General features: G+C 45.0%; 1 non-coding gene across 1 annotated transcript; it reads right to left on the reverse strand.

Moving 5' to 3' along the window:
* Nucleotides 1-29787: 29787 nt before the first annotated feature.
* Nucleotides 29788-29859, reverse strand: trnae-uuc (transfer RNA glutamic acid (anticodon UUC)). Its single transcript has one exon. It is a non-coding gene; the product is annotated as a tRNA-Glu (tRNA).
* Nucleotides 29860-63213: the final 33354 nt, after the last annotated feature.

The raw sequence follows: 63213 nt of genomic DNA on the forward strand, positions 1-63213 counted from the left end.
TGACACCCTAACTGCAGGAAGGCATCCCCACCTCTCAGCTCAATTCCTCTTGCTAACACGCCACTTGCCTTGCTGATTGCTTGCTGCATCTGTCTTACAACTGGCACCGATTGGTGTAGAATTACATCCAGATCTGTAGATCTACACATCATTTCTGATAAAAAGGTTCCTGCATTTGCCCTGTGTTTTTCAATAGAGACACAAAACTGAACTAACTTTCCCAGAATCTGTCCCCTCCCTGGATTCACTCCATTTCGCTTCAATGTCTGCAAGTCAACAGTTGAACCCCGGAATGGAAAATGGGGTGAGAAAAGAGACCATTGTACTCACAGATGTTGGACAGAGGAAGAAAGTTGCAGTCTGGGCTAAAGCTCAATCTTAATTCAGAGAGAGAGAGAAGCAGCACCAACCTCAGAAGCACATGATCCTACGTCCGCATCCACTCTATAGGTTTGCTGTGATTGGCAGGAGGACCAGTCCCCATCCGGTCCTCCAGAGCGTCCCATTGGTTCACCAAACAAGATCGTGGGGCGTTTCCCCATGTCGCATGACCAACACGCGAAATGGTTGCTGACACTGAGTAGCATGCGCAGTATGGAGATGCTGGTTATTACTGACAGATTTTCAAAGTTAAAAATCACACAATGCCAGGTTATAGTCCAACCGTTTATTTATTTCCAATTTATTTGGAATCATTAGCTTTCGAAGCGCTGCTTCTTCATCGGGTGGTTGTGGAGCAGAATCATAATACACAGATGCTTTAGCAACAGGATTGCAGAGTCATGGAATGTAATATTAAACAAATTTAGCTTACCTCTATCATCTTTTAGAATGACCATGTTAGTTTCGATTCCTTCACATGTAAATCCCAAAACTTTTTAAAAGTTATGTTCTCAAGATAGGTTTTAACAATAGGTGTCATCTCAATCAGATAATGCATTGAAGGTGTTAAATTAAAGTCTGTCTGTGTCCCAATGTTACGTCAGACTGATTCTATTTCTATCCAGTTGCATGTGTCCAAAAATGAGACAGATACTAAAGAGTAGTCCATGGTGAGTGTGATGGTGGGCTGAAACTTGTTAATGTCAGTGTCATTAATTCAGTGACTCCTCGCCATGGGTCCAGAGGAAAAAAGATCATCAATATATCTGGTGTGTAGTGTTGGTTGGAGGTCCTGTGCAGGAAAGAAAGACATAAGATTATGGGGTGCATTTGCATATGCAGAATTATATTTGTAGATACATTCTATTTTGCTCAAAATGTGCATAATCTGCAGGCAATCACTTCATGTAATATTTTATACATTCCTACTTTGGAAATAGAACCAGTCTGACTCAAGACAGACTCAAACCTCACACCTTTCATGCATTGTCTGAGCTGAGATGTCACCTCTTTTTATAAAACCTTCGGTTATCTCGAGACTGTGACTTTAAAAAAAGTGCTGGGATTTATATATTAATGAACTGAAATCTGAAACCCATTCTAAAGATGAAACACTTCAAAGCAATCTAGGTTTGTTCAATATATCATTCAATGTCCTTTTGCTACAAATACTGTGTCTTATGATCCTGCTCCACAGCTACCCAATGAAGGAGCAGTGCTCCAAAAGCTAGTGCTTCCAAATAAACCTGTTGGACTATAACTTGGTATTGTGTGATTTTTAACTTTGTTTCTAATGAAAACAGCCCACACCTCCCACTGGTGCCAGTAAACTTTACAATGCTGAGGAAATGATGAACCTGCAGTCCTGAAAAACGAACAATTTCGAATAATACGAGCTACACATTGACTGCTCCTTCTAATATATGGCATTAGAAACCTCACACTGGAGATTGAAAGAAATGAGCAGCTTTCAAAGAAAAACCTGTTGGATCTCATCGCCTTCAATGTCTGAATCCTTCGGTAAGTTCAGGTAAACTTTATTGTGGCAAAAGTGAGGATTGCAGATATTAGAGATCAGAGTTTGGATGAGAGTGGTGCTAGAAAAGCACAGCAGGTCAGGCAGCATCTGAGGAGCATGAAAATTGACATTTCGGGCAAAAGCCCTTCATCAGGAATCAGATTCCTGATGAATGGCTTTTGCCTGGAACGTCGATTTTCCTGCTCCTCAGATGCTGCCTAACTTTTATTGTGACCCACTTTGTTACAGCTTCAGATCTCCCCAGCAAAAAGGCATAGAAAGAGTAGCTTATTTACATTTTTAACAGCTCAAGGTCAAAGCGTACACACTCCCCTGCATCCCACTTTCTTCACTGTTGGTCAGCTGAGTTGTCCCTTTGTAATTGGATCCTTGGAACACCTAACCTGGAGGTAGTATTGCTTCACTCAGCAATTGCAACCCATATCCTGTATCCAAGTAAGATTCTCCCCGCGCATTTGCCGAGGGGCTGTCAAGCGTCAACCACACTGCTGTGGATCTGGAGTCAGGTGTAGACCAGACCAGGTAAAGGATGCAGCTGGGACGACTGAGTGAATCCTTTCCCACAACAGCAGTTTCCTTCCCTAAAACATGAGTGAATCAGATTGGGATGTTTTTCTCATCATGAGGTTCTGAACTCCAGATTTTTGACTGAATTCCAATTCCACCATCTGCTATTCAAACCCGGGAGTCCCCAGAACTAGGTTATTAGTACAGTCGACATTTGCTGAAGCTCCTTCAATCCCCCTGCAATGGCACGTGAACTCACTGGTGTCTCTGCAGGTGGGAGGAGCGGGTGAAGCCCTTCCCGCACAGAGAGCAAATGAACGGCTTCTCTTCGGTTTGAACCCGCTGGTGGGCCAGCAGTGTAGATGATTGAGTGAACTCCCTCCCGCACATGGAGCACTTGAACGGCTTCTCTTCCACATGAACCCGCTGGTGCTTCTGCAGATGGCCCATCTCACTAAATCCCTGTCCACACACGGAGTGGGTGAACACCCTCTCCCCTTTCCTCCATGTAAACGCGTCTGTAGGTTTCCAGCATCGATAGGAAAGGGAATTTTCTCCCACAGTACTAACATTTCCACATGGGGGGAAGCTGTCCTTGTGTCACTGTGTTTCAAATTACAAGCAGAAAGGATACACAGTCTCTCCCCACCGTGAGTGGTAAGACTTTGATCCTCCAAGCTGAGTAAATGGTTTGAAGCACTTTTCACAGTCAGCGCATTGAATCTCCCTCACTCGGGTGTCTCAGTATTCTTCCTGCCGCACCAGTGTCCAAAATCTCTCAAGCAGACAAAACGAAACATTTCTTCTCAATGTGAATGGCTGCTGATATTCAAGTCCCAATGAATCAAGTGGCTCTGTCAGAAATTGATTATCTTTTGGTTTCAGATTTCTTTCCCCATGTCTTCCTGCAAATAAAATCACAAAATAAGTGATCACGGTCAGTACAGTCAAATGAACATAACATCGGTGACAATTCCTGTAGATTGCCAGATGCCTGCTGATCATATGTTTTCCATGACACAAAAACTTGAAAACCCTCACGCAGCCAGGTAGCGTGAAGTATATATTAAGAGGAAAACTTCATTTAGGTGACAATGACCTGGAACAACCTTCCGACAAAAGGTGCTGGAAATGGAGCTGAGTCAAGGTTTTGAAAATGAAATGTCAAGGCTGCTTCAGAAAAGAAAGCCAGTAAAGTTGCTGAAAGACTTCCTGCTGACCTATTAACTAAAAATGATTACAAGAAATACAGGATGTAATTCCATTACTATATTAGAAGGTGAAAAATCATAACCATGCAGCTTGTACAACAGTGAATATCAGATATACACTATATGAAGCAATCATAAAATCCCTGCAGTGCAGAAAAAGGCCATTTGGCCCATTGAATGCATTGGGTGTAGGAGTTGCGAGGTCATGCTGCAGCTGTGTAGGACACTGGTTAGGCCACTTTTGAAATATTGCATTCGGTTCTGGTTTCCCTGCTATAGGATAGGAAGGATGTTGTAAAACTTGAAAGGGTGCAGGACAGATTGATAAGGATGTCGCCAGTGTTGGTGGATTTGTGGTATAAGGAGAGGCTGAATAGGATGGGCTGTTGCCCATGGAGTGTTGGAGGCTGAGGGTGACCGGGTAGAGGTTCATACAATCCTGAAGGGTGGATAGAGTAAATAGGCCAGAGTGGTGGTGGAGGCTGGTACAATTACAACATTTAAAAGGCATCTGAATGGGTGTGTGAATAGGAAGGGTTTGGAGGGATATGGGCCAAATGCTGGCAAATGGGTCACTAGATTTATATAGGATAGCATGGATGTGTTGGATCAAAAAGTCTATTTCCGTGTTGTATATTTCTATGTCTATTTGATAACAGATGTTTCATTTCTGTTGATGAAAATATTGTTATAAATCAGAGCTGGGTACTAATACTTAGATGTCAGGGAGTGGGAATTCCACATGTAGGGCGTGATAAGAATCCTGGGAGACCCCAATTCTGGTTTGCTATCTAATGAACAACCTTTAAGCACGAGCACCAAATGTGCGTTTATGTCTAATTTTGTTTCAATTTTCTTGTTTTATTCCCTGCTATTGTTATAGTACAGATTTGACATGGGCGAGGGAAGCCCTTATGGACTCAGACCCATAAGCCTCTCTTTCTTGGTTCGTCCCAAAGATCGTACTCTTTGGAAGTCTGGAATAAAAACCTCTTACAGACAGTTTAGTTTAATTTTAGTCATCCCCTTTATTCACTAGTAGCATCACTGTTACAACATAACACTGATACCTATACGCTAAACTAACTAGGTTCCAATAACCTAGGAGAGTAGGGTACCAGCTCTTCAAGTGCCCCAGTAGGCTACTCCAAAGTACTGATACAAAATGGCTTCCTTTATACAAAAGTTTACAAAAACATTGCATGTTCTTTATTAGACAGATAACAGTGAAAGACAATAATTTGCAATGAAGAGAAGTTGATTGACAGATCTGTGTGTGCATGACTGATCACTCCTAAAGGCCTTGAGCTATCCATCAGGTGGGAAAAACAAATCCAACCGAGTTAGGCGTCTGGTGGCGAGATAAGTTCCTATGAAGAAGTACCAGTCTAAATTAAGTGGGAGATGTCATAAGGTAACCTTGCACAGCTCGCATGTCTGATACAATTGTTTTACAAAATGGCTTTTTAGCGAGGAGGGCAAACTTTTGACCATAAAAATGGCTTCCTGACAAATTGTGTCAGAATCTCTTCAATGTTAGGTTTAGAATAATTTTAATCTGGGAGCAGATTCCTGCTTTTTATCTTAAGCAAAAAATTGTTCTGTACCTGAGGCTGAAATGTTACTGCAAGGTTGTATTTAAAATGATTAGTCTTGAATTAAACATGCCTTCTTTTCAAGTTTGTGATTCAAATTCAAATAAGACATCAGATCTGAATGTTAGAATTGACAGTGGGGCAGTGTGTAAGGTCTGTAAAAACAGAAAGTTAAAGCTTTATCAATATTTCCTTTTACAGAGTTTACATTTCATAACCAGAATTGGCTACTCAAAATCATCAAAAATTCTCAAAATGCAATTAAATTCAATCCAAAGCAGCAAAGCACTAAGAGTTAATTTTCTACTGGATTCAACAGCCTCAGCACTAAAATGGTCTCTCTCTCTCGTGTCCTTTTGAACTCTCAAGTCAGGGTTTTGTAACAGCAAAGATTTATTTTCTCTGTGACTGCCCTTCTTGCAAGGGGTATAAGAATCCATTATAATTGACAGCAACTGACTGTTAATTACAAAGTTTTTGATAGTACCGAGTTTCATTTCATGGTCAGAATCGAACACTGTCATTAATTTCACAAGGGAATGGCTGTGAATGTTATCACTTGGTGTCCTGTTCATACAGATTCACCGATGCTAAGGCAAACGTTCTTAATTGTCTTACAGCATCCTGTTATCACTTTGTAAGCCCAGGTGTCCCTATCTTTTACATTCTTTAAGATGCCCCCCTTTTCTGAGCCTTGCTGTCTGTCTATTTTCTAGTGTAATAAATGTGTTCTGTAATTCAGCATTACATTTAGTCTAAATGTTTAAAGACAAGTATTAAGGCTGTAGACCTTCTCACGATGATGACTCTCGCAGTCTGGATGGTTGACAGGCTGGGAAATTGTGGGTTGGGCCTTGATCGACTGAATATTTTATTGTTCTGGAAGGTGTAGAAGGGGCTCAAAATTTCAGCAGAAAGCCAGCTGAGCTGAGGACAGACGACACCTTACTCTGTGGGAACAGGGAGACCAACAGAAGGACAGAGAAATCAGGACCTGAAATCCTAGCTGACACCAGACTACCATGTTATCAGAGCTTTGATTAGCAGTGCCAACCCTCTACCATTACCTAGCTTCCCATTTGACTTGAATGCCATGTCCCCCCTCGATATTCAGAATCCAATCCTTGTCATTCCTGAAGCCATATCTCTGGAAGGAGTCTCAGATCATATTGTCTTTAATGTGTGCAGTCAATTCATCCACTTTTGTTACAATCCTGCACACATTCAGACGTTCAGTCTTCAGGTTCAATTTTTGTGATTTGTAGAATCCAGTCTTGATTGCTGGGACATTTACTCTCCTTGTCCCTTTCTATCATTCTCTGATGTTCATTTTCCACATCACTACATTGCTCACCTGCCTTGATTCGGATTGCCCATGAGAAATGCAGGTTTATACGTTCACAGCAATAGAAGCAGGAGTAAGCCACTTGGCCCATCTAAGATCATGTCTGATCTATCCATCATCTCAGCTCCTCTTACCTGCATTATCATGACTACCCTAAATTCACCTACCATACAAAATCCCATCGAACTGTGTCTCGAATATGCCTGCTTCTATTGCTTCCTTGGGCAAAGGATTTCATAGATTCACCACTCTCGAGTTCCTCCTCCTCTGTCTTAAACGTACCCTTAATCTTGTTACCTAGTCTCACCCACCAGCAAAAACGACTAGATAGGGTGGGTCTGGGTGGCATGCTGTTTGGATAGGTCAGTGTGGACTTGATGGGATGAATGGCCTGCTTCCACGTTATAGGGATTCCATGATTTACCGCAGTTGCCCCAGACCACAGCACCCAGAACCTCCCACCTTCTGCAAATGGAAAGACAAGTCCTGCCTGTTCTCTCGTATGTGTGTTATCTAACTGCTTAATCATTTCTAGTGAATACAGCCCACACCTACCGCTGCTGCCAGTAACCTTTACAAAGCTGATGAGACAATGCTATACCTGCAGTACTGAAAATCATAAGGTTTCTAACGATACCAGTTACTGATTCACCGCTCCCACTGATGGATAGCATTCGAAATACAATGCCAACACTTCTGTTTTCCCTCAGTCCAAATTGTCCATGCTGACCAGATATCCCAAATTAACATAGTCCCATTTTCCAGCAATTAGCCCATATCCCTTTCAATTCTCCCTTTTACCAGATGCCTTTTAAAATGCTGTAATTATACCAGCCTCGACCACTTCCTCGGCAGCTCATTCCATACACACAACACCCTCTGTGTGAGAAAGGTGCCTGTAAAGTTCCTTTTAAATATTTCCCCTCTCACCTCAGACCTATACTCTCTAGTTTTGGACTCCCCTACTCTGGGGAAAAGATCTTGGTTATTCACCCTATCCATGCTCCTTATGAACTTCTATAAAGTCACACCTCGGCCTGCAATGCTCCAGAGAAAACAGCCCCAGCCCATTCAGCCTCTCCATATAGACCAAACCCTCCAACTCTGGCAATAGCCTTATAAATCTTTTCCAAATCCTTGCAAAGGTTCGCAACACTTTTCATGTAGCAGGGAAACCAGACTGAATGCAGTATTCCAAAAGAGGCCTAATCAATGTCCTGCACAGCCGCAACATGACCTCCCAACTTCTGTACTGAAATGCACTGACCTATAAAAGCAAGTATACTAAACCTGTCTACCTGCGACTCCACTTTCAACAAAATATGAACCAACACTCCAAGATATCTTTATTCAACAACATTCCCCATTAAATGTGTAGATCCTGCCCTGATCTGCCGTTCCAAAATCCAAATTTCAAAATGTATCAGCCATGGTTGAATGGTGGAGCAGATCTGATCAGCTGAATGGCCTAATTTCTGCTCCTGTGTCATTTGGTCTCTTGCTATCCTGGACACAGAGTGAGAGAATTGGGAGCAGGAATAGGTCATTTGGTCTTTCCAGCTGGCACCAGCATTGAACAGTATATTCATAACTGGATATGACTATACCTGCATCGAGGTGGATAGGCGAGGACTTTTTTCACTGGAGCATTGGAGGTTGAGAGGTGACCTTAGAGAAGATTATAAAATCATGAGGGGTATAGATGAGGTGAATGGCAGGTATTCTTTCCCTAGGGTGGGGTTTCAAGATTAGGGAGAAAATTTTGAAGATGAGAAAAGAAATATTTTAGAAAGACATGAGGGGCATCTTTTTTTTAAGACAAAGAGTAGTTCGTGTGTGGAATCAATTTCCAGAGGAGTTACTGGATGCAGGTACAGTTACAATGTTTAAAAGACATTTGGATAAGTACATGAATAGGAAAGGTTCGGGGGGATATGGGCCAATCATTGGCAGGTGGGACCAGTATAGTTTCAGAACACCGTCAGCATGGGCCAGTTCGACTGAATGGTCTGTTTCTGTGCTGTATGACTCTGTAACTGTTCTTGAAACCATTTTCTTGTCTTTCCCCATAACTCATTTGTTCTTCAAAGTCAAGTGAACTCAGCCTGGAATACACTCCATGACCGATCTAACTGCAGGAAGACCTCCCACTTCTGAACTCAATTCCTCTTGCTGATATACCACTTGCTTTGCTCATTGCTTGCTGCACCTGTCTGACAACTGGCACTGACTGGTTTCGAAGGGTACTGAGGCCCCTTTGTCCATCCACACATCTTTCCTGATGTAGGCTCATGCCTGAAATGTCGACTCGCCTCCTCCTCAGTTGCTGCTTGGCCTGCTGTGCTTTTCCAGTGCTACACTTTTCAACTCTGACCTCCAGCATCTCACTTTCGCCACATCTCAACATATCACCATCCAAACAATGCGCCTCCTCTCTGCGTTTTTTTCACTGCAAAGACTAGAACTTCACATTGTGATACTGCATTTGCCATGTGTTTGCAAATTGAGATACAGACCTGGATCAACTTTTCCTTGATTCAATCTTTCAGTTGCTGCAAGTCAACAATCAACCCCAGAATGAAAAAAAAAGTGGTGAGAAAAAGACTGCTGTATTCACAAATGTTAGACAGAGGAAGGAAGTTACAGTCTGGGGTGACATTTAATCCTCATTCAGAGAGAAAAGAGCAGCAGCATCTTCAGAGCTCACGGTCCAACCTCCGCATTTCGACAATGGCCGGCTCTGATTGGCAGGAGGACCAGACTCCTTCCGGTCCTCCAATGGTCCATGGAAAGGAGCTCACGCGCCGTTTCTACGGCGAACCAAGTGTGCGCAGTGCTTTGCTGACACCAGCAGTCATGTGCATTGCTTGCTGACACCGCGGAGCATGCTCAGTATGCAGGAATTTGTTGCAAACTGTTAAAAATCACAAAACCTCTGGTTATAGTCCAACAGACTTATTGGGAAGCACGGGTTTTTGGAGCGCTGCTCCTTCATCAGGTGGTTGTGGGGTATAACATCGTAACACAGAATTTATGATCTTATACTCCACAACCACCTGATGAAGGAGCAGCGCTCCGAAAGTTAGTGCTTCCAAAGAAGCCTATTCGACTGTAACCTGGTGTTGTGTGATTTTTAACTTCGTACACCCAAGTCCAACACGGGCACCTCCAGATCATGACAAATTTCAAGTGTCCAAATGCGAATACGAGAGAAAAATACCAAAGCAATTTTTTGTCGAAATGTTTTTTTTCCCTGTGCCTTGACATGTTATTCCTTTTGCATTTTGTTTGGCTGCTCAACGTTTCTGTCTTTTCCCCAGGGTAGAAGTATTCCAAAACTAGGGGATAAAGGTTTAGGGCGAGGGGGAAAGATTTTGAAAGATTTAAAAGACTTGGAATAGAACATTCACCCCTTATAGGGCGAAAGTGAGGACTGCAGATGCTGGAGATTAGGGTCAAGAGTGTGGTACTGGAAAAGCACAGCATCCGAGGAGCAGGAGAATCGACGTTTCGGGCAAAACCCTTCATCAGGAAATAGCCATGGGGAACTGCAGGGTTGCAGCGTAATCGAGTGGGTCTGGGTGGGACGCTGTTGGGAAGGTCGGTGTGAATGGCCTGTAGGGATGATATGGTTCCACTGCCTTAGCCACGTGTATATTGAGAAATGATTGCCCCACGTCTGCTGTGGGAGGAGTGCGTTCCAGTTCGTGGGACACTGACACCCTGTCAGCGCTGTCCCTCTCTTCACATTCTACACCCCTGTCCATTTTCTCCCCACCCACTGCCCCCTGCCCATTCTCACTCCTCACACTGCACCCCCTATTCTATCCCCCAACCCTCTGAACCCCAGTCTGACCCCCTGTCCATTTCTCTCCCTTCTCCACCACCGCCAGCGACCGCCCCCCCCCATCCTTTCTCCTGCCTCAGCCCTCTTTGATCGCTGTATGAAGCCCTTCTAAGGAGAGAGCGAGAATGGTTGGTGATGACTCTACCTGGGAAACAGGGAATGTGAGAAATAGCTGACCTTTAAAATTGAGAATAACTCAAATCATATATTCAGAAGCTTTGTTAAAGTGCGGAAGAATGTTAATTTATTTTTTAAAAGCTGCAGAAATCTTTCTGAAACTTGCATTGATGTATTTGCACAACAAAGGACAGGCTATAAGGAGTGAATGAGTGAATAAAAGACAAGTCCCACCTTGCCCTCGAGGAGAAAGTGAGAACTGCAGATGTTGGAGATCACACTTGAGTGTGGTGCTGGAAAAGCACAGCAGGTCCCGCAGCATCCAAGGGGCAGGAGAATCGCCGGTTCGTGGCATAAGCGATTGGCACTCGGCCATCACTCCTTCAAACCCCCTGCGATGGCACCTGAACTCGCTGGTGCCTCCGCAGGTGAGAGGAGCAGGTGAAGCCATTCCGGCATTTACAGCAGGTGAATGGCCTCTCTAAGGTGTGAGCACATAAATGGCTTCTCTCACTTGTGGACCCACTCATGCGTCTCCAGATGGCTGATCCGACTGAAGCCCTTCCTGCACACCGAGCTGGTGAATGGCCTCTCCCGCTGTGAATACGTCTGTGGGTTTCCAGCAGGGATTGGGAAGGGAATGTTTTCCCTCAGTCCCCACATTTCCACAGTTTCCCCATTGGGGGAGCTTTCCTCGTGTTGCTCTGGGTTTGAAATTACAAACAGAATGGGGACATAGTCTTTCCCACCGTGAGGGGTGAGACTTTGATTCCCGCAATCTGAGTAAATGGTGTGAAGCACTTTTCACAGTCGGCGCACTGAATCTCCCTCACTTGGTGTCTCAGTATTCTTCCTGCCACACCAGTGTCCAAAATCTCTAAAGCAAGCAAAAGGAAACATTTCTTCTTGATTGGAATGGCTGCTGATATTCAAGTCCCAATGAATCAAGTGGCTCTGTCAGAAGTTGATGCATCATTTGCTTTCAGATTTCTTTCTGCACATCTTCCTGCAAAAAAAATCACAAAATAAGTGATCACTGTCAGTACAGCTGAATGAACAAAACAAAGGTGGCAATTCCTGTAGATTGCCAGATGCCTGCTGATCACATATTACCCAACACAGAGAAATCTGAATACTCTCATGCAGTCAGATAGCCTTAGCTGTGTATTGAGGAAAACTTCATTTCGGCGACAATAACATGTAAAAAAAAAACTGCCTACAAAGGTGCTGGAAATGGAGTTGAATCAAGGATATGAAAATGAAATGTCAAGGCTGCTTGAGAAAAGAAAGCCAGTAAAGTTACTGAATTACTTCCTGCTGTCGGATTAAATAAAAAATGATGACAAAAAAAGGACGTGACCCCATTACTACATAAGAAGGTGAATAATAATTGCAAAGAAACTTTTACAACAGCCAACAATATCAGACATACACCAAATGAAGCAACATACGTCTACATTTTATATCAACGTGCCAATCCATTAAATGTTGCTCAGTTCCATGAGAAACTCGCCTTTTAATTGTGAACATGAGGAAAGAAGCAACCTTTTCCAGGGTGAAAACTGTAAACGTGCCAAATTGAGGAAATACACGAGGAAAATACACCCCACCTCCCCCTGCCCCACTTGCGGAGGATGGGGAATGGAAAGCAGGTGACATTGCTTTGCTCCCAGATGTTGCCCACAGGGAGGAAGTTTCACTCTGAAACTGACAGGTCTGCATCGCCGTTGTGATGTTAACAATGGAGGGTGTGCCGAGCAGCTGTCCCGCAGTTGAGGCACGTGTGGAGCGGAGGACACTTTGCAAACTCCCATTCTCCTCCAAGTCAAGCAGTTTGAGTTCAAGCAAAGTAAGGGGTTTAATTTTAGATGAGATAACCTCCTCTGTGCCATGGGAACCCTCCTACCATGTGGAATGCAGGGTTACAGATTCATAGTAACAGGAGGAGTAGGCCATTTAGGCCAAATCCTCCAACCCTGGCAACATCCTTGTAAATCTTTTCTGAAAACTTTCCAGTTTCACAACATCTTTCCGATAGGAAGCAGACCAAAATTACATGCAATATTCCAAAAGTGGCATGACCAATGTACTGAACAGTGGCAACATGAGCTCTCAATGACTTTACTCGATGCTCTGAACAATAAAGCAAAGCAGAACAAACGCCTACTTCACTATCCTATCTGCATGCGATTCTACTTTTAAGAAGCTATCAACCTGCACTCCACGGTCTCTTTGTTCAGCAACACTCCCGAGGACCTTACCATCAAGTACAAAAGCCCTGTTCTGATTTGCTTTTCCAAAATACAGCACCCCACTTTAACCTAAATTAACCTCCATCTGCCACTCCTCTGCCCATTGGCCCATCTGATCAAAGTCCCATTGTAATCTGAGTTAATCTTCTTTGCGTCCACTACACCTCCAATTTTGGTGTCATGTACAAACTTGCTAACTATACCTCCATGTTTATATCCAAATCATTTGTATAAGTGACAAAAAGTAGTGGACCCAGCACTGATCCTTGTTACTCACTATTGGTCACAGGCCTCCAGTCTGAAAAGCAACACTCCATCACCACCCTCTCTCTTCTGACTTCGAGCCAGTTCTGTATCCAAATGGATAGTTCTCCCTGTATTCCACGAGATCAAAACTTTCCCACCCGTCTCCCATAAGGAACCTTGTTGACGGACTTGCTGAAGTCCATACAGATCACGTCCACCACTCTGCCTTCATCAATCCACTTTCTTACTTAGAGTCATAGAGATGTAGAGCATGGAAACAGACCCTTTGGTCCAGCCCATCCATGCCGACCAGATATCCCAACCCAATCTAGGCCCACCTGCCAGCACCTGGCCCATATCCCTCCAAACCATTCCTACTCATATACCCATCCAAATGCCTTTTAAATGTTGCAATTGTACCAGCCTCCACCACTTCCTCTGGCAGCTTATTCCATACACGTACCAAGCTCTACATGAAAAAGTTGCCCCTTAGGTCCCTTTTATATCTTTCCCCTCACCCTAAACCTATGCCCTCTAGTTCTGGACTCCACCCCCCCCCCCCCCCCCCCAGGGAAAATATTTTGTCCATTTACCCTATCCATGGCCCTCATAATTATGTTAACCTCTATAAGGTCACCCCTCAGCCTCCGACGCTCCAGGGAAAACAGCCCCAGCCTGTTCAGCCTCTCCCTATAGCTCAAATCCTCCAACATTCTTGTAAATCTTTTCTGAACCCTTTCAAGTTTCACAACATCTTTCCGATAGGAAGGAGACCAGAATTGCACGCAATATTCCAACATTGGCCTAACCAATGTCCTGTACAGCCGCAACATGACCGCCCAGCTCCTATACTCAATACTCTGACCAATAAACGAAAGCATACCAAACGCTTTCTTCACTATCCTATCTACCTGTGACTCCACTTTCAAGGAGCTATGAACCTGCACTCCAAGGTCTCTGTTCAGCAACTCTCCCTCGGACCTTACCATTAAGTGTATAAGTCCTGCTAAGATTTGCTTTCCCAAAATGCAGCACCTCGTATTTATCTGAATCAAACTCCTTCTTCAGAAAACTCAATCAAGTTCGTGAGACATGATTTCCCACGCACAAAGCCATGGTGACTATCGCTAATCAATTCTATCTTTTCCAAATGCATGTAAATCTTATCTCCCAGGATTCTCTCCAACAACTTGACTCCCATGGATGTTAGGCTAACTGGTCTTTCATTCCCTGGCTTTTCCTTACCACTTTCTTAAATAGTGGCACCAAGTTACCCAACCTCCAGTCCTCCGACACCTCACCTGTGACTATCTATGATACAAATATCTCAGCAAGAGACCCAACAATGGTTTCTGTAGCTTTCCACAGAGTTCTAGGGTACACCTGATAAGGTACTGGGGATGTATCCACTTTTATGCATTTCAAGACATCTTTCACCTCCTCCTCTGTAATGTGGACATTTTCCAACATGTCACCATCTATTTCCACACAGTCTATATCTTCCATGCCCTTCTCCCCAGGAAAAGCTGACGCAAAATATTCGTTCAGCATCTCCTCCATCTACTGCAGCTCCACACGTAATCCGCTTTGCTGATCTTTGAGGGGCCATATTCTCTCCCTTGCTACCCTTTTGTCCTTGATGTATGTATAAAAACCCTTTGGATTCTCCTGAATTCTATTTTCCAAAGCTATCTCATGTCCCCTTTTTGCCTTCATGATTTCTCTTATAATTCTCTTATAATTTCTCTTATAATACGAGTATGCTCGTACTGCCTTTATTCTCTTAGGATTCACTCGATCTCTCTGTCTATACCTGACATATGCGTCCTTGTTTTTCTTAACCAAAATCTCATTTTCTCCAGTCATTCAGCATTCCCTACACCTACCAGCCTTTCTTTTCACCCTAACTGGAATATACTGTGTCTGGACTCTTGTTATCTCATATCTGAAGGCTTCCCATTTTCCAGCAACCTGCGAACATCTGCCCCCCAAATCAGCTTTTAAAAGATCTTGCCTAATACCTGAATCTTCCTCCAATTTAGGACTTCAACTTTTAGCTCTGATATATTATTTTCAATCACTATTCTGATGTTAATAGAATTGTGGTTGTTGGCTCTTCGGTTTTGCACCCTCTCCAGTATGTACATCCACAGTGTGAATTAGAAAATTTCATTGTACACAGTTAACAAATTCCTCTATTTGGCAGATAGGTAAATGGGCAGGAGTTATACCTTGGGTCCACTTTTCCTTCATTCCCATCAACCCTACCCCCATTCCCACCCCAATAGTCTAACGGCACTTTCCCCTGCAACTGCTGAATGTGTGACACCAGCCCATTTACCTGCTCCCTCCTCACTATCCAAGGGCCCAAACTTACCTTCCAGGTGAAGCAGCACTTTACCCGCACTTCCCACAACCCAGTCTACTGCATTTGCTGCTCACAATGTGGTCTCATCTACAATGGGGAAAACGAAGCATAAACTGGGTGACAGCTGCACAGAACATCTACGTTCTGCCCGCAAAAAAGACCCTGAGTTTCCAGTTGCCTGCCAATTCCACACCCCACCCTGTTCCCTGGCCAACATCTCTGTCTCAGGTTTGCTGTAGTGTTCCAGCGAAGCGAAGCTCCAGCAGAACGAAGATCACCGAATATTGCACTTGGGGACCATACATCCCTCCGGTCCCAAGATCGAATTCAATAATTCTAGGGCCTGAACTCCATAGTATCCTCGTCCCTTCCACACACACCAAGCCTTGTTTTCACATACTGGATTAGTGGTGCTGGAAAAGCACAGCAGTTCAGGCAGCATCCAAGGAGCAGTAAAATCAACGTTTCAGGCAAAAGCCCTTCATCAGGAATACAGGTTTCCAGCATCTGCAGTCATTGTTTTCACCTTGTTATCACATAGTCTGTCAATACACACTGCCTTTCTTAGCCACGAACAGTCCCCAATAACAGTTATTCACCCTCCCACGCAAATTGTTATCAACTCCCTTTCCTGTCCAACAGTTCTTCCCTCGCTTTGGGTCTGTCCTGATCTATCATTTACTGCATCCGCGTTCCTCCCACAACATTTTTGGTAGTGTGGATGAGCAGAGGGATCTTGGTGTCCATGTACACAGATCTTTGAAAGTTGCCACCCAGGTAAATAGTGCTGTGAAGAAGGCATATGGTGTACTGGGCTTTATTGGTAGAGGAATTGATTTCCGGAGTCCTGAGGTCATGTTGCAGTTGTATAAGACTCTGCTGCGGCCTCATCTGGAGTATTGTGTGTAGGTTTGGTCGCCATACTATAGGAAGGATGTGGAGGCATTGGAACGAGTGCAGAGGAGGTTTACCAGGATGTTGCCTGGCATGGTAGGAAGATCGTATGAGGAAAGGCTGAGGCACTTGGGGCTTTTCTCATTGGAGAAAAGAAGGTTTAGGGGAGATTTGATAGAGGTGTACAAGATGATTAGGGGTTTAGATAGGGTTGACAGTGAGAACCTTTTTCCGCGTATGGAGTCAGCTGTTACTAGGGGACACAGCTTTAAATTAAGGGGTAGTAGGTATAGGACAGATGTTAGGGGTAGATTTTTTAGTCAGTGGGTTGTGAGTTCAAGGAATGCCCTGCGAGTAGCACTGGTGGACTCTCCCTCTTTATGGTCATTTAAGCGGGCATTGGACAAGCATATGGATGTTATTGGGCTAGTGTAGGTTAGGTAGGCTTTGGTCGGCGCAACATCGAGGGCCAAAGGGCCTGTACTGCGCTGTATTTTTCTATGTTCTATGTTCTATGTGTGGAGGGTTGGGGGATAGGGGGTGGGGGGAGATGAAGAGAGAAAGACAATTAAGGTGAAGCTGGATAGAGACGAAGGAAATATAAGAATTGTATGATAAATGGCAGAACTCATAGCAGCACTGGCATACAGAAGGATTTGGGCATATAGATCCGTGGAAGTGGTAATGCAGGTGGGTACGGTGGTCAAGAAGAAATACAGCACGCTTCCTTAAGTGTAAGAGTTGGCGAGTTATGTTACAGCTATTTATTCTGGCCACATTCGGAATACTACGTGCAGTTCTGGTCGCCAAACTACCGGAAGAGTGTGGGTACTCTGGCAGAGGGTACAGACAAGGTTCACCAGGACATTGCCAGGTCTGAAGGGCTCTTATTATGAGGAGATGTGGCATAAACCTGCATTGTTTTCTCTGGAAAGACAGAGGCTGAGGGGAGACCTCAACAAAATGATGAGACACACAGATTGGCTGGATAGGGGTGGCAGGGTAGCTCAGTGAATTGCATTGATGCCTCACAGTGCCAGGGACCCGAGTTCGATTTCAGTCTCAGGTGACTGTGTGCAGTTTGCACATTCTCCCTGCACCTCATGTCTGCATGGGCTTCCTCCTACATTCCAAAAATGTGTCGGTTAGGGTGGATTAGCCATGCTAAATTACCCATAGTGTCCACTGATAGGCAGCTTAAGTTGGATTGTCTGTGTGTAAATTGCCTCACTGTTCAGGGATGTGTATGTCAGGAGCATTAGTCAGGGGTAAACATGGAGTAATAGGGGCAGGGAATGAGTCCCTGTAGGTTAATCTTTGGAGGGTCGCTGCTGACTTGTTGGGCTGAATCGTCTGTTTCCACCCTGGATGGATTCTATGATAGTCAGAGGTTTTTTTTCCCTCCAGGCTGGAAAGGTCACATAAAAGAGGGCACAGGTTCGAGACGAGAGGGGACTGTCTGGGGAGAGGTTGTGGTGGGGGGTGATTCACACAGAGGGGTGGGGGGGGGGGGGTTCCTGGAACGCCCTGTCAGTGGAGGTAGTGGAGGCAGGCTCCTTAACAATGTTTAAGGTATATCTTGATAGACACATAAACGGGAGGTGAACAGAGGAACAGAAACCACACATGGGCAATAAACAGCAGGTTCAGTGTATTAGATTCCCTACATATGGAAACAAGCTCTTCAGCCCAGCAAATCTACACCAACCCTCGGAAGAGGAACCCAGCCAGACCCATTCCCCTATTCTAGATTTGCCCCTGACTAATCCACCTAATACTATGGGTAATTTAGCATGACCAATTCACCTGATCTGCACATCTTTGGATTGTGGGAGGAACCCCATGTATACACGGGGAGAATGTGCAAACCCCACAGAAATCGAACCTGGATCCCTGGTGCTGTGAGGCAGCAGTACTCACCACTGAGCTACCGTGCCGCCCCACTACAGGTTCCCCCCACTATCTGAAAGTAGAGCATTCCTATGAAACCTTTCGTAAGCTGACATGGAGTAAAGCGAAGAAGCAATTACCATGAACAAATTTAGATTATGCCTTTCTTTGTAAAAGCGAAAATCCTCTTCGGATTTCTTTTGGTTTGTGAAAACAATTATTAATGTAGGTCTTTCGTAAAGGTCAAGCAGTGTAAAGTTAATTTTCGAAAAGTGGGGGATACCTTTATGCTGATGGAGGGGAGATGGGAGGCAATGAAGAGGGGTGGGTGGGTGGAGGCTCAGGTGGAGAATAAACACTGACAGAGACCAATTGTGCTGCCCGGCCTGGCCCTGTGCTGGAGACTCAGTGGGACAGAGACAAATGTATCTATTTCAGGTATACCTGCAGTATGCTCCATCCAGGATTTTTCAAAAAATGTCCTTCATCTGCTTTAGCATATGGGGCAGATGAACGGTTTCTCCCCGGTGTGGACCAGGAGGTGATGTGACTGAGTGAATCTTTTCCCGCGCGGAGTGCAGGTGAACGGCCAGTGTGCAAATGCTGATGAATGTCCAGTGCAGGCGGGGAAGGGAAACCGTCCTTACACTCCCTGCATTTCCACGGTTTCTCCATGGTGCAGGTGTCCTCGTTTTTCTCCAGGTTCAATGTTCAGTTGAAAACTCGCTCACACTTACACCATGTGTATGATGTTACTGATGAACCCTCTGATAATTGGAACACTCATTCAGTCTGTAAAGCATGTTCCAGTCACTACTCTGGTGTGTGGGTATGTGAGACTCTGAGTTTCCAGTCACCCTGACGTTTCCAACCTTACTAAGCAGACATACCGCCTCATCCTTGTTTCAAGGCCATTAATATCCAAGTCCTGGTGAGTCACGTGACTGACAGACTTTGATGTGACGTTTGGTCTGAGATTTCTACCTTCAAATTCTTCTCTTATAATATTCCTGTAAAAAGAGATTGCAAAGGTCATCGCTGTCAGTCCACAATAGAAAATCAGAACAAATTATTCTAGTTTCTGTGGAACATTCTTACCTGGATATCAAACCTACAGCTCAGCGAGCAAACCTACACCCTAAACATTCATTCCTTTCTTCATACCCAAGATCTTTGTGCTGATCTATATGTAAATGTATACCAGCTGGGAAATGTGGTGGATTGCATGCTCCATGAAGAGTTCACTTGGACTCAAGTTGCTGAATGGACATATATTTCGGTATTGACGTTCTTATTGAAGATATACAATATGCTGCAGTACAATATTATGAGCCCAGAAACAACTGCAAACCAGGCTTTTAGAGCCACAAACATTCCATCGAATATGTACCATATACCCCAGACTTATCTATCTTATATTAAGGCACGGTTATCTTAGATTCCCAGAAGACTCGGATTTACGTGGGAATTTTTGTAAAAGAAGCCGTCGTTTTGGACTCCTTCCATGTCATACTGTCTCTATCACTGGAAATCCATCCATACTGCACCAGGATTCATGGATCAATGACATGAGGCTTATGTTTACCCTCTTACAATTTCCTGGTTCATAAATGTTTCAACGAATGCCAATACTTTTCACCATTCAGAGTCAGAGACGTAAAGCACAGAAACAGACTCTTCAATCTAAATTGTCCAAGCCGACCAGATATCCAAAATTAATATTTTCCCATTTGCCAGCACTTGGCCCATATCCCTCTAAATCCTTCCTATTCATACACCCATCCAGATGCCTCCACCAGCCTCCACCACTTCCTCTGGCAGCTCATTCCATACAAGCACAACCCTCTGCATGAAAAGGTTGACTGCAAGGTCCCTTTTAATTTTTTCCCCTCTCACCCTCAACCCATGCCCTCTAGTTCTGCACTCCCCCATCCCAGGGACAAGATCTTGTCTATTCACCCCATCCACGCCCCTCAAGCTTTTATAAACCTATTTTATTAAAAAAAAATCACTCAGCCTGCGATGCTCCAGGGAAAACAGCCCTATCCTATTCAGCCTCGCCCTGTGATTCAAAGCCTCTCCCTGTGGTTCAAACCCTCTTACCGTGGTGACATCCTTATGAATCTCTTCTGAATCCTTTCAAGTTTCACAATATTCTTCCTATTGGAGGGAGACCAGAATTGCACACAATATTCCAGAAGAAGCCGACTGAAATCGACCTTTGCAGAGTCTGCTCCCTGTTTGGATTCATACTCTCTGCCTCCAGGTGCTGCAAGTGAACAGTGCCTCCCCCCTCTCTCGCCCTCCCAGGATGAGGAATGGAAAGGGGGAAACATTGCTTTGCTCCCAGATTTTGCCCAGAACAGACAGTTTCCCTCTGAAGCTTGTTGGCTTACGTTTGCATTGTGATGCCCACAATGGTGTGTGTGTGTCTGTGTGTGTGTGTATGTGCGCGCGCAAACCTTAGGTAGCCAATTTGATTCGCGGTGGTTGGCAGTGACATTCCTGCATTTCGAGGCTGACTGTCTCCCATCGCTGACGTCACCCAGTCCAGGCAGTGCTGTTATTGGAGATTGACCAATGGGGAGCCCTGAAGGACCAGAATTTGCTGGGTCCTCTTGCCAATCAAAGCCCCTCTATTTTCTGAATGTACAAGTTGGACCATGAGCTTCTGAAGCTACTGCCGTTCCTCTCTGTCTGAATGAAGATTGAGCTTCACCCCAGACTGCAACTTCCTTTCTCTGTCCAAACATCTGTGAGTACAGCACATTTTTTGTTGAAGTAAGGCATGTTTCCTGAACATCACAATTAAAGGGGTGTCTTCCCCCTGATATTCAAAGGGATGGTCAGTCAGAGAAGGGCGGGGTCATAACTTGTGTTGTGTGGCATGTGTGACAGCTGCAACAAGATGTCCCAACTCCTATGCTCAAAACTTGGATTGATGAATGGAAGCAGGCTGAAAGGCTTCTTCACCACCCTGTCAACCTGTAACTCGACTTTCTTGGAACTATGAACGTGCACCCCTAGATTTCTTGGTTCGAAATACTGCAAATGAAATAAGTTCGGTGCTTGTCGAAAGAACATTATCATTTGGCACTTATCTATACTCTAATTCACTATCTTATTTAGATACATAATTTATGTCTCTCTAATCAGTATATGTTTGTTATTCTTTCCTGCCTTCAATATAGCACTGAATCTATTTTATACTCCAAGTGCAGCCTCACCAACATTCTGTATAACTGCAACATAAATTCCCAGCTTGTATACTCAACGCTCTCACCGGTGTGCCGAAATACTATTACCTATGATTCCACTTTCAGTGAACTGTAAACCTACTCCGAGATCCCTCTGTTCCACTACAGGTCCAATCATTCACCATGAAACTCCTACCTTGATTTGACTATGCAAACTGTGAGACCTCACGGTTATCTATATTAAACTCCATTTGCTATTAACCTTAAATCTATGCACTCTAGTTTTTGACTCCCCGCCACCACCCCGGGGAAAAGACCTTTCCTGTTTGTCGTTTTCCATGCCCCTTATAATTTTAAGAACATCTATAAAGTCACCTCTCAGCCTCCAAAGCTCCAGGGAAAATAACCCCAGTCTGTTCAGCCTTTTCATCGCGCTGAAACTCTCCAACCCTGGCAGCGTCCTTGTAAATCTTTTCTGAACACTTTCAAATTTCACAACATCCTTCGCCTATCAAACAGCCAGAATTGCATGCAGTATTCCTACAGTGATGTAACCTCTGAAGACGATTTTTAAAAATACTTACAATTTTATGGTATTACTACAAGGAAATCAAATCCGTTGGGCATGACGTTCCCATAGCAATTTGTCTTGGCTGTCCTTCATTAATCGATGCTTTTCTTGTAAACAAAATCGTGACATGTGATTGCTGCAAGCATGTGCAACATTTTCTCACCGTCCCTCATGTCCCTTGGACCGAGTACTTGACTACGTGCTAGAAGGCAGCTGAGAGTCAACCCCACACTGTAGTAGATCTGGAATCACATGGTCGCTGTGCACACACAGGGTTGATGAATGGTAGATTTTCCTCCATAAAGGAATCATTTCACAACAATCAATCAATAATGGTTGGAGACGCAGAACAGTTCTGGCAGCGTCTATAAAGAGATTAGTGTTAATGTTTCGTGTCCAGTGGCCCTTAAAAAGTGACTGAATTCAAAACACGAACTGTTTTCTCTCCACAGATGCTGCCAGACCTGCTGCGATGCCCCAGCAATGGTGCCTTTTGTTTCCGATCTCCAACATCTGCAGTTCATTGTTTTCATCAATAAAGGTTTCCTGGTGGCCAGTACTGAGACAAACTCTCACTTCCAGGTCTTTTTATTAGTTGAACATAAAATCCACTGGCTGCCATGATGGGATTTGATTTTTTGTTTTCAGAAGACATAGATCTCTGGGTTATTCAACCATTATCACTATATAATCTTCACTTCAGTGGCAATTTTCTGCTGAATATTTTCCTTTATTCATTCATGGGATGTGGCACTTGATCTCCCAGAAAAACCAAGTGCCATTTCAGAGGGCAGTTACGAGTAAATCACATTACCATGGATCAAGAGTGACACAATCGCCTAGCTGGGTAAGGACTAAAGATTTCCTTCCCTAACAAGATAGGTCCTTATATCAATTGCTAAGATCACCAAAGCAGCGATAAGCTTTATATTCCAGATATATTAATTGATTTCAAAGCTCACCGGAGACATAGCAGCATCAATTTGAAACTCCAGATGTGAAATCCAGTAACAATGCCAAAATGCCACCAACTCCGTGCAATCTCTAATTTTCCAACACTGACTGGCCTGTAGGTGCCAGTTGTATCCTTTTCCCCTTTATTACTTACTATTCAATTCACCGCATTGAATAAATTCTGCCGTTTATTAAGATCACGTTTGTTCTGGTAAAGATCAACTCCACTTTCCTGCCATTTCCCCATAATCCTCAATTCCCTCACTGGTTAAAAAAAAATCTGACAGCCTTGAATGTACTTAACGACCCAGGCTCAACAACACTCTGTCGTAACATGTTCCACAGATTTACTGCCTTCAGTAACAATTCCGATCTGTCTTCAACATGCAATCCCTCATTTGCAGGTTATTCCCTCTGGTGCTAGACTCACCCACAAAGCTAAACTTTTCCACATCAAGCCCGTCAAGTATCCTTAGAATCTTTTATGTGAAAATAAGGTTACCTCTAAATCTTCTAACTTCGATTAAGTACAGGCCCAACCTATTCACTTCTCTTCATATGATATTCTTTCCATCCCTGATATCATCCTGGTCAACCTTCTCTGGGCTGCCTCCAATGCCAGTATATCTTTCCTTAGGTAAAGGACCCTCCCAGTGTTCAGTTTTGACTTGACTGATGCCTGACATAGGTTCACTATAACCTCCCTACTTTTATACTCTATTTAAAGGCCAACCTCCCATTTGCCTTCCCTATTACTCACTGAATTTGGCTGAAGAGATGCATGGATATGGGCTTCCAAATCCCTCTATGCAACAGCTTTCTCCATTTAACATTCAACACTTTTCCTCCTGGCAAAGTGCACAACATCATTTCTCCACATTCTATTCCATCTGCCAAAGGTTTGCTCATTTGCTTGACTTGTCGATGTCCCTCTCCAGATATTTCATGTCATTCTTACCACCTGCCTTCCCATCAACCGTCTCTTCTGCAGTCTTGGCAATAGTGCATTCACTTTACTTATCCAAGGAATTAATATAGATTTTGTAAATAATTTTGGCCCCGGCGCTGATCCCTGTGGCACACTACTAGTTACAATTTGCTATCCTGAACATGCCCCTTATCCCAATTGTATCATTGGTTAGCCAATCCTCTGTCCATGCCTCTTTGCTTATTATTTCATGAGATGTGACTATCATTGGCTCTGCCAACAACCCTTCCCAAACTATCCTTGAATACGTGGTGCTGAGCTGCCTCTTAAATTGCTTCACAATTATGATTTGGTGTGCAATAATGTTCAGGAGCGAATTCCAGGCTTTTGATCAATAACAAAGAAGCAATGCGATATATTTCACAGTTGGAATGCTGTGTTCACACTTACCTGCTCTTGGTGGTTGAGGTGATGGCTTGGAAGGTGATTTTGAAGAGCCACCACTTTATCAAGCCAGACTGATAGATTGTGGACAGAGATTCTGTTGTTTGACTTTCCTCATCAATCTACATTCTTTCCAGCCACATTTTTAGTCTTAAACTGCCACAGAATGCCTCCTTTTATAGCTTGAGTCAACTATAATAATATGACAATTCTTGGGTTGATTGTTCACACCTGAGTGCAACATAACTACAGATCATTGTTTCCAGCTTTGGTGGAACAAAAAACAGCAAATTGGTGGATAATTACAGTTAGTGCAAACAAAGCTAGTGATCGATAAAGATTAACCCAGTCCACTTCAATGGCTAAATTACATTTTGAAAACCAAGTACACTCAGACAACATGTCAAAGTGGTTCACAGGAGGAGAAATGGGGCATTGCTTTTGGTCACCGCCACCATTGTCTGAAAGACAGGTTGAAAGGATTCTTAAAAGCTAGGCAAAGACATGGAGTGGTATAACACTTCAGACACCGCAAAGTATAAGACCACTTTCTCGCGGAAGAAAACGACATTTCTTATTTCTAGATAAACGGGGAAACAAATGGGGAACACATCTGAATTGGGAGCTCTTTCTTATTCAGGATGTTCCTTCACCACAGTCTTTGTATAGAGCATAAGTTCTTCGTCAGGAATGAACGTTGGTCCAAGGAGGCCGAGAGATAATTGGGAAGGAGATGGGGATGGAGGGGAGGTAGCTGTGAATGAAATAGGTCGATGGAGGTGGGGAGAGATCATGAGAGGTAAGACAGGAGGGTGGAGCGAATAGGTGGGAAGAAAGATGAAAAGGTAGGACAGCTCAAGAGGCCACTGCCGAGCTGGAAGGTGGGATCTGGGACAAGGCGCGTGGTGTGGGAGTGAGGGTGAGGGGAAATATGGAAGCTGGTGAAATCGACATTGATCCCATGTAGTTGGTGGGTTCCAAGGCGGAAGATGAAGTGTTCTTCCTACATGCGTCAGGTAGCTAGAGCTTGGAGGGGGATGCCGCCAAGTATGTGCATGCCCTTGACGGATTGGGAGGGGTAGTTAAAGTATTCAGCCACAGGGCGGTGGGGTCGTTCAGTTTTGGAGTCCTAGAGCTGTTCCCTGAAATGTTCTGCAAGTTGACATCCAGTCTCCCCAATGTTGCAGAGCAATGGATATATAAATAAATCTTATACACAAATTGTATAAATTTTAGCATGCCAGAGGTATTATCTTCAATTAAGTTAAAGAAAATTTTAATTAAATTGGGTGACTGCATGAAACGGTTTGTTGGTCACGCTCAACTCATCACCTTCAAATGAGACAATGCCATTGATTGCAGTGAACTGCTCTTTTTGCTATAAAATCACAAGTTATTGATTTATTTTCACAACTTACTGGTATTCACACCTGCACATTCAATGTCAAATTCTGACATCAGAAATGAAATTACACCATTCACTTTGACTTACAATATTCGAACTAACAAAATAATAACACACATTGAATACGACCTACAACTGCTAAATATAAACAAACCCTCTGACATGACCCTCTGGCTTTAATGTGAACCATAGCCCCTTACAATAGATACCATTTAAATAAGTTAATATGTTACAAGCCTTGAGCAAATACAACCTCCAGCCTTACACCCCGCTTCTTGGAGCTCGGACCTTCCTCCAGCTGCCACTACCACTCCTCTACTGAAGAAACTTTGGGAAGCAGATGCAAAGGCAAGATACAGAACAGAGCACCTTTGCCTAGGAAAGCAGCTTAAGGAGACATTGAGCAATAGCATCATATGGTGTTGACCCATCGACTTCTGGGTTATCTACCCAGCACACTCATGCTGTACTACTCTGCTTCGGTGTTCCCAGCAGCTGGATTGTGGATCAGTTTAAAGTAGGTCCTTTATCTCTGATTACATCGGTACACAAGGCAGTGAAGAAATGTTTAGGCACATTAATCTTCATCAGTTAGGGAATTGCGATAGATGTTGGGAAGTTATATTGTAGTTATACAGGACGTTCATGAGGATGCACCTGGAATATTGTGATCAGTTTTGGTCACCTTGGTGTTCTGACTTCTGACTTCTTCAACTCTGGGTTTGTGTTGAACTTGATGGGATACTTTGTCCAACTCAGTAGGTTGAAACAGTATCGCTCAGATGGATTCATTTGAAAAATTTGAGGAGGTGAGCGCCACAAGATTCAACTATTCAAAGTTACTTGGACATTATTTTAAACTTACATCAGGACCCAGTGGTCAGAGACACATACAGCGTGGAAACAGACCCTTTGGTCCAACTTTTCCATGCTGACCTGAAATCCTAAAGTTATCTCGTCACATTTGATAGCTCCTGACCCATATCCTGTGGCAGCTCATTTCATATATGTACCACCCTCTGCATGAAGAAGTTGTCTATTTATATATTTCGCCTCTCACCCTAAACCTATGCCCTCTACTTCTGGACTCCCCCATCCCAGGGAAACTACCTTGTCTATTACCCTGTCCATGCCTCTCATGAATTTGTAACCTCTATTAGGTCACTCCTCTGCCTCCGATGCTCCAGTGAAAACAGCCCCAGCCTATTCAGCCTCTCCCTGTAGCTCAAACCCTCTAACCCCCAGCAACATTCCCGTAAATCGATTCTCATAGAAAAGTCAACGTTTCAGTCCTGAAGAATGGTTAATACCCAAAACGCTGATTACTCCACATCCTGGTGCTGCCTGGCTTGCTGTATTCTCCCAACGTCCTGCTTGCCTACTTCGGGTTGCAACATGTCGTGGCTCAGCCTCACAGCGCCAGGGACCCAGGTTTGATTCCAGCCTTGGGTGGCTGTCTGTGAGGAGTTTGCACATTCTCCCAGTGTCTGCGTGGGTTTTCTCTGGGTGGTCCTGTCCAAAGATGTGCAGGTCATGTGGATTGGCCATGCTGAATTGCCCATAGAGTTAGGTGCATTTGTCAGAGAGAAATGGGTCTGGGTGCGTTACTCTTCGGAGGGTCGCTTCTTGACTTATCGGGACAAATGGCCTGTTTCCACACTGTAGCGAATCTCATCTGAAATTTCTTTCTCTAACAAATGGCAGAGGAGACTTGAAGGGCCGAATTGCCTAACTTCTGCTCTGATGATCTTGCGGTCTTAGGTTTCTCTGGATCATTTCATTGCCAATGCGCAGTCCCGAGCTCAACGAGCAGCAGTGTCCTCTCAAAGCAAAGCTCATAGGATCTAAGAACTCCTACAGTGTGGAAACAGGTCCTTCAGCCCAACACATCTGCACTGATCCTCCGAAGAGTAACCCAGTCAGATCCATTTTCCTATCCTCCACAAATTGCACACAGACCCCCAAGGGTGGAATTCATCCTGAGTTCCTGGTGCCATGAGGCAACAGTGCTAAGCACTGAGTCACCGTGACGCCACTGAGCCACCGTGAGGTTGTGGTTGTGGGGGGTGGTGGAGGCAATTGCAGTCCAGCAGAAAACAAAAACAGCTCACCTACTCTTCCACTGCACACACTGTCAGAAGTGACAGGAGGTTTAGTCCATGGGGTGACCCAAGGCAGAACACCGGTGGGGTCTGATTGTTGGGAGCGTTGGTGCCCCCGCTGGTGCTTCCGCAAGTTGCAGGAGAACATGAATCACTTGCCACACACGTGCCAGCTGAAGGGCCTCTTCCCGCTGTGGACACACTGGTGCTTCAAGAGGGCGGAGGAGCGGGGAAAGCCCTTGCGCACTCGGGGCAGGAAAATGGCTTCTCTTTCGGTGTGGATGGATTGGTGATTAAGCAGGGCTGAGGAATTGCTGAAGGCGTTCCTTCACTTAGGGCAACTGAACGACCTCTCCCTCATGTGGACCCACCAGTGGGCCAGCAGGTCAGAGGAAAGAGCAAAGCCCTTCCTGCGCTCGGGGCAGAAGAACGGCCTCTCCTCAATATGGACCCACTGGTGTCTCAGCAGGTGGGAAGAACTGCTGAAGGCCATCTCGCACTTCGGGCCGGAGAACAGCCTTCCCCGGCTTGGGCCAACTGGTCCGTCAGCATTGCAGAGAAATCACTAAAGGCCTTCCCGCACTCAGGACAGCAGAAGGGCCTCTCCCCTCTGTGGACCCATTGGTGCTTCAGAACCCTTTCAAATTTCATACTATGTTTCTGATAGGAGGGAGACCAGAATTGCACACAATATTCCAAAATTATTCCACAATATTCTAATGCCCTGTACAGCCACAACATAACTTCCCAACTCCAACAATCAGTCAGCGGATTGGGAAAGTTTTCAAAACCCACAAAATAAAATAGGAAAGGATGGAAGGACAAACCTAATTTTTGAGAGTCAGCTTGGAAGCATCAATGAGAAATTGGCGGACTGGATTGATTGGGTACCCTTTCTCCTTAAATACACTATATACGTCTTTCTCTTCTGCTCTTCGTAGTTTCTCTGTGCTGCAGTGTGTAGTGGCTCGTTGAAATAATGTCCTGCTGCAGCTTCGTTTGTGGGTGTTGGGATGATTGCTTCTGTGATTAAGTACTTGGTTTGTGTGTGTTATTTTTCTGTAGACGCTAGTTTGAAGTTCCCCATTGACTGTTCGCTCTACTGTGACATCTAGGAATGGCACTTTGTTGCTGTTCTCCTCCTCTTCAGACCAGGAGCCCCCCTCAGGACCATAGTCTCACCACTTGGAACACCAATATACAGACTAGTCAAAAACCCTCACTAAAGACTAAAACACCAAGTCGCAGATTCACACCACTCCAGTTACTCTATCCAAGAACTCTTGAACACCAAGGACACCAAGGTAGAAGAGGATGGAATAATGCTGTCCTTTGACATACAGCCATGTTCACATCCATTAACATCAACGTGGCCAAAGAAAACTGAAGACACTACTCGAAGAACCAAAGATACAAACACAGCACCAACTTTATCAGCAAAGATAACACTGTCAAGCTCGTGGAACTGTGCCTTACCATCCACTTCATATTCAGTAACAAGCCCTACAAACAAATCAACGAAACACCCATGAAACCACCAGTATCAGGATGCCTAGCAGAAGCAATAACGCAGAGACTTGAACAAACAGCCCTTCCAACGATCCAACCCAAACTTTGGGTCCGCTCCAGCGATAATACTTTTGTCATCATAAAATGAAACAAATTAGAGGAAACATACAACACCATCAACAATATCCTGACTGTCATAAAATTCACAAAAGAGGAGAAGAACAACAAAGTGCTATTTCGAGATGTCACAGTAGAGCGAACAGTCAATGGTAAATTCAAAACAGCGTCTACAGGAAAACAACACACACGAACCAAGAACTGAACTACAGAAGCAAACATCCCTACACATACAAACAAATCTGCATCAGGATGCTATTTCAACGATCCACTACACACTGCAGCACCTAGGAACTCTGAAGATCAATAAATAACTGTACAGCGCATTTAAGAAGAATTCGTAGCCAACAGACACGCAAATGATTGCTTCCCTGACCGGGAATCGAACCCGGGCAGCGGCGGTGAAAGCGCCGAATCCTAACCACTAGACCACCAGGGAGATATGCACGCACCGCCCTAGCTCTACTGAGAATTGCTTCTCTGCCCGGGAATCGAACCCGTGCCGCGATGGTAAGAAGACTTTCACCTGTACATCCACCAATGTATTATTTTGTATCCATTGCTCCCGATGCGATCTCTACAACTTTGGGGAGACTGGAGAGTCAAGTCACATCTCCGGGACACCGGCACCAATCAACCCTATCGTCCTATGCCCAACATTTCAAACCACCTCCCCTCCCGCTCTGCCAAGGACATACACGTTCTGGGCCTGCTTCAGCGCCACTCCCTCCCCACCCGACGCCTGGAGGAAGAACACCTCATCTTCCGCCTCAGAACACTTCAACCTCAGGGCATCAATGTGGACTTCGCCAGTTTCCTCATTTCCCCTCCCCCCACCTTACTTCTGTTTTAAACTTCCAGCTCAACACTGACCTCATGACCTGTCCGACTTGCCAAGCTCCCTTCCCAGCTATCCGCTCCACTCTCCTCTCTGACCTGTCACCTCCATATCCACCAGCATTCATCTATTTTACTCTTTGCTACCTTCGCCCCAGCACACCCCCCGATCCCCAATTTATCTCTCCAACCTGGAGGCGTCCTGCCTCTACTCCTGATGAAGGGCCTTTGCCCGAAACTTCGATTTTCCTGCTCCTCGGAAGTTGTCTGACCTGTTGTGCTTTTCTAGCACCACTCTGATCTCAACTCTGGCTTCCAGCATCTCCAGTCCTCACTTTTGCCTACCCAATAAACCCAGAATGCCGATTTTTCATCAACAAATTGACACAAGCAGACACAACGTGTGCAGAAACCCTAGCCGCAATACCTTACATTAAATACATCTGTTAAATGATGTCCAGACAACTCAAACCCCTCAGCATCATGGTAGCCCACAAACCTACCAACACACTTGAACAGAGACTAATGAACCTGAAATACCCGATACAAACAACCAGAAAACGAATGTTATTTACAAAATACCAGACAAGGAAATGTATACATGAACTCTGCCGCACGGGTCTCTGTGGCAAGAAATGCTGGGATGAGATAAGGAAGATATTTTCAACCAAAAAGAATTGACACTGACTGGACAGCCATTTAAAATCACCCCTGTTAGCCTAGGATGGAAGACCCGAAGGAATGAACATTTTTCTTATTTCCTGATGATTTACAAAGTTGAGACTGGGTTTTGGTGTTTCTTACCTTTCCACTCCCAGGAGCCGCAGTGGTTGGGGCGGTGAGTTGGGGAAAGTGAAATGTGCCTGTGAACAGCGTGTGGGTATCTTTCAGCTTCCCCTCCTCTGACAGCGCTGTGACTTGACTCTGATGTTCTCAGGGACACTTACTGACGCGAGACAGTGAAAGGATTCTCATTCCCCCAGATCGGGAATTCAAACCTTATGCCCGCTTCAGGACAATGAGAAAGATTATTTGGGATGTGTGAAGAAGCTGTGAGCTGCATTTCAAACAGGTAGGTGGAGTCAGATGCGTCATCCATTGCGGCCCCGGCACTCTGCGTACCTGACGCCGCCATGCTGCAGAGTTCTGACGTTAACACAGACATGCGCAGCAATGGGAACATTCACAATGTGAACAACCAGATAATCACCGTTACTGCTTCCCTTCCGTTGTACAACTTTGTGAAGCAGTATCTTTCACCGGCAAATAAAACACTTTTGTCCTCAGGTGCCTGCTTCATTTCGATCACCAGAGAGGGAGGGAGAGAAGATGTCACATCTCAAAAGCAAACCGAAAAGTTTTTGTTTGTTCCGTCAGTTGAGTGGGTTGATGAGACTGGATACTGATTTTAATGGATCAGAATTGAACACTACAATGGAACACATTACATTTCAAGAGTGTTGAAAGGGCAAATCAAACTGTAACCTTGAAGAGATATGTTTCCATTTCTAACCTTGGGGGGATCCAAATGAGACATTTTTACTGGTCACTCCATTTCAGAGTGCTGCTCTTTCATCAGGTGGTCGTGGACAATAAGATCATGATCACAGATTTTATAGCCAAAGGAGTCCACGGTCATGGAGATATCCTTCACTAAACAATTTTAGATTAAATCTTTCATATTTTAGAATGGGCTTCTGTTCTTTGGTACGTTAATCCCAGAACTAGTTTTAAATTACCTTCAAGAATTTCATTTAAATGCAGGGCTTTTCGAACAACAATGTCAGTCTGACTCGATATTGGGACACAGACAAGATTCACACCTGTTGTTAGAAAAGCTCTACATTTAAATGACTTTCTGAAATGGCTGATCTTTCACATCATGCTGATGACGTCCTTTTGTTCTTGGCCAATCTGGAGGAGTCCGTTCCTCGATTGATTCAAACAATCAATTTATTTGGCAGTGTTTTGGGCTGCAGGATCAACTTTACAAAATCGGAAGCCGTGCCGATGTGGGGGGAGAATTAGTGGAGGTGCTTGATCATATTTCAAGTAACAATATGCAGAAATACACAGAGAAGGTAAGTGAATGATGCGAATAGAGACACACGTTTACTTACTTTGTCGAACCAGCAGAGTGAAGGTGGGCCGCATGGCGTCCGTCTGCGCTGTGACACATGCTGTGATTCAGAGCGAAATCACAGTTCGACCAACAGAATGTGGGAAGTGAGAACAAAGTTTATATTTACACAGCCTCCATACTCTGCGAAACAGCAAATTACACGACAGCAGTGGAGGTCTTTGACACCAATCTCGAACGTGTCTCCTTGAGCAGCTTCCTTTATGTAATGGTGCTGTACTCTGTTCTGTATCTTGCCTTTGCACCTACTTTCTGAGTGTCTGAACGTCCTGTATCATACCGATACACTCGCGAACCTCACACGGTTCAAGTAACATGCTTTTTGGAGGTCTGGGTGGTCTTCTCCTGTTCTTGGTCGGTTTCCTATGAACTAATTCGCAAAACCACTTCTCTGAGATGCCAATGAGCTGATAAAGTTGAAACCCATGCCTTGCGGTTTCGTCCATTCCCTGCAGTAATTCGCCACCCTGGTTCAGACGTGAATGACAAGCATGTCCGAAACCGTATCACCACTCAGACATAGTCCCCCACGATGAGGACAGATATCACCGATTGTGAATAACCTCAGAGAGAGAGACAAGTGACAGAGAACTCTCACTTGTGACAGTGACAGTGAACCTCAGAGAGAGAGACAAGTGACAGTGAACCGCCTCTGTCTGCGGGAGAATGATCCTAACCGTTTATGCCGTCCCAATGCCTGTCTATGGGACAGACAATCTGAAGGAGCAACAACGTTCATTTTTAACCGTCCCTTCCGTGTTGGACCGCCTGCAGTCCCGCAGCTCAGGGCCGTGGGGATGACTCTCAGTGAGTGAAGGTTTCACTCGGATTCTCTTCATCTGGGACACTTGGGGCTCAGATGTTAACTGCTGCGCGGTCGCAGCAAATAAAATGATGCCCACTTTGCAATAGACTTTCTGTAAGATTGCTGGGTGTGAGGAATTCTGAACAGCAAGCAGGCTGCACAACAATTTATTCATACGAATTTACCTGAGGGAAGAGTCTTCGGTGTCCATTTCTCTCTGATCCACCAGCACAACATTTTTCTATCTCTCCGATAACAGACCTTTGGAGCAAGTTCACAATCAAAGCTCACTTCCCACGCATTAGTTTAACTGATACCTCCCGCCCCAAGGGATTGAAGGAGCAGAAGAGCGAATGCACTCACCCCTCACCGCCCCCGCCCCCCAGAACAGCTTGCAAGTAGGAACAAATTGGTTTAATTATCCTCCAGTGGAGAGAGTCCAGTTCCTGGGGAGGAGACAAACATCAGCACCCCGGGGACAGAATGACAACAGATGTTCTGGAAACTCTTTGCTGCTTGCAATTCTTGGAGCAATGTGGAATGTATTTCACACTGAGCAAGTTTCAGCTGGCTCAGCGTCTCTAGTGTACATTGCTCTCTGAGTTTATATTTGCACATCGAGATATGTCTGCACAACAGCACATGACACGACAGCAGTGAAGATCTTTTGACGTCATTCTCGAACATGCAAGACACACGCCAGATGAAAAGCTGAATACTTCTCTGGAAAATCTGCCGTGCAATGCAGGAGAATGGCAGAGCGGGAGCGCGCTGGGATCAGAACCCAGAAGCGAAACCATTTTCTCCTATTCACTCAATGTCGTATTTAGCAGGTTTCCCGTAAAACTGCGCTCTGTTCTGTTCCTTGCCTTGTCATCTGCTTCCCAAAACTTCGGGTATCTGAGTTAAATATGTCACATCGATACACAAGTCAAATTTATACAGTTGCGCTGACACACTTGTGGAGCTCTGAGTTGTCTTGAACTGTTCTCTGTCAGTATGTCCTGATCTCGTGTTAAACCTCTTCTCTCAGATGGCAATGAACCGGTGAAGTTGAAACACATGACTTGCTGTTTTAGTCCATTTCCTGCAGTAAAGAAACCAACGTCCGTGTAATAAAAGACTTTCTGCAGGATTGTTGTGTCAAGACAAATTCTGAACACCAAACAGGCTGCACAAAAATTCACTCATATCAATTTACCTGAGGGAAGAGTCTCCTGTCCATTTCTCTCTGTCCCGACAGCACAGCATCTTTCTGTCTCTCCGTTAACAAGACCTTTGGATCAAGTTCAAAGTTGCCCATTTCCTCCGCATGACTGTAACTGACTTAACCTGCCTCACGTAATAGTGTGAGAGAGCAGAAGAGTGAATGGGCTCTGCCTTCCACCAGCACAGCTTGTAAGTAGAAACGAAATGGTTCAATTATCCACCAGTGGATAGAGCCCGGTCCCTGGGGACGGGACAAACAGCAGCGTCCGGGGAGCAGGGAGACATAAAGAGAAGCAGATGGTCTTGAAACTCTTTGCTGCTTGTAACTCTGGGAGCAATGTACAATGTATTTCGTATTGAGCAACTCCCAGTTGCTTCAGGAGCTGGGCGCGCACATGGTATTTGGCTCGTTGGTCTCGGGGTATGATGCTAGCTTTGGGTTTTCTATCTTATACAGACGTGTGGGAGGTGCCGGGCTCCAATCCCAGGTGAACCTTAATTTCTTAAATTGACATGAGCAAAAATGCCGGGTCAGTTTTCTGAAAAAGCCGCTTCGTTCAATCAGATGGGACTGCCTGAATTAGGTATGGGACAGCGGTACCATTGCAGAGAACACGGCGAAGGGAAACACTTGTTCAAAGTGAGAACAAGTATTGCAGAGTTTTTGCCTGCGCAATTCGAATGAATCCTCCACCTGTATTACGCTCAATCCTGAGGGTGTTACTTCAGGAAGCGGGGAAATGAAGTCATTGCAGACAGCACTGAATTGGTTGAAGTGAATAGTGCTGTGCATGAGGAATGTCAGTCATGAAGAGAGATTGGGAAGTTGGGGCAGTTCTCTTTGGTGAACAGAGGGCTGAAAGCTGGTCTGATTGAATTTTCCACGTCATGAGGGTTTTAGACAGAGGAAATAATGCAGTGAAAATGCTCCCAGGCCTGAAAGGATCGAGAACAATTTGGCAGAGATTTAAAGTCATCAGGAAAATAAGCAAAAGTGACATTAGGAAGACCGTTTACGCACAAGGAGTGGGGTCAGTAAGTTCCTGTATGACAGTGATGAAGAGGTAAATTCAATGGACACAAAAGGGAATTCGGTGGGCATGTTCAATGTTACATTGTGCAGATTTACAGGGAGAAAGCGACAGAATGAGACACTTCTTTACATATTGTGTTGAGCCAGCAGAGCTAAGGTGGGCTGCATGGCCTCAGTCTGCGCTGTCACACATTTCGTGATTCTGAGTGAAATCGGAGTTGGACCAACAGAACGTGGGAAATTTGACAACGGGGACATTCTGCCCAACAGGATACTCCATCACAGCAATGAAGGTGTTTTGACATCATTCTCGAAGGTACATGATACAATGCAGATTCAAAACCGAGTATTCCTTTGAATCACTGAGTAATTTGTTTACAGTTATTCAGTTGAGGTGAGCGGAGGTGCGCATTGGGAGCCGCTCCAGTTGATCGGTCGAAGCCGTTCTCTCCTGTGTGATAGTCCCATCAGCATTCCAATTTGCTGTGCTTCCAGTCAGTAGATGCAGATTACTATCCCATACTGATACACGGGCCACGATGACCCAGCTGTGGTGACAAGCTTGTGAAGGGCTGAGTGCTGTTCTCCTGTTCGGCTGGTGAGCATTTCCCCAAACAATGGGCACGACACCTCCCTGCCACAGTGTTCACAAATCAAACTGACAGCAAAGATTCACGTGAGATCGAAAGTGTCCAGAAAGAAGATTTGCCTCAACAGATACGGGGAGTGAACGTGCTCCTTTCTTGATTTGAAATGTAAGAAGTCGACGTCAGTGACCCTGATGTGATTTGAACACATAACCCTCTGATCTGAAGTCGGACGCGCTACCCTTGCGCCACAAGCTCACGAGTCGATCATAACTTCTGTTCATACTTCAGGGAAGTGATCGCACTGCAATGATTTTACGTTATGAGTAACAGTGGAGATCAACAGTTCATGTCTGTTCTGTCTCTTCCCCCTCGCCTCCTGTCTGTCGAAACAATTTCCAACTCTACCTCAATAAATAGGTGAAAGAATTGCGGATGCTGTATATCAGAATAAAAAAAAACAGGAGTTGCCGGTGAACTTTCCACAGAACTGATGGTGATTGGGAAATCGTTGGTTTATATGCAGGAGATATTGTGGGGGGAAGGCGGATGCAGTAAATGATAGATCAGGACAGAGCCCAAAGCGAGGGAAGAACTGTTGGACAACAAAGGGAGTTGATAACTATCTGCGTGGGAGGGTGAATGGAGACTGTTCGTGGCTAAGAATAGGTAGTGTGTAATGACAGACTACGTGATAACAAGGCTTGGTGTGTGTGGAAGGGACTAGGATAGTATGGATTTCAGACCCTGGAATTATTGAATTCGACATTGGGACCAGAGGAATGCCCAACCAGGGAGCCCAACCTCGTTTTACGAAGGTGTTTTTTGAGAAAATTAAACATTCACCAATACACAAGTCATGAAACTCGGGCTCGTCCGCGATTTGAACCTGGGATCTCTCTCACGTCTGCGTCGACGAAAACTCAAAGCAAGAACCATACTCCTAGACCAACTAGCGACACGGTTAACGCGCCGGCGTCCCTGCCCCCGCCCTATCTCTTGAACCAGCTGAGTCTTGCTCAGAGTAAAGTCCAGTTGACATTGAACAGGCTGGGGCTGTTTTCTCTGGAACGTCAGAGGTTGAAGGGTGACTTTATGGAGGTTTACAAAATTATGAGGGGCATGGATAGAATAAATAGGCAAAGTCTTTTCCCTGGGGTCGGGGAGTCAAGAACTAGAGGGCATAGGTTTAAGGTGAGAGGGGAAAGAAATAAAAGAGACCTAAGGGGCAACTATTTCACGCCGAGGGTGGTGCGTGTATGGAATGAGCTGCCAGAGAAAGTGGCGGAGACTGGTACAATTGCAACATTTAAGAGGCGTTTGGATGGATATATAAATAGGAAGGGTTTGGAGGTATATGGACCGGGTGCTGGCAGGTGGGACTAGATTGGGGTGGGATATCTGGTCGGCATGGACGGTTTGGACCGAAGTGTCTGTTTCCATGCTGTACATCTCAATGACTGTATGAACAGCTGCTTCTCATTCTGTCTCTCTGCTGCCGTTTGCCCGTCCCCAGGAACCGGGCCCTCTCTACTGGCAGAAAATTAAACCGTTTTCTTTCTAAACTTTTCTCTGACACCGGAGTGACCAGTGACAAGTATTGACCTCCTCAACAAAGGGTACAGCGAGCAGGAGAAGACCCCGCATACCTCCACGAGTGTGTCATCTCAACTCTGCATACTGGGTCTGTGTATCAATGTGAAATATTTACGTCGAAGTTTATTGGGAAGCAGATGAGAAGGCGAGGTGCACAACAGTGCGCCGTTATACGGGAAAGCTGCTAAACTCGACATTGAGTGAAGAGGGAAGATGGTTTCCCTTCTGGGTTATGCTCCCATCGCGCACCGGCAGACATCTTGCCGACAAGCAAATATTAACTCTGTCTAAACTGCCACATTCTGTTTTTACTAACCGTGATTTCACTCAGAAGCACAATTTACCTGCTCCCTCCTGCATATCCGTCCAGGCTCGAACATACCTTGGATTGGTATGTTCCTTAGAACGTAGATTGGTAAATGTATTTGGTGACAGTTCTGTTCTAGCCCTGTGAGCGAAACCTGTATCTGAAGGAATAAAATGGACATTAACAACATCGATCTGAAATTGGACACGTGACAAGAAACAGAGCCATCATTAACAGTTGGCTTTTGAACTGGAGAAGGTGTCTCGTGAAATTAGCTTGAGGCTTGAGGTATGCAAGGTCAAGATAAATTAGGTAAAGCACGGAAACGCTATCCTCATTAGCAGACAGTGAAAGGATTACAAGACACAAATTAAACATTTTCGACAAGTGATACAGGGGACTGGGAAGATAAGTATTATAAACTGTGAACAGCAAAGTTCTGGAGCACAACACTTACATTCAAAGACCGCAAACATCCAGGTCCTGATTAATCAGATGGCGTTGTGGTGCTTTTCTGCAAAACATCCACTTGCACTGTCCTACAAAAGAGTGACAAACCCATCCCTTTCAGCCCAGGATAGAAAATCCGAAGGGATGAACCTTTGCTTATTTTCTGAAGATTCACAAAGCTAAGACTGGGTTTTGGGGATTGCTTCCTTTCCACTCCCAGGAGCCGCAGTGGTTGAGGCGGTGAGTTGTGGAAAGTAAAATGTGCCCGTGAGCTGCGTGTGGGGCTATTTCAGCTTCCCCTCATCTGACAGCGCTGTGAGTTGACTCCGATGTTCTCAGGGACATTTACTGACGCGAGACAGTGAAAGGATTCTCATTCCCGCAGATCGGGAATTCAAACCGTATGCCGGCTTCAGGACAATGAGAAAGATTAATTGGGGTGTGTGAAGAAGCTTTGAGCTGCATTTCAAACAGGTCGGTGGAGTCAGAATCGTCATCCATTGCGCCTGCTCCTGTGCGTATCTAACGCCACCATGCTGCAGAGTTCTGACGTTAACACGGACATGCGCAGCAATGGGAACATTCACAAGGTGAACAACCAAAGATAATCACCGTCACTGATTCCCTTCCACAGGCCCAACTTTGTGAAGCAGTATCTTTCACTGGCAAAGGAAACACCCTTGTCCTCAGGTGCCTGCTTCATTTCGATCACGCTTTCAAGCACCTCACTGTTCTAGTCTCATTTCCAAACACTTTGCTCATAGCCTCAAAGGAAGCTCTGCGGGAATCTGCTTGTTCCACCCGAACAGGCAGTGGGTTGCAGATTCACACCAGTCCCAATTTGATTGAAATATTTTTCCCCCTCCACTGATTTGAATCTTAAAGAAGAAGCCGGGGAGCAAGCTCCCTTTCTTTTTGACGACATTTCTCATTTTGTACTCGGCAGGGTTCACACCTGCGTGGGGAAACCGCAATGGATTTCAAGTCTATCGCATTAACCACTCGGCCCACGAATACAGAACCACACTGACAGCTTCCTTTCCCAGGTCTGTCTGCCTGTGGAGATGAGAAAGAGTTAATCATCGTAGAGTTTGTTTGAATCCAATCACTTCACAGTGATTCGAAAGGGTAATATATCTGCATACGGCGACTCTAGTTGTTTCATCCCAAAAGATGAAATGAACTTTCAGTAAAAAAGAAAACTAGAAATTGCAGGAGGAAATGAAAAGGTCAGGCAACGTCTGTAGAAAGAGAATCAGAGACAACATTGCAGAATTCTGGTTTCTCCGACAGGTACTGTCAAACCTGCCGCGTTTGTCTTTTGGTCTCGGCTTCTCAGCATCCGCAGTCCCTTACGTTAGACATTAATTCAATTGAGAAACCCCTTTGTAGAGAAGATTTCCGTTTGGGGAACATTTTCCTGACCCCATTAAAAGCGCAGAGCTTCAAAGCCAAGGAAGAGCAACAGAACCCCCCCCGAGGTGGGCTTGAACTACTAACCTTTGAGTTAACAGACTAACGTGCTGACCAATTGCACCACGGAGACAGGCGACGGGTTGGGTTGCAACATCTCTTAGGGGAGGCTATTACTGAATTCATAATTCAGCCTCCCCGCCGAGAAATACAATTGTCGTCTATCAGTTTTACTTTTCCATAATCTAGCCTGGGAGATCTATTGTGGAGATACTGGGGACAGTCTGCAGACACAACCATGTCACGAGGAACGAGCTTTCTTACTCTGGGGCCGTCGCCCTTCGCGCCTTTCAGTGTTTTGCCTGTTCCCGAGTTCTCTCATTGGCTCGCAGGGGAGAAGGGGTTTGAATTCCTGATGTGCAGGAACGACAATTCTTTCAATGTCCCAGATCAGTTCATGTCTCGAGAACAACAGAGTCAATCACCCGCCCTCTTCAACAAGGGGACGGTGTCTGGACTGTCTCTGCTCAATCGGACCGGTCATCTTTCATTCTCCTCTGAATCCGCTTCCCAAAGCGTTTCTAAAGGTTCACAAAGCTGGAGACTGGGATTTCTGCTTTGCTTCATGAACATTTTTCCATTTCCTCACTGACGATATTTTGCCAAAATCTCTTCCCAAGTGTACGCCATGCTTCGTTTCCAGGGATGAGGAATTTCTATTTTGGCAGACATTCCAAAAGTTGGGAAAGTTCGCTTTGGAGCAAAGAAAGTTAACTGGAGATTTCCTGGGGCTATTGGTAATGATGGGAGAAGAAGCGGTGGGAATGGGCAGATTAATGATCAGAAGAACCAATTGCCACTGACCAGAGTCAGTTACCAGAGGACAGGGATTGAATTTCTTGAATGAAAAGCAGCACCTGTGCCGAATAAACACAGAGAATACTGCAGAATGCGAACGGGTCGAGCAGCATCTGTGGAAAGGTAAACAGAGCTGACGTTTTGAGTCTGGGACGTTGTTTGTTCAGAACCCGAGTTTCCTGCATGGCAATCAATTCCCAGATATGAGAAAACAGGACTTTATTGAGATGGGTTTTGTGAAGTTTGAGCGATAATGCAACCAACAGGAAGTCATTTAAAATCGCCAGCGAAGAAAGCATAGTCAGCAGGTTCCCACCCTGGGCGGGGAGCCCCAAAGGATCTCTACGCCAACACCTTAAGTATTCGGCCACAACTACAATCGATAGGATGATCATAGATTGGTAAATGTATTTTGTAACAGTTCTGATTTAGCATAGTCTTCTTGTCTAATTGGTTCAACACTCCTCATCTCTATGTACAGGAATTGCTCCCCAACTTATGTAGTAATTCGGTAACAAAATACATTCGTGTCACTAAGTAAGGCCTGAGTATCAGATCAAATCACAATCCAATGGTTCCATGAGCTTTACATAAAACGTACCATAGCCAACGATTGCTCTGAGATAATCTGGTGACGAAGTTTCCTAATTTCGTTCCTCGAAATGAATCACATCTTACTCATTTCAGTGTACGTTAATATGGACAGGTATTGATTCCCATAGCACTTGACCGTTGTATGCTATGATTAAGCCATTTACTGGCCTCAAGACATGAATAGAACCTGTCAATTTTCAAGTGCCACCGTTAAGCCACACCTACAAACTTGTCTCCCATTCACTCTCAGCTTTCCCTCATAACCGAGCAACGGGGACAGTAAGAAAACGAACGGGAGTAAAACTCACTTTGAATATGGTTAGATTGCTAGTTGAAGAAAGAGCGAATGTTTCGCACAAAAAGCAAAGTTTCACGGGAACATTGTACAATATGAGTGTCAAACTCACGACCTCAGAATAAAAATCTTTTGTTCTACTACTGAGGTATTCGAACATATAGTCAGGGTGTGACCAGTTCTTTTGTCAAGGCAAAATAACTTCTTAAAATCCACGAAAATAAATACATTGATCAGCAGAAGACTACAGCTCCAACGCTTTCTGCTCAAAAATCAGGAAAATCATTGAGATTCCACTTCCCTTTTGCTTCTTTCTCAACGCTGACATCCAGTTCTTCAGCTTCTCTTCTTGGATGTAAAGTTGTTTGTCTGTTTATTTTTGCCTTTTTTTGAAAGCAAATTCGCTTCAATATTAGCAAAACTGACAGGCAAACCTGACACACAAACAGCCACTCGCTACCACATATCCCCAATTCTCACTTTCAAATTTGCAAAGGTCAATAAAATAAAAGAAGTCGGCAGTTGAGCACTTTTAGAAAGTAGATGACTGACTTTTATGAGTGACTCGCTTGGGCCTTTGCCAACGCTGCTCGCAGGTTTCGTGATCAGGACATAATCTCCCTCAGTTTCGCTGAGCCTGTGCTCGGTTCATTGGGACGTTAGGACCGGGTTGCAGTCGACCCCGACTTAAGTTGCATTGTTGCTTTTCACTGGCGGCAGAAGAATGGAGATTATAGGACCAGAACATTGCTGCTTTTCTATTTTTTCTTGTGTTGTTCCATCTGGGACTGAGGAAAGCGAATCATTATCGGGAAACGAAGAACATTATGTTTCTAAAGATTCAAATGCAGGAATTCAATCAGTTAACTGTTCTGTGACTGTGTTTGTCCGAATATTGGTATAAGATGCCTGGGTGTGTCTGTATTCGATATTTCCAGAACAACTAATAATTGGAGAGTATTGTCTTGCAGATTGTGTCCCCAATAACAGTCCGGAAATGTGCAATAAGGAAACAGTTAAGATTATAGGAACATCGGAATATGAGTAGGCCATTTCGCCCCTCAAGCGTGTTGCAACGTTCAAAGAAATCATGGCTGATCAGAGGCCTAACTCCATTTATCTGACTTTGGCCCATGTCCCTTAATACCTTTCCTGAACAAAAAAAAATCTGTTTCAGATTTAAAGTTGACAAATGATCCTGTACCCACTGCCGTTTATGTAGGATATTTCCAAACATCTGACAAACTCAATGTATAGAAGTGCTTCTGAACATGTACACTGAAAAGTCTGGCCCTAATTCTGTAATTTTGTTCCATTTCGACTTACAACTATTTTGGTGAACAGCCGGACTTCCTGACTAAATGCACCAAAGAGTTTGAGATGTAAAAAAAACAGTAAGATCACGAATCCCGAGTGTTAGCGAATTCCAGCTTCAGACTACAATTACTGAAATAACAATTGTCCTCTATCAGTGCGACTTGACCAAAATAAAGGCTGGGACATTCATTGTAAACGGTCTGACCACAGACACTGCAGACACACCCATGTCACAGAAATCACCCCTGTGTGGGGATACAAACAGAGTGGTATGGCAGCCTGTCTGCAATTTCGTTCGTTTCACTTGCATTGTCACTTTTGTCTCGCTTTAGAAACACGAACTGACTGAGCGGAATACAGTCTTTCTCAGCCGTAATCATACGGTCCTTTTATAGCACTATCACTGCTTTTAGTATTGGTCGAGTAATTCGGGAACGTGGTTTAGAAGCCGATGGCTCTCACCGTGTTCAAACTTTACCAAATGTCTGCAGAAATCATTAGACAACATCGGGAAAAAGTGCTTTTAAACATACCTGAGGAATTTCGGGGTTTGATAGGCCTTGAACTTAAGTGGAAGGAAGGGAAGCCCCGATGCAGGGCGGCCTGACCCTCTTGAAAAAACTGTCGTCAGAAATTCCAGCCGCAATACGACCTCATAGGACATGCCCAGTGATGGCCTGCAGCTATTGTGACACAATAATGATGCTGGCCCCCGGAACATGAATATGTACTCGGCATGGGTCACGTGGTACTGAATCCAAAAAATCGTTTTCAGAACATTTGCTTCTCATTCTGTCTCCCAGGACCCGGGCGGGTCTCCACTGGCGGATAATTACACCATTCTGTTTTTAAATTTGGCTCGAACACCCGAGTGGCCAGGGACAAGCATTACCCTCCTCAAAAAAGGGAACAGAGAACAGAAGAACACCACCCTGAACTCCACAAGTGTGTAACCTCAACTTTCGACATTGGGCCAGTATATCATTGTGATGATATTTAGTTCAAATCCTCAAATATTTGTTGGGGAAGCGGGTGAGGAGGGAAAGCTGCAAAAGATGACACTGAGCAGATAGCTTCGATCCATTAAGGGCCGAGCACCCGCCCACTGCACCACTCTGCTCGGCCACGCGGCAGCCTTTCCAGACAAGTTTTCAGCTTTTCATCTGGCGTTTGACATGCACGTTTGAGATGCATGTGAAAAGATCTTCACCACTCTCGTGAAATATACTGTTGCGAAGATGTATCGCTGTTGTGCAAATATTAACGTTGTCTAAATTCCAACATTCTGCTTTTCGAACTGTGATTTCGCTCAGAACTGGGGGCTGGGAAATTATGATGCGTTGAGGCATGATTTAGGATGTGTGGATTGGAAAAGTAGATTCCAAGGCAAGAGCGTAATTGATATGTGGAACTTGTTCAAGGAGCAACTATTGAGTGTCCTTGATAAGTACGTACCTATCAGGCAGGGAGGAAAGGGTCGTGTGAGGGAGCCGTGGTTTAATAAGGAGTTGGAATCCCTTGTTAAATGGAAGAGGGCGGCCTTTGTAAAGATGAGGCGTGAAGGTTCAATAGGGGCGATTGAGAGTTATAAGGTAGCCCGGAAGGACCTGAAGAGAGAGCTAAGAGCAGCAAGGAGGGGACATGAAAGGTCCTTAGTGGGTAGGATTAGGGAAAACCCTAAGGCTTTCTATAAGTATGTTAGGAATAAAAGAATGACTAGGGAAGGAATAGGTCCAATCAAGGATAGTAATGGGAAGTTGCGTGTGGAGGCTGAAGAGATTGGGGAGGCGCTGAATGAATACTTTTCGTCAGTATTCACTCAGGAACAGGACATTGTTGTCGATATGAATACTGAGGCACGAATAAGTAGAATGGATGGCTTTGAGATATGTAGAGAAGAGGTGTTGGAAATTCTGGCAAGGGTGAAAATAGATAAGTCCCCTGGGCCTGATAGCATTTATCCTAGGATTCTCTGGGAAGCAAGGGAGGAGATTGCAGAGCCATTGGCCTTGATTTTTGTGTCCTCTTTGTCGACAGGAGTAGTGCCAGAGGACTGGAGGCTAGCAAACGTGGTTCCCTTGTTCAAGAAGGGGAGTAGGGATAATCCGAGGAACTATAGGCCAGTGAGTCTCACTTCTGTTGTGGGCAAAGTCTTAGAGAGAATTGTAAGGGATAGGATTTATGAACATTTGGATAGGAATAATGTGATCAAGGATAGTCAGCATGGTTTTGTGAAGGGCAGGTCGTGCCTCACAAACCTTATTGAATTCTTTGAGAAGGTGACTAAGGAGGTAGATGAGGGGAAAGCGGTAGATGTGGTATATATGGATTTTAGTAAGGCGTTTGATAAGGTCCCCCATGGTAGGCTACTGCAGAAAATACAGAGATATGGCATTGAGGGTGAGTTGGAGGTTTGGATTAGGAATTGGCTCTCTGGAAGAAGACAGAGGGTAGTAGTTGATGGCAAAGGTTCATCTTGGAGTGCCGTCACTAGCGGTGTTCCGCAAGGATCTGTTTTGGGACCAGTGCTGTTTGTCATTTTTATAAATGACCTGGAGGAAGGGTTAGAAGGTTGGGTGAGCAAGTTTGCGGATGATACGAAAGTCGGAGGAGTTGTAGACAGTGCGGAAGGATATGGCAGGTTACAGCGGGATATAGAGAAGCTGCAGAGCTGGGCAGAAAGGTGGCAAATGGAGTTCAATGTAGCTAAGTGTGAAGTGATTCACTTTGGTAAGAGTAATAAAATGATGGATTACTGGGCTAATGGTAGACTACTTGGTAGTGTGGAAGAGCAGAGGGATCTTGGTGTCCATGTACACAGATCTCTGAAAGTTGCCACCCAGGTAAATAGTGCAGTGAAGAAGGCATATGGCGTACTGGCTTTTATTGGTAGAGGAATTGAGTTCCGGAGTCCTGAAGTCATGCTGCAGTTGTATAAGACTCTGGTGCGGCCGCATCTGGAATATTGTGTGCAGTTTTGGTCGCCATACTATAGGAAGGATGTGGAGGCACTGGAACGGGTGCAGAGGAAGTTTACCAGGATGTTGCCTGGTATGGTAGGAAGATCCTATGTGGAAAGGCTGAGGCACTTGGGGTTGTTTTCATTGGAGAAAAGGAGGTTTAGGGGTGATTTGATAGAGGTGTACAAGATGATTAGGAGGTTAGATAGGGTTGACACTGAGAACCTTTTTCCACGTATGGAGTCAGCTATTACAAGGGGGCATAGCTTTAAATTAAGGGGGGGTAGATATAGGACTGATGTTAGGGGTAGGTTCTTCACTCAGCGAGTCGTAAGTTCATGGAATGCCCTGCCAGTAGCAGTAGTGGACTCTCCCTCTTTATGGGGATTTAAGCGGGCATTGGATAGGTATATGGAGGATAGTGGGTTAGTGTAGGTTAGGTGGGCTTTGATCGGCGCAACATCGAGGGCCGAAGGGCCTGTACTGCGCTGTATTCTTCTATGTTCTATGTTCTATGACAAAAATCACCATGTTGAAACGTAAACACAGTGCACACTGAAAGAATTAGCCATCCCAATGCCTCCCGATGCAGGGCTGCCTGACCCTCAGGGAGGTTTCTTTGATAAACTGTATCCAAGCATTCCAGCCACACGTCATTGGGCATGCACGATGATGGCCTGCAGCTATTGTAACACAATAATGATGCAGGCCCCGGGAACATGAATATGAATTAGCCGTGGATCACGTGGTAGTAAATCATTCAAACGAATGTTATTCCATGTCCAGGGATTTATTTGAGGGATGAGGTAAATGGGCAAAAGTTACACTTGGGGTTCACTCTTTCTTCACTCCCATCACCCGCCCATAGCCCCATGGCATTTTGTCCTGCAACAGCCGAAATTGGAACCCCTGCCCGTTCCCCCCACCCTCCTCAGTCTTCAAGGGCCCGAACATACCTTCGACGTGAAGCAACAGTTTACCTGCACATTCCACAGCCAAGACTACTGCATTCGCTCCTCACAATGTTGTCTCCTCAACATTGGAGAAACGAAGCAGAGACTGGGTGACTGCTTCGCAGAACATTTAGGTTCTGCCTGCAAAAAGGCCCTGAGCTTCCAGTTGCCTGCTACTGCAGCACACCACCAAGTTCCCTGCCCAGCATCTCTGTCTCAGGCTTGTTGCAGTGTTCCAGCAGAACAATTTTGCACTTGGGACCCTACAGTCGTCCTCAATATTGAATTCAATAATTTTAGAGCCTGAACTTCCCCACATCTTAGCCCCCTACCACGCACATAAGCCCTTGTTATCACGTCGTCTGCCAGTACACACCACCTATTATTAGCCACTAACAGTTTCCTTTCACACCTATTCACCCTCCCAGACAGATCGCTATCAACTCCTTTATCTGTCCAACCAATTTTGTCTCACTTAGGGCTCTATCCCTATCTATCATTTACTCCGCCCGCCTTCCTCCCACCCTCCCATCTGCATAGTAACCGACATTTTCCTAATCATCACCAGCTCTGTGGAAGGGTCACCGGATTCTTCTTCACAGAAGCTGCCAGACCTGCTGAGCTTTTCCAGCAACTACTGTTTTTGTTTCTGAAATACAGCATCCGCAGTTTTTATTCAGAAAGAGTTGCAAATTTGTTCGAGAGACAGAGTGAGAGAATGAGTGAGACAGAACAGCCATGAACCGTTGGCCTCCGTTCTCAATCATAACGTAAAATCATTGCAGTACGATCACTTCCCTCAACCCCGCGTCGTGTGGGCTTGTGACGCAACGGGAGCGCGTCTACCTGCTGCGCGTTCAAATCGCATCAAGCTCAGTGGGGCGCAATTTCTGCTCCTTCAAATCAAGAAGATTCCACACAATTTTCAACTATGATTCTCTGGAAGGAGCAAAGCTTTCTTGTTGGTTCCTGTTTGAGCATGAGTTTCAGCATCAGTGGGACTGGTTGAGAGACCCTACTGTTGCAGAGCACAGAGTGTGGAGCCTGAAAAAGTGATACGGACTGGAAAGAGGAATTCACAGCGGGGAGGGGCTGTACACACGTGTGTGTGCAGCTGAAGCTTCGTCCATGGAGAAACCCGAGGAATCCCGCCCCGTTGAGAAACCATGGAATTGTGGCGACTGTGGGAAGGGCTTCCATGTCCCATCTGTCCTGGAGGCTGATCAGTGCAATCACACTGGGGAGAGGCCATTCTCCTGCCCCGAGCGGGCAAAGGGCTTTACTTGCTCCTGTGTCCTGCTAGCCCACCAGCATATACAGAATGGTGAGAGGACGTTTTACTGCTCCATGTGCGGGAAAGGGTTCACTTGGGTGGACAACCTCCAGACCCACCAGCGATCCTACACAGGAGAGAGGTTCTTCAGTTGCCACGAGTGCGGGAAAGCCTTCAGCAATTCCTCAGACCTGCTGAAGCACCAGCGAGTCCACACAGGGGAAGAGGCCATTCAGCTGCCCAGAGTGCGGGAAGGCCTTCAGCGACTCCTCCAACCTGCTGAGGCACCAGTGGGTCCACACGGGAGAGAGGCCCTTCAGCCGCCCAGAGTGTGGGAAGGCATTCAGCGATTCCTCCAAGCTGCTGGCCCATCAACAGTTCCACACGGGGGAGAAGCCCTACAGCTGCCCATAATGCGGGAAAGCTTTCAGCAATTCCCCTGACCTGTTGTCGCACCGGCGGGTCCACACCAGGGAAAGGCCATTCAACTGCCCCGAGTGCGGGAAGGGGTTCACTCTCTTCTCCAACCTGCTGGCCCACCAATGGGTCCACACCGGGGAGAAGCCGTTTGCCTGCCCCGACTGCGGGCAGAGGTTCACATTGTCCTGCAATTTGTGGAGGCATCAGCGGGGGCACCAGTGCATCCAACAATCAGATTCCACCAGTGACGCTGCAGTGGGTCACCCCCAGGGCTGAACCTCCTGCCCATTCTGACTGAGAGTTAGTGGGCTTTTTAAATTTTGTGCTGGATTCAACCACTCCCCACCCACCCCACCCCCAGCCCACCCTATGGTGGCTCAGGGATGGCACGGTGTCACAGTGGTTAGCACCACTACCTCACGATGCTAACCTGGTTCAATTCTACCATGTTATTGACAGTCTGCGTGTAGTTTGCACGATACACACCCACGTCTGTATGGATTACCTCCGAGGGCTCTGGTTTCCTCCCACAGTCTAAGGATGTGCAGTTTAGGATGGATTGGCCCATCCATACTGTCCTATAGTGTTCAGGGATGTGTAGGTGTGGTGCATTAGTCAGGGATAAATGTAGAGGAATAGGGATAGGGGAATGGGTCTTGCTGGGTTACTCTGCGGAGGGGTAGTGTGGACTTGTTGGGCCAAAGGACCTGTTTTCATGCTGTAGGGAATCTAATCTAATCGAAACAAAATTCCTCGTAGCGATACAGTTGAAATATGCCGAGTTGGACAAAGTATCCCATCAAGTTTGAGACAAACCCAGGATTGAAGAAGTCGTAAGTCACATGACACCATGTTACAGTGCAACAAGTTTATTTGAAATCACAAGCTTTAGGAGCGTTGCTCTTTCATGAGTGCTGCTCCTTCATCACTTCATCTGGTGCCGTATGACTTCTGACCTTATCCACCCCAATTCAACACCAGCACCTCTATATCAGAGTTGACGAATGAGATTGCTTTTTATTCGGCCTGATTTAGTGAGATGTTCATTTGCAAACTCAAAACTGTCGGACCGACAAAGAGACGTGAATCATAGAGTCCTACAGCAGGAGACAGGCCCTTCGTCCCGACATGGTCCATTCTGACCAAACTGTCCATCAACAATAAGCCCATTTCCCTGCACTTGGCCCATTTCCTTCCATACCTTTCCTATCCACGTATTTGTCCAAAAGCCTTTTAAATGTTGTTAATGTACCCACCTCAACCACTTCCGCTGGCAGTTCATTCCATATGTGTACCACCATCTGCGTAAAAAAAGTTGCCCCTCACATTCCCTTTTATTCTTTCTCCTCTCACCTTAAACTGAAGCCCTCGAGCCCTCTATTCCCCAACCCCGGGAAGATTGAGTGCGTTCACCCTCTCCATGTCTCTCATGATCTCTTCACTTCGATAAGGCCCCGTCCCCCCTCAGTCTCTAATGCTCCAAATGAAAACGTCTTAGCTTGTCCAATCTCTCCCTTTTACTCAGACCCTTGAGTCCTGAGTATGTATCTTTGTATATGTCTTCAGCACTTTTCCAAGTTTAATAACATTTTTGTCATAGGAAGGTGATTAAAATTGACGACAATCCTCCAAATGCAGCCTCATCAATGTCCTGATTAACTGCAACATAACTTGCCAACTTCTATACTCAATGCCCTGACTGATGAAGGCCAGCATGCTTAAACCCTTTTTCACTGCCCTGTCTACCTGTTTTGTTGGAAATATAGGACCTAATCCAAAACTGGATAATCTGGCTGGGAGGACAGGAAACCACTTACTTTCTTGAGACAAGTCTCTCAGAGAGAACTTGCTGACTGGCTGTCTGATCTACTGACCCTTACAGTGCCCCACTGCCCTCAGTTATCTGGATTGAGTCCACACATTTGCCTAAGGTGGTGCTTGAAACCTTTGTCATCTTTGGGAAGGATCCCCATTAATTCACTGCTATGGAGTCATGCAGCCTGGAAACAGACCCTTCAGACCAACCAGTCCATGATCACCAACTAAACTAGTGCCACCCATCTGCTCCTGGCCTATATCCAGTTTGTCAATAGTTTTGTTCATTTGTTCACCGTGAGACTTGGATAAATAAATTGCTGATTGTTGATTTTAACGTGTTTGGGATTTATTTTTATCACTAGAGCAGGCTACACTACTTATCATGCTAATTTTACAGATTATAGGGCGATGCGCTCCTCTGGGTGTTTCGGTTTGAGATCTAGAGTAGTGGTGTCAGCGTTTGCTTTATAAGAGTATTGACGTGATGTCCTGCTGAATGCAATGGAGTCAATATTAATCCCAGCCTCTGGCTGTGGTTGTGGGTGAATTCTGGTGGAGATGCCTCACTTTCAAATCTGTGGTGTGACAATTCTTCAGATTCTAATACCACCTCCCCACACTTCTGGATATCTCAGGTCTGTACCTTACCTTCTTATCCTCGAGGTTTAGCGGTTTGTTTGAAACAGCCTGTCCTGCAGTAAACTCCATTATGTTAGGGTCTTCCTTGCACAGACAGACTTAATTGTCCTTTTTCATTGAGGTTATTAAACACTGATCTCAGCTCGTTGTTTTGCGTCCTTCTTCCCAGGGATGGTTAACTAGCAGAAATTAGGCCATTTAGCCCATTGAGTCTGTTCCACTATTCAATCAGGGCTGATAAGTTTCTAAACCCAAACTCCCCATAACCCTTGATACTTTAGAATGATTGTATGGTGGAGCAGACTCAATGGGCTGAATGGTCGAATTGCTGCTTCTGAGGTCTTATGATGTAACAGTTTCCCAGTGGCCCTTTTGTTTCTTGGTCCAGAAAGAGTTATTGCTGACTCAGGCAGTTTGGGAAGTTCTGGTGTTTACAGGACCACACCACATTTCTCTCTGCCTCCTCCTGGGATATTGGTAATTCCCAAGATCCCTTGGTATCCCTGAAAACAATCAATGTGTCTGGAAATCTCTGCTGCTGCTCTGGAAGAGAAGGATTATTGGGAGAAAATTCAGAAATCTGATGTGCAAAGGAACTATGGAGTTCTACTCCAGGATTCTCTCAAGGTAAACTTGAAGGTAGTGTCACTAGTTGGGGAGGCAAATGCAATGATGACATTTATTTTTATTAGACTTGAATATAAAAGCAGGGATGTACTTCTGACGCTCTGTAAGGCTCCGATCAGGCTACAATTGGAGTACTGAATGCAGTTTTGGCGTACATATCTCAGGAAGGATAGCCCTGGAACATGTTCAGAGAAGGTTCTTGAGAATGGCCCAGGAATGAAAGATCAAACATATAAAGAACATCCTATGGTCTTATGATATGCTGATGTGTGGAGGGTTGGGGGATAGGGAGTGGGGGGAGATGAAGAGAAAGACAATTAAGGTGAAGCTGGATAGAGACGAAGGAAATATAAGAATTGTATGATAAATGGCAGAACACATAGCAGCACTAGCATACAGAAGGATTTGGGCAGAAACATCCGTGGAAGTGGTAATGCAGGTGGGTACGGTGGTCAAGAAGAAACACAGCATGCTTCCTTAAGTGTAAGAGTTGGCGAGTTATGTTACAGCTATTTATTCTGGCCACATTCGGAATACTACGTGCAGTTCTGATCGCTAAACTACCGGAAGGATGTGGGTGCTCTGGCAGAGGGTACAGACAAGGTTCACCAGGACATTGCCAGGTCTGAAGGGCTCTTATTATGAGAAGATGTGGCATAAACCTGGATTGTTTCTCTGGAAAGACAAAGGCTGAGGGGAGACCTCAACAAAATGATGAGAGACAGATTGGCTGGATAGGGGTGGCAGGGTAGCTCAGTGGTTTGCATTGATGCCTCACAGTGCCAGAGACCCGAGTTCGATTTCAGTCTTAGGTGACTGTCTGTGTGCAGATTGCACATTCTCCCTACACCTCATGACTGGATGGGCTTCCTCCTACATTCCAAAAATGTGTCGGTTAGGATGGATTAGCCATGCTAAATTACCCATAGTGTCCACTAATAGGCAGGTTAAGTTGTATTGTCTGTGTGTAAATTGCCTCAGTGTTCAGGGATGTGTATGTCAGGTGCATTAGTCAGGGGTAAATATAGAGTAATGGGGTAGGGGAATGAGTCCCTGTAGGTTAATCTTTGGTGGGTCGCTGTTGACGTGTTGGGCTGAATCGTCTGTTTCCACCCTGGAGGGACTCTATGATAGTCAGAGGGTTTTTTTTCCTTCCAGGGTGGAAAGGTCACATTAAAGAGGGCACAGGTTCGAGACGAGAGGGGGCTGTCTGGGGAGAGGTGGTGGGGGTGGGGAATCACACAGAGGGGTGGTGGGGGTTCCTGGAATGCACTGTCAGTGAAGGTAGTGGAGGCAGGGACCTTAACAACGTTTAAGGTATATCTTGATAGACACATGAACGGGAGGTGAACAGAGGAACAGAAACCACACCTGGGCAATAAACAGCAGGTTCAGTGTATTAGATTCCCTACAGTATGGAAACAAGCTCTTCGGCCCAGCAAATCTACACCAACACTTGGAAGAGTAACTCAGCCAGACCCATTCCCCTATTCTAGATTTACCCCTGACTAATCCACCTAATACTATGGGCAATTTAGCATGACCAATTCACCTGATCTGCACATCTTTGGATTGTGGGAGGGACCCCACGTAAACACGGGGAGAATGCGCAAACCCCACAGAAATCGAACCTGGATCCCTGGTGCTGTGAGGCAGCATTGCTCACCACTGACCCACCGTGCCGCCCCACCACAGGTTCCCCCCACTATCTGAAAGTAGAGCATTCCTATGAAACCTTTCGTAAGCTGACATGGAGTAAAGCGAAGAAGCAATTACCATGAACAAATTTAGATTATGCCTTTCTTTGTAACAGCGAAAATCCTCTTCGGATTTCTTTTGGTTTGTGAAAACAATTATTAATGTAGGTCTTTCGGAAAGGTCAAGTAGTGTAAAGTTAATTTTCGAAAAGTGGGGGATACCTTTATGCTGATGGAGGGGAGATGGGAGGCAATGAAGAGGGGTATGTGGGTGGAGGCTCAGGTGGAGAATAAACACTGACAGAGACCAATTGAGCTGCCCGGCCTGGCCCTGTGCTGGAGACTCAGTGGGACAGAGACAAATGTATCTATTTCAGGTATACCTGCAGTGTGCTCCATCCAGGATTTTTCAAAAAATGTCCTTCATCTGCTTCAGCATATGGGGCAAATGAACGGTTTCTCCCCGGTGTGGACCAGGAGGTGATGCGACTGAGTGAATCCTTTCCCGCGCTGAGTGCAGGTGCACGGCCGCTGCCCAGTGTGCAAATGCTGATGAATGTCCAGTGCAGGGGGGGAAGGGAAACCGTCCTTACACTCCCTGCATTTCCACGGTTTCTCCATGGTGCAGGTGTCCTCGTTTTTCTCCAGGTTCAACGTTCAGTTGAAAACTCGCTCACACTTACAGCATGTGTATGATGTTACTGATGAATCCTCTGATAATTGGAACACTCTCATTCAGTCTGTAAAGCATGTTCCAGTCACTACTCTAGTGTTTGGGTATGTGAGACTCTGAGTTTCCAGTCACCCTGACGTTTCCAACCTTACTAAGCCGACATACCGCCTCATCCTTGTTTCAAGGCCATTAATATCCAAGTCCTGGTGAGTCACGTGACTGTCAGACTTTGATGTGACGTTTGGTCTGAGATTTCTACCTTCAAATAATATTCCTGTGAAAAGAGATTGCAAAGGTCATCGCTGTCAGTCCACATTAGATAATCAGAACAAATAATTCTAGTTTCTGTGGAACATTCTTTCCTGGATATCAAACCTACAGCTCAGCGAGCAAACCTCCACCCTAAACATTCTTTTTTCTCTTCATACCCAAGATCTTTGTGCTGATCTATATGTAAATGTATACCAGCTGGGTCATGTGGTGGATTGCATGCTCCATGAAGAGTTCACATGGACTCAAGTTGCTGAATGGACATATATTTCGCTATTGACGTTCGTATTGAAGATATACAATTTGCTGTAGTACAATATTACGATCCCAGAAACAACTGCAAACCAGGCTTTTAGAGCCACAAACATTCCATCGAATATGTACCATATACCCCAGACTTATCTGTCTTAAATTTACGCACGGTTGTCTTAGATTCCCAGAAGTCTCGGATTTACGTGGGAATTTTTGTAAAAGAAGCAGTCGTTTTGGTCTCCTTCCATGTCATACTGACTCTATTACTGGAAATCCATCCATACTGCACCAGGATTCATGGATCAATGACATGAGGCTTATCTTTACCCTCTTATAATTTTCTGTTGCATAAATGTTTCAACGAATGCCAATATTTTTCACCATTCAGAGTCAGAGACGTAAAGCACAGAAACAGTCTCTTCAATCTAAATTGTCGAAGCCGACCAGATATCCAAAATTAGTCTTGTCCCATTTGCCAGCACTTGGCCCATATCCCTCTAAATCCTTCCTATTCATATACTCATCCAGATGCCGCCACCAGCCTCCACCATTTCTTCAGGCAGCTCATTCCATGCATGCACAACCCTCTGCATGAAAACGTTGACTGCAAGGTCCCTTTCAAAATTTTCCCCTCTTACCCTCAACCTTTGCCCTCTAGTTCTGCACTCCCCCTATCCCAGGGACAAGACCTTGTCTATTCACCCCATCCACGCTCCTCAAGCTTTTTCAACCTCTTTTTTAAAAAACATCACTCAGCCTGCGATGCTCCAGGGAAAACAGTCCGATCCTATTCAGCCTCGCCCTGTGATTCAAACCCTCTCCCTGTGGTTCAAACCTGCTTGCCCTGGGAACATCCTTATGAATCTTTTCTGAATCCTTTCAAGTTTCACAATATTCTTCCTTTTGGAGGGAGACCAGAATTGCACACAATATTCCAGAAGAAGCCCACTGAAACCGACCTTTGCAGAGTCTGCTCCCTGTTTGGATTCATACTCTCTGCCTCCATTTGCTGCAAGTGAACAGTGCCTCCCCCCTTCTCTCGCCCTCCCACGATGAGGAATGGAAAAGAGGAAACATTGCTTTGCTCCCGGATTTTGCCCAGAACAGACAGTTTCCCTCTGAAGCTCGTTGGCTAACGTTTGCATTGTGATACCCACGTGGTGTGTGTGTGTATATATATATATATATATATGTGTGTGTATATATATATATATATATATATATGTGCGCGCGCAAACCTTAGGTAGCCAATTGGATTCCCGGTGGTTGGCAGTGACATTCCTGCATTTCCAGGCTGACTGTCTCCCATCGCTCGCGTCACCCAGTCCAGGCAGTGACGTGATTGGGGATTGACCAATGGGGAGCCCTGAAGGACCAGAATTTGCCGGGTCCTCTTGCCAATCAAAGCCCCTCTATTTTCTGAATGTACAAGTTGGACCATGAGCTTCTGAAGCTACTGCCCTTCCTCTCTTTCTGAATGAAGATTGAGCTTCACCCCAGACTGCAACTTCCTTTCTCTGTCCAAACATCTGTAAGTACAGCACATTTTTGTTGAAGTAAGGCATGTTTCCTGAACATCACAATTAAAGGGGTATCTTCCCCCTGATATTCAAAGGGATGGTCAGTCAGAGAATGGCAGGGTCACCCCTTGTGCTGTGTGGCATATGTGACAGCTGCAACAAGATGTCCCAACTCCTATGCTCAATACTTGGACTGATGAATGGAAATAGGCTGAAAGGCTTCTTCACCACCCTGTCAACCTGTAACTCCACTTTCTTGTAACTCTGAACGTGCACCGCTAGATTTCTTGGTTCGAAATACTGCAAATGAAACAAATTCGGTGCTTGTCAGAAGAACATTATCATTTGGTATTTATCTCTACTCTAATTCACTATCTCATTTAAATACATAATTTATGTCTCTCTCATCAGTATATGTTTGTTATTCTTTCCTGCCTTCAATATAGCACTCAATCTATTTTATACTCCAAGTACAGCCTCACCAACATTCTGTATAACTGCAACATAAATTCCCAGCTACTATACTGAACGATCTATCTGATGAAGACCGGTGTGCCGAAATACTTTAACCTATGATTCCACTTTCAGTGAACTGTGAACCTACTCCGAGATCCGTCTGTTCCACTACAGGTCCAAACATTCACCATGAAACTCCTACCGTGATTTGACTATCCAAACTGTGAGACCTCACAGTTATCTATATTAAACTCCATTTTCTATTAACCTTAAATCTATGCACTCTAGTTTTTGACTCCCCACCACCACCCCGGGGAAAAGGCCTTTCCTATTTGTCCTTTTCCATGCCCCTCATAATTTTATGAACTTCTATAAAGTCACCCCGCAACCTCCAAAGCTCCAGGGAAAATAACGACAGTTTGTTCAGCCTTTTCATCGCACTCAAACTCTCCAACCCTGGCAGTGTCCTTGTAAATCTTATCTAAACCCTTTCAAATTTCACAACATCCTTCGCCGAGCAGACAGCCAGAATTGCATGCACTATTCCGACAGTGATGTAACCTCTGAAGACGATTTTTAAAAATACTTACAATTTTATGGTATTACTACAAGGAAATCAAATCAGTTGGGCATGACATTCCAATAGCAATTTGTTTTGGCTGTCCTTCATTAATCGATGCTTTTCTTGTAAAAAAAATTGTGGCAAGTGATTGTTGCAAGCATGTGCAACATTTTCTCACCGTCCCTCATGTCCCTTGGACCGAGTAATTGACTACATGCCAGAAGGCAGCAGAGAGTCAACCCCACACTGTAGTAGGTCTGGAATAATATGGTCCCTGTGCACACACAGGTTTGATGATTGGTAGATTTTCCTCAATAAAGGAATCATTTCACAACAATCAATCAATAATGGTTGGAGACACAGAACAGTTCTGGCAGCATCTATAAAGAGATTAGTGTTAATGTTTGTGTCCAGCGGCCCTTCAAAAGTGACTGGATTCAAAACACTAACTGTTTTCTCCCCACAGATGCTGCCAGACCTGCTGCGATGCCCCAGCAATGGTGCCTTTTGTTTCCGATCTCCAGCATCTGCAGTTCATTGTTTTCATCAATAAAGGTTTCCTGGTGATCAGTACTGAGACAAACTCACTTCCAGATCTTTTTATTACTTGAACATAAATTCCACTGGCTGCCATGGTGGGATTTGAATTTTTGTTCTCAGAAGAACGAGATCTCTGAGTTACTCAACCATTATCACGAGATCACAATCTTCACTTCAGTGACAATGTTTTGCTGAATATTTTCCTTTATTCATTCATGGGATGTGGCACTTTATCTCCCAGAAAAACCAAGTGCCATTTCAGAGGGCAGTTATGAGTTAATCACATTACTGTGGATCAAGAGTGACACAATCGCCTAGCTGGGTAAAGACTAAAGATTTCCTTCCCTCATAAGATAGGTCCTTATATGAATTGCTAAGATCACCAAAGCAGCGATAAGTTTTATATTCCAGATATATTAATTGATTTCAAAGTGCATCGGAGACATAACAGCATCAATTTGAAACTCCAGATTTTAAATCCAGTAACAATGCCAAAATGCCACCAACTCCGTGCAATCTCTAATTTTCCAACACTGACTGGCCTGTAGTTACCAGTTGTATCATTTTCCCCTTTATTACTGACTGTTCAATTCAGCACATTGAATCAATTCTGCCGTTTATTCAGATCACGTTTGCTCTGGTAAACATCAACTCCAATTCCCTGCCATTTCCCCATAATCCTCAATTCCCTCACTGGTGAAAAAAATCTGACAGGCTTGAATGTACTTATCGACCCAAGCTCAACAACACTCTGTAATAATATGTTCCACAGATTTACTACCCTCAGTAACAATTCCTATCTGTCTTCAACATGCAATCCCTCATTTGCAGGTTATTCCCTCTGGTGCTAGACTCACCCACAAAGCTAAACTTTTCCACATCAAGCCCATCAAGTATGCTTAGAATCTTTTATGTGAAAATAAGGTACCTCTAAATCTTCTAACTTCGAATAAGTACAGGCCCAACCTATTCACTTCTCTTCATATTATATTTTTTCCATCCCTGATATCATCCTGGTCAACCTTCTCTGAGCTGCCTCCAATGCCAGTATATCTTTCCTTAGGTGAAGGACCCTGCCAGTGTTCAGTTGAGGCTTGACTGGTGCCTGGCATAGGTTCACTATAACCTCCCTACTTTCATACTCTATTTAAAGGTCAACCTCCCATTTGCCTTCCCTATTATTCACTGAATTTGGCTGAAGAGATGCATGGATATGGGCTTCCAAATCCCTCTATGCAACAGCTTTCTCCATTTAACATTCAACACTTTTCCTCCTGGCAAAGTGCACAATGTCATGACATTCTATTCCGTCTCCCAAAGATGTGCTCATTTTCTTAACCTGTCTATATCCCTCTCCAGCTATTTCATGTCATTCTTACCACCTGCCTTCCCATCAACCGTCTCTTCTGCAATCTTGGCAATAATGCATTCATCTTACTTATCCAAGGAATTCATATAGATTTTGTAAATAATTTTGCCCCAGCACTGATCCCTGTGGCACGCTATTAGTTACAATTTGCTATCCTGAACATGTCCCTTATCCCAATTGTATCATTGGTTAGCCAATCCTCTGTCCATGCCTCTTTGCTTATTATTTCATGAGATGTGACTATCATTGGCTCTGCCAACAACCCTTCCCAAACTGTCCTTGAATACGTGGTGCTGTGCTGCCTCTTAAATTGCTTCACAATTATGATTTGGTGTGAAATAATGTTCAGGAGCGAATTCTAGGCTTTTGATGAATAACAAAGAAGCAATGAGATATATTTCACAGTTGGAATGCTGTGTTTACACTTTACTGCTCTTGGTGGTTGAGGTGATGGCTTGGAAGGTGCTTTTGAAGAGCCACCACTTTATCAAGCCAGACTGATAGACTGTAACCAGAGATTCTGTTTTTTGACGTTCCTCATGAATCTACATTCTTTCCAGCCACATTTTTAGTCTTAAACTGCCACAGAATGCCTCCTGTTATAACTTGAGTCAACTATAATAATACGACGATTCTTGGGTTGATTTTTCACACCTGAGTGCAACATAAATACAGATCATTGTTTCATGCTTTGGTGGAACAAAAAAACAGCAAATTGGTGGATAATTGCAATTAGTGCAAACAAAGCTAGTGATCAATAAAGATTAACCCAGTTCACTTCAATGGCTAAATTACATTTTGACAACCAAGTACACTCAGACAACATGCCAAAGTGGTTCATAGGAGGAGAAATGGGGCATTGAAGAGGAGGGCAATTATTGCTTTTGGTCACCACCACCATTGTCTGAAAGACAGGTTGAAAGGATTCTTCAAAGCTGGGCAAAGACATGGAGTGGTATAACACTTCAGACACCGCAAAGTATAAGACCACTTTCTCGTGGAAGAAAAATACATTTCTTATTTCTAGAAGAACGGGGAAACAAATGGGGAATAAATCTGAAATGGGAGCTCTTTCTTATTCAGAATGTTCCTTCACCACAGTCTTGGTTTAGAGCATAAGTTCTTCATCAGGTATGAAGGTTGGTCCAAGGGAGCCGAGAGGTAATTGGGAAGGAGATAGGGATGGCGGGGAGGTAGCTGTGAATGAATTAGGTCGATGGAGGTGGGGAGAGATCATGAGAGGTAAGACAGGAGGGTGGAGTGAATAGGTGGGAAGCAAGATGAAAAGTTAGGACAGCTCAAGAGGCCAATGCCGAGTTGGAAGGTTGGATCTGGGACAAGGCGCGTGGTGTGGGGGTGAGGGTGAGGGGAAATATGGAAGCTGGTGAAATCGACATTGATCCCATGTTCCAAGGCGGAAGATGAAGTGTTCTTCCTACAAGCGTCAGGTAGCTAGAGCTTGGAGGGGGATGCGGCCAAGTACTTGCATGCCCTTGACGGATTGGGAGGGGGAGTTAAAGTATTCAGCCACAGGGCAGTGGAGTCGTTCAGTTTTGGAGTCCAAGAGCTGTTCCCTGAAATGTTCTGCAAGTTGGCATCCAGTCTCTCCAATGTGGCAGAGCAATGGATATATAAATAAATCTTATACAGAAATTGTATAAATTTTAGCATGCCAGAGTTATTATCTGACATTAAGTTAAAGAAAATTTTAATTAAATTGGGTGACTGCATGAAACGGTTTGTTGGTCAGGCTCAACTCATCACCTTCAAATGAGACAATGCCATTGATTGTTTTGAACTGCTCTTTTTGCTATTAAATCACAAGTTATTGATTTATTTTCACAACTTACTGGTATTCACACCTGCACATTCAATGTCAAACTCTGACATCGGAAATGAAATTACACCATTCATTTTGACTTACAATATTCGAACAAACAAATTAATAGCACACAGTGAATACCAAGTCTGATTAATATGAAATCAAATTTGACCAAAGAAATATAAAATCAGGATGGGAGATAAGAAATGGGGGCAGAGCAGAAGACAAGAAATGCAGCATCATAGAAGGTGCTCCTCCAGGGAGTGTATTTTACGACCTACAACTGCTAAATATAAACAAACACTCTGACATGATCCTCTGGTTTTAATGTAAACCATATCCCCTTACAGCAGGTACCATTTAAATCAGTTAATAGATACAAGCCTTGAGCAAATCCATCCTGCAGCCTTACACCCCGCTTCTTGATGCTCGGACCTTGCTCCAACTCCGGGGGGTTGTTGAGCTCCTGGGCTCCAGCTGCCACTACCACTCCTCTTCTGAAGAAGCTTTGGGAAGCAGATACAAAGGCAAGATACAGAACAGAGCACCTTTGCCAAGGAAAGCCGCTTATGGAGACATTGAGCAATAGCATCATGTGGTTTTGACACATCGACCTCTGGGTTATCTACCCAGCACACTCATGCTGTACTACTCTGCTTCGGTGCTCCCAGAAGCTGGATTGTGGATCAGTTTGAAGTAGATCCTATATCTCTGATAAACCGCTGCACAAGGCAGTGCAGAAAGGTTTCAGCACACTGATCTTCATCAGTTAGGGAATTGCGATAGATGTTGGGAAGTTATATTGTAGCTATACAGGACTTTGATGAGGCTGCACCTCGAATATTGTGATCAGTTTTGGTCCCCTTGATGTTCTGACTTCTGACCTCTTCAGCTCTGGGTTTGTGTTGAACTTGATGGGATACTTTGTCCAACTCAGCATGTTTAAACAGTATCTCTCAGAGGGATTCATCTGAAACTTTTCAGGAGGTGAGCGCCACAAGATTGAACTATTCAGTTACTTGGACTTTATTTTAAACTTACATCAGGACCAGTAGTCAGAGACACGTACAGCATGGAAACAGACCCTTTGGTCCAACTTGTAAATGCTGACCTGAAATCCTAAGTTCATCTAGTCACATTTGACAGCACCTGACCCATATCCTGTGGCAGCTGATTTCATATATGTACCACGCTCTGCATGAAGAAGTTGTCCCTTTAATATATTTCGCCTCTCACCCTAAACCTATGCCCTCTAGTTCTAGAATCCCCCTATCCCAGGGGACATACCTTGTCTATTACCCTGTCCATGCCTCTCATGAATTTGTAACCTCTATTACTCCTCTGCCTCCGATGCTCCAGTGAAAACAGCCCCAGCCTATTCAGACTCTCCCTGTAGCTCAAACCCTCTTACCCCCAGTAACATTCCATAAGTCGACTCTCATAGACAAGTCAACGTTTCAGTCCTGAAGAAGGGTTAATACCCAAAACGCTGACTACGCCACATCCTGGTGCTGCCTGGCTTGTTGTATTCTCCCAACCTCCTGCTTGCCGACTTCGGGTTGCAACATGTAGTGGCTCAGCCTCACAGCGCCAGGGACCCAGGTTTGATTTCAGCCTTGGGTGGCTGTCTGTGAGGAGTTTGCACATTCTCCCAGTGTCTGCGTGGGTTTTCTCTGGGTGGCTGTCCAAAGATGTACAGGTCATGTGGATTGGCGATGCTGAATTGCCCATAGAGCTAGTTGCATTAGTCAGAAGGAAATTGGTCTGGGTGCGGTAACTCTTCGGAGGGTCGGTGTGGACTTATCGGAGCAAGTGGCCTGTTTCCACACAGTAGTGAATCTCAGCTGATTTTTTTTTTGACTCGAACGAATGGCACAGTCGACTCGAAGGGCCGAATGGCCTAACTTCTGCTCCGATTATCTTGTGGTCTTAGGTTTCTCTGGACCATTTCATTGCCAATGTGCAGTCCCGAGCTCAATGAGCAGCAATGTCCTCTCAGAGCAAAACTCATAGGATGGTAGAACTCCTCCAGTGTGGAAACAGGTCCTTCAGCCCAACACATCTGCACTGATCCTCCGAAGAGTAACCCAGTCAGATCCATTTTCCTGTCCTCCACAAATTGCACACAGACACCCAAGGGTGGAATTCATACTGACTTCCTGGTGCCATGAGGCAACAGTGCTAAGTACTGAGTCACCGTGACGCTCCTGAGCCACCGTGAGGTTGTGATTGTGGGAGGTTGTAGAGGCAATTGCAGTCCAGCAGAAAACAAAAACAGCTCACCTACTCTCCCACTGCACCCACTGTCAGAAGTGGCAGGAGGTTCAGTCCATGGGGTGACCCAAGGCAGAACACCGGTGGGATGTGATTGCTGGGAGCGTTGGTGCCCCCGCTGGTGCTTCCATAAGTTGCAGGAAAACATGAATCACTTCCCACGCTCGTGCCAGCTGAAGGGCCTCTCCCCAGGGTGGACACACTGGTGCTTCAACAGGGCGGAGGAG

Source organism: Chiloscyllium punctatum, chromosome 36 (assembly GCF_047496795.1).
Source record: "Chiloscyllium punctatum isolate Juve2018m chromosome 36, sChiPun1.3, whole genome shotgun sequence".
In the NCBI taxonomy this organism is placed as follows: Eukaryota; Metazoa; Chordata; class Chondrichthyes; order Orectolobiformes; family Hemiscylliidae; genus Chiloscyllium; species Chiloscyllium punctatum.